The sequence below is a fragment of the Trichosurus vulpecula genome, chromosome 5, assembly GCF_011100635.1.
Source record: "Trichosurus vulpecula isolate mTriVul1 chromosome 5, mTriVul1.pri, whole genome shotgun sequence".
NCBI lineage: Eukaryota > Metazoa > Chordata > Mammalia > Diprotodontia > Phalangeridae > Trichosurus > Trichosurus vulpecula.
In genome coordinates, this window is record NC_050577.1 from 297,507,828 (window position 1) to 297,577,596 (window position 69,769).

The 69,769-nt window shown below is 50.3% G+C and overlaps 2 protein-coding genes across 2 annotated transcripts; both read right to left on the minus strand.

Annotated features, from left to right (window-relative positions):
* Positions 1–3,008: 3,008 nt before the first annotated feature.
* Positions 3,009–38,703, minus strand: NPTXR (neuronal pentraxin receptor). Its single transcript, XM_036760822.1, has 8 exons — positions 38,622–38,703; positions 32,007–32,147; positions 31,490–31,608; positions 30,523–31,260; positions 10,976–11,201; positions 6,892–7,139; positions 4,844–5,023; positions 3,009–3,833 (listed from the first exon to the last, which is right to left on the minus strand). Exons 1-8 carry the CDS (start codon positions 38,701–38,703, stop codon positions 3,597–3,599), a joined length of 1,971 nt encoding a protein of 656 aa, XP_036616717.1. The 3' UTR covers positions 3,009–3,596.
* A 3,816-nt stretch (positions 38,704–42,519) lies between these two features.
* CBX6 (chromobox 6) lies at positions 42,520–57,430 on the minus strand. The gene is made up of 5 exons (XM_036761188.1): positions 57,221–57,430; positions 57,006–57,049; positions 56,646–56,711; positions 56,459–56,525; positions 42,520–47,691 (listed from the first exon to the last, which is right to left on the minus strand). The coding sequence occupies exons 1-5, from the start codon at positions 57,287–57,289 to the stop codon at positions 46,669–46,671; spliced, it is 1,269 nt and encodes a 422-aa protein (XP_036617083.1). The 5' UTR covers positions 57,290–57,430; the 3' UTR covers positions 42,520–46,668.
* Between the last annotated feature and the right edge of the window lie 12,339 nt (positions 57,431–69,769).

Genomic DNA, 69,769 nt, shown 5'->3' on the forward strand with positions numbered 1-69,769 from the left:
AGTGCCCACTTCAGACTGATCCTAGTGAAGAATCCATATCCAAGCCAATGTTTCTCATCCTGTGGTCTTCCTGGGCTCCACGTGTACTGCTGCCCAATTAAATAAAGGCCCACCTTGAGTCAAGGTGAAAACTCACTAGTTTTTCTGGAGAGAGCTTCACCAGAGACTTGGCCCTGAACAGTGAGATGAATGCTAGTTCATCTTTATTCCTTTCAGTAAGGCTATCCCTCCTCAAGTCATCAAGATATTAGTGTATAGGCCATAGTGAATTCTGTGACCTTAGGAAACATTATGGACCACAATTTTGTAACACAAACCATCATACCTATATGGGCAAAGGATGAGCCAATAACTGAGGGGACATTAATACCCAACCAATAGCCTTTAGGCCAGGTACCTTAGTGCTTGTTGGGAGGCACAGTAGAACTTAAATTCCTTTGCCTGGCATTTAAAATTCTATACCACCTGGTACCACCAAACCTTCCCATCCTAATCTCATAATACTCTCCTCAACATGCCTCAGTCAATTTCATTGGCTCTCCATTTCTTATACATGGTAATACTCTTTATGCCTGAAATTTCCTCTTTCCCCTTCTAAATCCACCGAGTTCCTAACCATCTTCTGAGACCTAACTCAAATGCCAACTACAGCACTTAATTTTGTCCCTTCTGCTGCACTTAACAGCTGATATTGTGTATTACAGTTATCTGTGAGACTCATTTCCCCATTAGACTATAAACTCCATGAGGGCAGGGCTCCCAGTGACACCTAGCACTGTGCACTATACATTCCAGGTACCTAATAAGCCTTTATAGGACTGAATTGGATGTGACTCACTCAGCCTAGATTCCAGTGGCTGTGATGACCCAAAACTATGGCTTTCCCAGGCTGTGCCCCTCTTTTCCCATAGTGGGGTTTCAGGTGGTCATCACTGCCTTAAGTTCATCCTTCATACAGCTGCTCAAATCATCTTCCTATAGCCTGGGTCTGATCATGTTACTCCCTTGCTCAAAAACATTGTGTTTCCTAATTGCTTACAAAATAAAATATAAAGTACTTAGCCAGACAGCCTGGGCTCTCCACAGTCCATCTCCCATCTACCCTTCCGGTTTTATCCCCCATAATTCCCCTTCATGTACTCTACATTCCAGCCAGACTAGAGCTGGAAGGATTCCCCAAATCAGACAAACCAAGTCCATGCATCCAGAGAAGTCTGTGACCCTCTAGCCAGGAATGAATTTCCTCTGAATCTTTGCCCTTTCTTTCAGATCCCTTGTTTTCATTGAAGGGCTGTCTCAGGCATCATCAGCGCCTATGTGAAGCTTTCTCTGATGCTCTCAGCCCAAAGCACCCTCCCTCTTCTCAAATGCTCTTAGATCACTTTGTGAAGAGAGATAATGATGATGATGGCAACCACCACAAGGTCATGCCAACTGACCAGCAGAAGGACAATGCCCTGCATTCCTCAGAGTGACCAAACCGCTGCTAGATCTACTGGTCCCTCTTCTTTCTTGTGTGCATTTCAAGAGTCCTCAGAACCCCAGGTGTTAAAAATCAGAGAGCCAATTCCCACCCTGCTTTGTAGAGAATTTAGCCTTAAAGGAGGATAACCTTGAGCCTTCTCATTTCTCTGTAAGGATTTTTGCCTAGTACATCCTTGGTAAAGTAGCTTCCTCCCTTTGGGCACCAGTTTCCTGCTATATAAAATGAGTGAGGGGGATTTCATCCATTCTTTGTATTCATATGCCCAGCATCTGGCACCCAATAGGCACTTAATACTTATGATAGATAGATAGATGGTCTAAGGCCTGAGGCAGCTTACACCTTGGTTACTTAATTGAAGGAAAGTGGCAAAAGATCTCTTCACTTGGGAAAGGTTCACGCCTACCATTAAGCAAATGCCCATCTCCTCTTTGGCTCAAGATGGGCTTCCCATAAGACAGGCTGATAGACACGAGGCCCTGTTCAGACATCCCTGGGAATCCTGGCTGGTCTAGGTCACAGATCTGGATCTCAACACCATGCCTTTGACCTCTGTCTGGTCCAAGCCCCTCTCTGTGACAGCCTGAGATGCATGATGGCTTAGGAAATGGAAGGATGACTCATAGATGAGTCAGGAATGGCATAGATGAATGCTTACTTGTGAAACTTCAGGGGCACTATCAAGGGAACAGAGATCCACGCTACCCCAAGTCCTGACGCCCTGGCTGAGTGATGCTTGAAATCCTTTAGAGTTATGATCTGGTAAGAAGGCAAATCTGCCCAGGATGGGTCCAGAAGAAAAAGGGATTTGGTCAAGGTTACAGAAAATCCCTGGACCCTGATGCACCAATGGCCTGTTCCTATAAATGCTAGGTCTAGCGGGAGGCCGCATCTGTTGGCAGTGCTCAGGGGAGCTCATGCGAACAAGCTCCTTGGGAACAGAGGGATGAGTGGGGATGGATGCTCTAGTGCTTGGAGCAACATCCCCCCTGCACCACACATCTGGTGGTGCCCAGATACCATCTGATACCTTGTGTGATGGGGTTGATGACAAATGAATGGAGGACCAGAAGAGGGAGGCAGTATAGTACCATAGGAGAAGCAGCTGGATATGGGGTCAGAGAGAACTTGGGTTCAAATTCTGGCTTTGCTGTTTACTATGTGGGCAGGAATTTAACCTCTCTGGGCCCAAATGAGGGATTTGGACCAGATGTCAAAGTCACTTCTAGATCTCATTGTATGACCCTGCTGTTGTTCAATCTTTTCAGTCGTGTCTGACTCCCCGCGACCCCCATTTGGGGTTTTCTTGGCAAAGATACTGGAGTAGTTTGTCATTTCCTTCTCCAGTTCATTTTTACAGATGAGGAAACTGAGGCAAACAGGGTTAAATGATTTGCCCAGGTCTTCCTGAGTCCAGGCTCAGTGCTCTATCTACTGAGCCACCCAGCTGACCCTATGATCTTTGGATCCATGATTTTGTCAGAGGGGTGAACTTGAGTAAGTCATTTAAACTCTTTGGGCCTCAATTTCCACATCTGAAAAAGGAAGAGATTCCATTTGATGGCTGTAAGATCCCTTCCACATGTGTGTTTTTGCTAGATCGGTGAGCTTAAGCAAGTCACTTACATGTTCTGGGCCTCAGTTTCCCCATTTGTAAACAGAGAGGGGATTGGAGTAGAGGGACTCTAATCATCAGCACCTGTGTGAAGCTTTCTCTGATGCTCTCAGCTGAAAGCATCCTCCCTGGTCTCTTTAGTCACGATCTGTTCTAAGCCTCCATTCTGGTCAGTTGTTAAGGTAGAGACAGTTAGACATGTGCCCAGGATGAGTGGGCCTGGCGGTGGGCTATGCTGTTACTTGCCCCTCCTCCTGCCCCCATTTCCCCAGGACTCACCCTATGCTTGACAGAACAAGCCACAGCTGCTGAGGATCACCAGATGTCTGTCCTCATTACCTGGAGATCATGGTAGAGTGGAGGGGGGAAAGGAGGGAGGCAATGAAGTCCAGGGTCTAGCAGGGAAAGGGTGGGGTGGGGGTGTGAAGGGAAGGGATGCCACCTGCCTTGTGCTCCTCTGGGGAATGGCCTAGGAAGGAGGAGGGGGAGGCTAGGGTCTCACGCCTTGGCCTTGGCCTTGGCCTTGCTCTTGCAGGAGTCAAAAGGCATCTTGGCCGCACCCCCAAAAACCTCCACCAGCTTGTCATCCCAGGGGATAATGTTGCCCAACAGGGGGGAGGTGCAGTTGGCAATGCCCAGGATCTGGCCCGGCATCAGGATGTGATCCCACAGGTTGAACTGGGCAATCTCACCCACAAAAGCCTGGGTGGCATCAAACCGGCCTCCCAGTGTGTCCTGGTTGGAGGACCAAGGGGGTAAGGAAGAAAGGAAGGGAGAAGCAGGGTAAGGGAGGAGAGAGACAGATACAAATTCAGTTAATACAACACTGTCCCTGGTTCCATCTTTTCTGAAGTGGGCAGCAGGGCTTTGTGGGAAGGCCCCAGAGTCAGAAACTGGGAGACCTGGGTTCTGGTGTCAGTTCTGCTACTAACCCATTGTATGAACATAGAGAAATGACCCCCTCCCTGTCTGTGTCTTACTTTTCTCATCTTTAAAATGAAGCTTTTAGACTATAACCCCCAGGGCCTCTTTTAGCTCTGACATTCTATGTCCTAGGGGCCTTCCCAGCTCTGACATTCCCTGTTCTGATTCCTCTCAACTCTGACACTGCATGTTCTAAGGACCCTTCCGGCTCTGACATCTTTATTTGGCTCCACAAAAATAGTATGTAGACCAAGCAAACTAATAAGTCAGAGTACTTTGGAAGACCTTACAAGGGCGACTAAGCTTGGAAGAATCCTCACCACCGTTATTTATTATTTTAATAACGTAGAGGTTTCCAAGGCTTAGTCCCTGCTGCTCCTTCTTCCAGAAAGGCCTCTCCTTCTCTCCTCCCTTTCTCTCCTCCCCTTTCCCATTTCCTCCCTCTCTCTTTCTTTTCTCCCTCCCTTCCTTCTTCCCTTCCCTCCCTCCCCTTTCTCCTTTTCTTCCTCCCTCCTTCTTTCCTCCTTTCTTTCTTCTTTCTCTCCCTCTCTTCTTTCCTTCCTTCCTCCCTCCCTTTCTTCCCTTTTCTCCTTCCTTCCTCCCTTCCTCCCTCCTCCTCCTTCCTTCCTCCCCCTCCCTTCTTTCTCTCTTTCTTTCCTTCCATTCTCCCTTTCTCCCTTTCCTACTTCCCTCCCTCCATCCCTCCCTTCCTTCCTTCCTCCCCTCCCTCCATTCTTCCCTCCCTTCTTTCCTCCCTCTCTTTCCTTCCTTTCTCCCTCCCTGCCTCCCTCTGCATTTACCAGGACCTAAGCCTTCCTCACCTGTTCCTGCCCCAGGATGATGACCCCATGGGGTTTAATGGGATGCCAAGCAGCCAGGTTATCACTGGAGCCGCGCAGCTGGCCATCCTGGTAGGCTGACCACAGGCCGTCCCTCGTGGTCCATGCGATGCAGATGTGGTGCCAACGCCCATCCTTCAGATTCAATGGTAGCTGGGCCACCTGGGAATAGGCACAAAAGACTTCTCCAATAACGGAGGCTCCTGCCCATGGCTAGTATTCAGGTGTTGACCAACTGACTTCAGCAATTCATTGAAAACCTCAGCGCTGAAGGGGACATCAGAGGATATCCATTCCTCCTCACATTAGAACTAGGCCTGCCCTATGGACAGTGGTCATCTAGCCTCCAGTGATGGGGAATTCACCCCCTGGACAGGCAGCTCATTTCTCTTTAGGGTAGGTCTATTTCTTAGGAAGTTTTCCCTTAAATCAATAACTGATTTCAAGAAACATCTATTGAGTCCTTACTCTGTGTGAGGGGCTGGGCATGGTTGGGAGATTTTGTTGGTATTAGAAACTCTTCCTTAGTATAAAAATCATCAGTGGAGATGATCTACCCAAGGTAGAAAAGAGAACAACAGTAATACTTGTACTGCAGCCCTCCTAAGTGCTGTGAGAAGAGCTATGGACTTTGAGTCAGAGAACATGGGTTCAGATCTTGACTCTTTTGCAAGTTAACTGTCCCTTCCCCTCTTGGGGTTCAAGTTTCCAAGGAGATTGGCTGGGGGAAAGTGCTTTGGAAGCCTTATAGCATTAAGGAAATGGTTAAAGGCTCTGGGCCAGAGATCAACCCATCCCCTCCCCTAGCCCTGATCCCCCACTCCAATGGACTCACATGTCTGAAGCTAAACAACCAGACTCTGAGGGGCACCAGGGGATTTCAGCATGAGTAGCCAACTTCCTGCCCTGCCCCACCTTTTCTTAACCACTGAGGATTCCCTCCTCAGCATGAATATAAAACATCCTTTCTCTATCCTCCCCAACACTATCCTGCCCCCCCCCACCCCCAGTCAGACTGGCCACACCCTGATGGAGAGGAAATAATCCTGCCTTCCTTGGGGCAAAGGAAATGACAACCCCCAGAGAAACTGGGGGCCCTCTGTTAGCCATCTGCCCCATATCCTTCCCTAGGGACAAGATGAGAGAAGGGCATTGGGGTCTGCTCTAAAGACGGGCATCAGATCTAGGGGAGAAAAGGGAAAGGAGTGGAATAGGAGATGTCCAGGTAGTTGGCTGGAGATGAATGGCAGAGAAGAGGACCCCTTCCTCACTCCTCCCTTGGTCTCTTCCCCCCAAACCTCCTTAGTCTCTGGTCCTTTCCTATTTCCCTTAGGTGCCTATCATGGTGAAAAGAGCTCTGGGCTTGGAGTCAGGAGAGATCTGGCTTTGAATCCTGGCTCTGAAACTAACTAGCTTTGTGACCCAGATAAAGATAGCTTGAGCCTTAGTTTTCTCATCTGCAAGCTGGGGATGCCACTACCTGTCTCGTGGGCCTATTGGAAAGAAACTCACTTATGTCTTCTGGAGTGGTAAACTTACCTGAGCTCATCTGGGTCCCTCTCCTCCCCAACTCCCTCCCTCTTGGCCCCTGGCCCCCTCCTTCCCCGGCCTTCTCCACAACTAGTCTCCTTCCCCCACTGAGACCCTGTGCTCTTTTCTCCAGCCCCAACCCTTTCAGTTCCTCTTCCTTCCTCAATCCCTAGCTGCATTTCTTGCCTCACAGGCTATCTCCCAAGCCTGGGATGGCCTCCATCCTCATCACTGCCTCTTGGAATCCCTGGGATGCCCCATCCTCCCCACTTGACTTCTTCTGATCCTCTCAGATGCTAATTCTCTCCTCACTCCCCAATGACAATGGATTTCCTTTCTAGAGTTGTACTTTCTGATTTGTGTGTATATCTACCCTGTAGAATGAAATCTCCTCGAGAGCAGGGCTTATTTCGCTTTTGTCTTTGCATCTCCATTGCCTAGTGTGCAGTTGGCATTTAATAAATGCTGACTAAGTTCCATTCCACTTCCCAGCTCCTCACCTTGTCATTGATGAGCAGCTCCATGGGGTCATGCCCCGCCTCCAGCAACACCATCTCATTGGACTGGCCAGGCACAGAGTAAGAGAAGGGTGTGCCTATCCCCAACCCCCCAGACTTGGACTTGAGCCACATGCAGATGGTAAAGGCGTATAGCTCTGGCAGGGTCCTGCGCACACGGGCATACATGTAATTATTCTTCACCGGGATGTTGATCTTGAAGCCATCTGGGGGGCTGTAGGCTGATACCCCTGAGAACCAGAGAGAAGGGCAGAAGAGGCAAGGGGAAGTCAGGAGTGGGTCACAGGGGAAGTGACAAAGAGGCAGACTCACCCTGACCACCCTCCAAGTACTCAGATACAAGGAGTTTGTCTGAGTTGGGGACACCCACAGTCATGGATGCTAAGACTCTGTTTGGTCAAACAATCACAGACTCCCAGGAGCCCCAAGCTGGATGAGACTTCAGAGTCATCTCTAGACAAGACCAACAGCTGAACTAGAATCTCCCTTCACAACATCTTCCACAACCAGTTTTTTCCAGTCAAAATCCCAGAATATCTAAGATTATAGGATCCTAGATACCTATGTAAAACCAGAATGTTTTTAGAGGCACTTAGTGAGCTAACAATAATAATGCCTAGCATTTACTTAATGTTTTAAAGTTTGCAAAGTGCTGTACATTATATGTTTTCTTACTATGTTTTCATTTATGTTGTTAAATATTTCCTAATTACATGTAAAACATTTTTAACATTCATTTTTAAAAATTTTGAATTCCAAATTTTCTCCCCTCCCCCTTGAGAGGGCAAGCAATTGGATATCGATTCTACACATGAAGTCATACAAAACATTTCCATATAAGCCAATGTCTGTTATATGTTCAAATGTTCCATATGTTAAACGGTTGTTACATGAAGTGAATTGGTTCTATAGAACGTAAGCTCCTTGAGGGCAGACTTTCACTTTTGTGTCTGCCTCCCCAAGTACCTGACACATAACAGGCCTCAATTTTGGACTGATTGATTAACCTTTTACTGTCTTGTTAGCCCCCCAAACATCTGGGTATTCTCATTCTACTCCCAACTGGAAAAAGTCATGAAAACTGTGCTGGTTGCGTTCATCATGAGCTCATGTCATCCAGCCCCCACTGGGTCCTCACTGCTACACGGCAACCCTTTTACTTGTCTGTTTCTTTAATGATACACTGTTACTAGTTGTGTTTTATGTTCTCTTATTGACTCACTTGCACGTTCCCCACAGCAGCTGCTCCAACCCTCCTCCTTAAAGTCCTGTCTCAGTGGATGGTCCTGCTTCCTACTTGACTGAGAAGCTCCAGACCATCTGTCATGAGCTACTTTATCTCTCCTCCTACAGATACCAAAACCTGTTTGTCTTCTATCTTCTCCTTTCCTCCAGCATCTGGGAAAGAGGTGGAGGAGCCTTAATGAGCTGCTTCTAACTTGTGTCCCAGATCCCATTCCCTCCCACTCCTCCAGGACGAGGCTCCCAATAGCAATCCCCTTCCCCGGTGCCATTTAAAATCTCTCCCTCAGCAAGGACTGCTTGCTCCCTGCCTACGAATATTCCCAGGTCTCCTCAGTCCTTGCCCTGCCTCATGCCCCTCTAAGGAAACAAAAAACCAAGACAAAACAAAACAACCACCAAAACCCTTTCCTTGGTCCTGGACCTCCTCTTAGGTTCCTAGCTCTGGAGCTGGCTGGCCATTCAGTCCAACCCCTTCCTTTACCAATGAGGAAACTGAGTCCCAAAGAGGATTGTAGATTTAGAGCTGGAAAGGACCTCAGAGGTTGTCTAGTCCAACCTCCTTTACAAATGAGGAAACTGAGGAGGTTAAGCAACTTGCCTGATAACATAGATAGTATCTAAGGTGGGTTTTGAACTTTGGTCTTCCTGACTCCAAGACCAGTGTTCTATCCATATGCCCTCAAAGTTCTCCTTCCCCACCTCCACCTCCTTGATTGAAACTACTCTTTCCATGACTTTCTGATCATAGGATACTAGGATTTAGAGCTGTAAGAGATTTTGGACATCACCTAGTCTTACCCATACCCCACTCCCAATTTTCCAGATGAATTAACTGAAGCTCTGGAAAGTGACTTGCTTAAGGTCACACAGCTAGTATCAGAGACAGGATTTGAATCTGAGTCCTTTGATTTCAGAGCTCTCTCCCCTGTAACCTGTTGCCTCCTAATGACCTTTCACCAGTCCTGTTCCTCCTTGATCTTTTGGCAGCATTTGCCACTTGGCTAGCATCTCCTCCCGGATAATTTCTCTCTTTTCTTGCCTTCCGGTCTCTCCTGGTTTTCCTCCTTCTCAGTCACCTTCAATGCTGCTTCTTTCTCCCACCAGTAAGTGTGGCTTTCTATCCCCCAAGACACTAGCCTCTTCTCTTTCTCCTCCCCAGACAATCTCATCCAATCTCATGGCTTCAAAGATCACCTCTATGAGGATCTCTCCCACACTTGTAGCTCCAGCCCTGACATCCTCCCTGAGCTCCAGATCTGAAATCTGACTGCTGGACAGTTCCGCCTGAACAGCACCTCAAACTCGACATATCCAAAGGTGAACTCATCACCTTCCTCCGAAAAACAAATGCATTTTACTAATGCCTTATGTATTTGTGTCACTGCCATTACTCATCATGCCCTCTTTTGTGACCCCCCCCCCCCCCCGCAAGGGAGCAAAAACATCCGATGCAGAGACTGTCTCCTGACAATGCATACTCTATCCTGTCTCTATAGTCCACTACCTCTCTGCTGTGGGTATGGTAGGAGGCACGTTTCATTATCTCTTCTCCCCAGCATTCATTGGTTTTTCTATTACTCGGTAAATTTATCATCTTTCTCCAAAAAGTCCCCATCTTCCCACTTGCCCTAGTTCTGTTCAGGTCACTCCTATTCTTGAAGTCACTCAGGCTTGAAACCTTGGAGTCATCTCCGACTTCTGTCCTCTTCATTCTCTATCTCACCAGTTGCCAAATCTCCATTTTGTCTCCATGATATCTCTTCCATCTCTCTTCTCTCCACTCACACTACCACTACTATGGTTCATGCCTTTATCACCTGGAATATTGCATTAACTTCCTAAGTAGTCTAAGTAGGGTAGCCTATATCCATCATCCTGAATCCCCTCTCTCCATGTAATTGTCAAAGCAATCTATTCAACACACAGGAAAAAGCCCTGATTCTGTGGTCAAGGGAACCTGGTTCAGATCCTCCCTCTGCCCCTCCCCCAGCCTCAGTTTCCTCATCTGTAAAATGAGAGGTTTGGAGATGGTCTTATAGGTCTCTTCCAACTCTGGATCTCTGAGCCTCTGATTTTATAATCCTGAGGTTGGTCATATTATCTTCCTGCTCATAAACCTTCGGTGATTTCCAGCTTCCTGCTGAATAAAATTACAGCTCATTAATTTAGCATTTCAAGTCCATCGTCTGGCTCCAACCTACCTTTTTAGCCTTATCTGCTGTAAGCTCTTCTCTAATCTTGTCTTGCCCTGTCTCTCTTCTAGCCCTAATTCCCCATTAGAATGTAAGTTCCTTCAGGATAGGGACTGATTTTTGTCATCCTTTGTATCACTGGTGCTTAGCACAGAGCCTGAAACACAGTAGGCACTTAATAAATGCTTATTGACTAATAGACTGACCATTCAACACAGGACATCCCCTCGTCAAGACTGGCCTTTTCCCACATGTCTGCCTAGACAGTTCCATTTTAAAGTTGGGGAACCTGACACCCAGAGAAGATAAGTGATGAAGCTGTAGTTCACACTCAAACCCAGAGGCTTTTCTGCTAGACTGACTCATTCCCTTTCCTGCTCACCAGCCCCTAGGTACTCTCTCAGTCTTTGCTGAATAAATGAATAGGACCATAGGCCAGAGAGGCCCCAGAGACCATCAATCCATCTTTGTGGAGTATGCCTCCCTTCCCCCTCACCAGCTCTCCTTTGCTCCTGACGTCAAACATCCCCACGCCAGCCCACAGTGACTCAAGCAGTCTGGGACAGAGCTTGTGCTTGCTGCTCCCTGCTTCCAAACTCTGTCTTTGGAAGTTTCCCTCCAGGTCTCACCATGTTCCAGCTCTGCCACCCGGTCCTGCAAAGCGCTTAGCTCCTTCTCTACTGCCTGCTGCTGCTTGTGGTTGCTGCTGCTCAGAGATGAGCGTTCCTTCTCCAGGGCCATGACCTTGGACAGAAGCTGAGCCTCCAGGGTCTCCATTTGGGTGTGGAGGGGGTCCTGAGCTGGGAGGGGCTGGGCTGCAGTGGCTGAAACATTCCCGTGGACTGGTAGCTCTTGCTGTATGGGAAGAGAAAGAGAGAAGAGGGAAAGTCATGGAGAGCCCACTTAGGACCATCTGGAGAACTGAAACACCTCCCTTCTGACATCATTACCTTCTTCATCATCAACATCATCATCATCACCATCACCACCACCAGCACCACCACCACCATCACCATCATCACCACCACCATCATCATCACCATCACCATCACCATCATCATCACCATCACCACCACCACCATCATCATCATCACCATCACCATCACCACCATCACCATCACCATCACCATCACCATCATCATCACCATCACCACCATCATCGCCATCACCACCACCAGCACCACCACCACCACCATTCCCATCGCCACCGCCACCCATCACCATTACCAAAACCACCACCACCATCATCACCACTACCATCATCACCATCACCACCACCACCATCACCACCACCATCACCATCATCACCACCACCACCATCACCATTACCAAAACCACCATCACCATCACCACCACCACCACCACCACCATCACCATTACCAAAACCACCATCACCATCACCACCACCACCACCACCACCACCATCATCATCCTCACCATCATCACCATCACCACCACCACCATCACCATCCACACCATCACCATCATCATCACCATCACCATCACCACCACCATCACCATCATCACCACCACCACCACCACCATCACCATCATCATCATCGCTCGCTTTTTACAGATTTGCAAAACATTTTACGTTCACCCAGTGGTACAGTATCTTGTCCCTTCAGATAGAAAATCCTGAGCTGGGTCTTACCTCGGACACTTACTAGCTGTGTGGCCTTGCATGAGTCACCCAACCTCTGGCTGGCTGTTTTCTCATTGGCCAAGTGGGGACAGTAACAGCCCCTCCCTCCCCAGAGTCATTGTGAGGGTCTAATGACATATTTGTTGCTTCCAACAACTAGAGAGATGCTGGCTCTTCCTAACATTGTTTTCCCCTCACAATAGCTCCATGATGTAGGTGGCTATTATTATAATGACGTATATTATGGTTATATTGTGATACATATATGTCATCTGTTGCATTATTTCAGTGTCTTTTAAAAACACTTTTATTGATATCTTTTGATTTTATAGCATCATCGTTATTTCTGACTATAACCTTTAACTGTCCAGTATATAAAAAATTTAAAAAGAAAGAGGGAAAAAAGGAATTTTTCAGAACTCGCCAGCGTATCAATGGGGTATGACAGTATACATGCAGCATTCCATACCCATAATCCCCACCCGCTACTCCAATATCTTGTTCTTTCTAATTTTTCCAAATCCCTTCAGAGACACTCGAGCTCTAGTTTTCCTGTGAGGTGGCTGGCTTAGGGAAGATTTCCCCCATTTTACATATGAGCAAACTGAGGTTTGGAAAGCAGAGTGATTTGTTCAAGTGGCAAAACCCAGCCCAGAGGCCAGGTCTCCTGAGCCCTTGTCAAAGGCTAGCTCAGGCCCTGGGCCACCAGACACTTGTTTAGCCCTTGAGAAGCCCCATCGGCAACCCTCCCATACTGATGCAGGGCTAGCTACCACCCAAGCAGCTCCTGTCAGGCTCAGGGGGAGCGGGAGGTAGAATGAGGACAATGATTCTAAGAGTTTGGATGAGGAGGCCCTTTCCAGCTTGAATGATCTATAGTTCTTATAACTCACATTTATGTGCTGAATTATGGGCGATGGAAAGACAGCTTCCCCAATAGCAACCACAGAGCCTCCACTTGATGGGAGAGCCACCCCCTCCTGCAGCCAGTGTCTGGACACTCACCCTAGAGCTTGCTTTCTCTCTTCCTTCCTTTCTTCCTTCCTCCCTCCTTCCCTTTCCTTCCTTCTTTCCTTCCTTCCTTTCTCTCTTCCTCCATTCCTTTCTTCTTTCTTTCTTTCCTTCTTTCTCCTTCCACTCCTTCTTTCTTTTTCTTCCTTCCTTCTTCCTTCCTCCCTCCTTCCCTTTCCTTCCTTCCTTCCTTCTTTTTTTCTTTCTTTCTTTCTCAGATGGGAAAGCTGACCCCCAGGGAGGGGAAGGGGCTTGGCCAAGTTCACAGCAGTGCTAAGTGGCTGAGCTGGGATTCAATGCCAGGTACTCTTTCCCCTGTACTATATAGATTCTTCCCCTCCTCCCCCAAACAAGGCAGATTAGAACCAGCAACCTACATGTGCCTGTCATTCACTTCCTTCTTAACCCCTATTTCTTAGAGTCACTAGTTTCCTCCAAAGCTTTCTGTCCTCCTCCCTCTCCCTCCCCTTCCCCCCTCTCTCTGCTCTCTCTTCCCCTCTCTTCCTCTCCCTCTATCTCCCTCATCCTCTTCCTTTCTCTCATCCCCTCCTCCTTCCCTTTCCCTCTGTTCCTCTCCCTCTCCCTCTCCCTCTCTTCCCCTTCCTCTCTCCCTTTACTTATCCTCCCCACCCCCTCCTCTCTTCCCCTTCCCTCCCCTCTCCTTCTCTTCATGATTTCTGCCTCGGTTTGAGGGCATAGAAGGCTCATTAACAGCCAGAATCATTAAGAGGATGCTTAATAATTCAGCACACTTCTCTGAGACTAAGAAATCCTTTCTGTGTCTTTCCATTCTTCCTTCCCTCCCCCCACTCCCCATGGGTCCAATGTACTTTCTGGTCTCCAATTTATTCCTGATTTCCAGTAGGCTGGTAGAACTGACATTGCTCCAGTAATTCTGACCAGCTGGTGTCTCCCCAGCCTAGCACCATAGATGGAGCCTCTTGTCCCAGCTCCAGCCTTGGGACCATGTAGGCAGACCCAAGTCAGGAACTCATGGTGAGAGGAAGGATGGTACTGCACAACAGAGGGCAGGAGGCTGATTACTTCTTCCCCCTTTTCGATGCCAAGAACAGACTAAAGGAGGAGAAATTGAGGCAGAGAGAATGAAATTTGCCTTAGTCTTCTTGCTCAAGCAGAATTCAGAGCTCTCTCTATTCTCTACTGGTGGCCACAAAAGTAAACAAACAAAATTTGCTCAGGCAGGGGCAAGACTAGACCCCAAAAGATAGGGTTCTAGGCACATTGGGATGGAAAATCTCAAATCGTTGCATTTGAGGATCAAGAATTCAAACTTTGGTTCCCTGTGCAGATGAAGTTGGGGGCTGGGGAAGATGGAGAGTTCATTTCATTCACCAGAGGCAGCAAGATAGAGTAGAAAGTGGTCTGGGAGAGGGATTAGTAAGCCTGGATACTGCCTTTCTATGTCATAATTTACCATGATATCTTGGGCAAATCATCCCATTTCTCCTTATCTGTGAAATGGTGATAAGATTCCCTCCCCTGCCTCCTTCCTAAGGATATTGTGGGGAAAAAAGAATAATCATAGAATCAGAGATCTGAATATGGAAGAAGCAGCCTCCCCACTGTGTTACAGCTTAGAAAACTGAGACCCAGAGAGGGGAAGTGATGGATTATTTAGGACCTGGATCTAGACCCAGAGGGAACATCAGAGGCCACTGTTCCAACCCCCCTTTCCAGCCCCATTTTACAGAGACAGAAGGAAACCGAAACATAGAGAAAGGAAGAGAGTTAGGATCGGAAACATAGAGCTGGGAAGACCTCAGAGGCTATCTAATCTAGCCCCCTCATTTTACAAATGAGGAAACTGAGGCATAGAGAGAAAGAGACTTCAGGTCACAGTCCTGAAAAGATTATGTGAGCCACATGTGCTTGAAAGGCACGTCGAAGGCATGCAATCTTAGAACTGGAGAATCCTGGAGTTGGAAGGGACCTAAGAACCCATCTAGTTTATTCCCTACCTTCTCGTATGCAGCAAGAATCCTCTACAGTAACCCTGACAGAAGGAGTGGTGTGGCCATTCCTTGAACATCTCCAGAGATGGAGAACTCACTGCTTTCACAAGTTTAATGCCATTGCATTATGAACTGACTTGAACTGTTGGAAAGATTCTGTTAAGATTACACTGAAATTTCTTCCTTGTCACTTCCTCCATCCCCCCACTTAGAGCCTGCCCTTCTGAGATGACCTTTCACCCACACTGTATATATCTTGTATATACGTTTATGCATTGTCCTTTTCCCCTACCCCTACTAGACTGTGAGCTCCTTGAGACAGGAACCACATTTTTGCCTCTCTTTATATGCTAGCACTTAGCACAGTGCTCAGCACATAGTAAGTACTTAATACATGCTTTACCTATCCAGAATTTAAACTCCTGGGGTATCCCTCAACTGAGGAATATTTGAACAAGTTATGAATGTGATGGAATACTATGGTGCTGGAAGAAATAATGAAGGGGAAGATTTCAGAGAAACCTGGGAAGACTTATATGGTCTGATGCAGAATGAAGGGAGCAGAACCAGGAGAACAATTTCCTTAATAACAGCAATATTGTCAAGATCGAAAGCTTTGAAAGACTAATAGTCAATGCAGTGCCCAATCAGTATTCCAGGGAACAGACAATGAAGTCTGCTTCCTACCTCCTGACATGGTATAGAATGAGACATATTTTTTTGCACATGGTCGACGAGGGGATTTGTTTTGATTGATTAGACGTGTTTCACAGAAGGGTTTTGTTTTTCTTTTCTAATGGTGGGGAAGAGGTGAGAAGGAGGGAAAATGAATACTTGTTAATTGAAAAAAACATTAAAAGCTATAAGCTCCTTGAGACAGAGGCTTTCATTTTTGTATTAACATCCACAGAGCCTAGCACAGTACCTTGTCTCCAACATTTGTGCTAATCTTAAGAGTCAGATTAAAGAAATCCCTCCTCTAATTCCTCCATTTCTTATTGGGAAGAAAGGAAGTTTCTTCTCTTTCCTCTTCCCCTATACCCAAGGGTAAGAGTTCTGTCTTCTCTTATTTGACAATCCTAAGCTATATACATTTATTTATTTTCATTGAATTAGTGGGTCTGCCTAATATCTTTATTTGTTGCTACAAAAACCTAATGAAATGTACCCTCAGTTGAAAGGAGGGGCATAATCCTACAGTGGGGAGACAGAGCCCCAAAAGGAGCTCACCTTAGCCTACCATCAGGTAACCTTCCGACTTAGCTAGTCATCGTGGCTAACTCAGTGCTAAACACTGTTTCTATGCTGACGATTTGCCATAGATGTTGTCAATGACACCGTAAATTTAGTGCCCTGGGGAAGCAGTCCCTGTGGTCCCACCCTGGTTACAACACTTCCCTCAGACCTCCCACAGTGTTTTGTTTGGGTTTCTCTGGTGCTGGGATTGTGATAACTAGAAGTATTTCTCTGAGCTAAAAGGGACCTTTAGGATGTTCTAGTCCAACCCCATCCTTTTACAGATGAGGCAACTGAGACCCAAGGTCACGTGGGGTTTGAAGCCAGGTCCTTTGACTCCCAAATCCAGGATACTTTGCAATTTGCCACAATGTCTCAGTAGCAGGTATCAGCAGTAAAAAGTCTTTAAAAGTTGTTGAAGACAAAAATAATGAACCCTCCTGTAGCCATCCTGGTGATGAACCACTGTAAATGTAGCTGGATGGGGCATGGGATAACCCACATCTGTGCCTAGACCCATCCCTTGAGCCTCTCCTTCTAGTGGGGTAGGATAGCTTGGGTTTTACCTGCAGAACCTTCTAGGTTGTCTCAATGCCATGAGAAAGCTTCAAAGCAAGACTTGAGTGAATAACACCAATGCAATCTGTGATTTCTTGGAGGCCTGAGGATCCAGATTCAAATCCTACCCTGGATTCTTGTTCCCTGTATGACCTTGGCCAAGTCATTTCCACTCTTCTCTCCACTGTGAAATAAATGGCTTGGATTGGATGGCTATGGCCTCCTGACCAGTCACCTGACCTCTCCCTAGGAGGCATTTACCTGTAAAATGAGGGGGTTTGGAGTAGGCGATCCTGAGGTCCCTTCTAGCTCCCATGAGCCTGTCATCCTCCATGAGAGGGGTCCCTCCACCAATAGCAGATTGAAACCTATGCTTGCTTATTGATCACTCATAGCATTCATCCATGACTTTGCCCCATGATACCACCACTAACAATAGCTTACATTTATATAACACTTGGCAGTTACAAACTGCTATATAAATGTCAATTATTAGCATGACTATTAGTCTCATGCTGGTAATATAAGCAGCAGAGGCTCTGGGGTGGTAGTGGGAGGGGGAGAAAGGGTGGCTGGCTGAAGCACACTGTGCTCCCAGCTGTGGGAAACTGAGGTTGAAAGCCCCTGGGTCCCCAGTAATCTCCCCTGAGACCATAGGACCTACTCATCAACAAAATGCATTCCTATCTGAGAGAATCTGACGGATGCCTGTTCCGGCTTTGTGTGTGTTTCTCTCTGTTTAGAGTAGGAGTCTTTAATCTGGGGTTCATGGATGGATTTCAGGGGCTCCGTGAACTCAGATGGAAAAAACTGCATCTTTATTTTCACTAGCTTCCAATGGAAATTTATGAATGTCGGCAACAAACCAAAATAGCGTCAGTGGTATCCGAGACCTTGTCACCAATAGAAACTGCAGATCTTTTCAGGTCATGTTGTGGCTGTGGCTGAGATCTCTGAACGCCACTTATGCTGTTGTTACCACCACTTTGAAATTACCGTAGTTATGAAACCTGCTTTCAGACGCATCATTAGTTACGAGTTTGTTTTTTAAAATATTTTGATAACTGCATTTTGATATAATTTGTTTCCTCTGTAATCTGATTTCTGAGAAGGAGTCCATAGGCTTCCCCAGACTAACTGCCAGAGGGTTCCAGGACATGAGAAAGGTTAAGAATCTTTGGGTCACAGATCATCTCTAACGTTCCTTCCAGCAATAGCTCCTGTATTTTAAGGACCTTCCAGCTCAGAACTCTCTGTTCTAAGATAGAATGAAATAACATTTGTAAAGAGCTTAGCACAGTGCCTGGCACACAGCAGGCACTTAATAAATGCTTATTCCATTCCCTTCCCTAAGGTCCCTTCCATTTCTGACATTCTCTCTGAGACTATAAGGATTAGAGCTGAAAGGGGCCCTTTTGTTTCATACCTACCAGCAGGTATGAAGGAATAAAGCAACTTCACCTGATAAGTGCATTGTAGAAGGCAAATACCACTTGAGAGGACCAAAGGCTATGAAACTAGCCCTAATGGGGCAATCAGGGAAGGCTTCCTGCAGGAGAGGCTTTAAAGGCTGGGCAGGATTCAGCAAAGGAAGATGGGAAGTGGGGAAGTGGGGATGATGGGGAGGAGGGGACAAGCATTGCGGATGTTGGAACAAGGTGAATAAAAGCAAAAGCAAAAGCAGACCAGCTATGAAGCAAGAGGCTCTATCTAGCAAGGCATGAGAAGTTGGCTGGAATGATGATGACGTGATGATGATGATGGTGGTGGTGGTGGTGATGGTGATGATGATGATGATGATGGTGGTGGTGGCAATGATGGTGGCGATGATGATGGTGGTAGTGGTGGCGATGATGGTGATGATGATGGTGGTGATGGTAGTGATGGTGATGGTGGTGGTGGTGATGGTGATGATGATGAGAGCACTTTCGCAGACATGATCTCATGGGATCCTCATAAAAACAAAGGAAGGGAAGCGGTGCAGGCACTGTTGTCTCCATTTTGAGGGCCTCCTGAGAGGGCTTAAGTAGCTTGTTCAAAGTCACAGAATCATAACATTTTAGAGCTTGGAGGAGCCTTAGAACATGAAAGATCAGAGCTAGGAGGGAACTTAGACATAGGTATGTTATGTCTGGGAGGAACCTTAGAAACTACAGTTTCTCCCACCCCTGCTTTTATAGGGGGAAAGAGTAAGACCCAGTGCCTTCTTCAGGGTCACAGAGAGATTCAAGGTCAGAGCTGAGGCTTTCCCAGAATCACTGATTTTCAGAGCTAGAAGGGACCTCAGAAGACCTACCTTCTTCCTGAAGCCCAGATCCCCTCTGTCATACCCAAGAGAAATGAAAGCAACTGGTTTTATAAGACTGAGGTCCTAACTCTGTTCTAGGTTCCATCCCAGGTTTAACTTCGCTTAAACCAGATCATCTCACTCCTTTAAACCAAGGCTGGCCACTTCCCAAGACTATCTGGAAGCATGGTCACTATGAACCTGGGTCAAATACTCAATTCAGGGAAAAAGCCCACAACCCATTCCAGCTGGGAAGGTGCAGAGCTGGCTTAGCAGCTGCTGTTGGGAATGTGTCTGACTTGTGAAGTCTATTAATTTCCCTCTTGAGGCACTGACTGTCTGCTGCATCCATTGATCTGGAAACCTCACCCACCTTGCTGTATGCAGCTGATGGCTACAGAGCCCTTACTTCACCTCTGAGCCCCAGACCAGCTCTGCCAATTCCTCACAAAATGTCTCCCTCTGCCTAAGGTCCTTCCTAGCTCCAACATTCCCTGTTCTGAGGCCCCTCCCAGCTCTGACATTCCCCGTTCTAAGGCCCCTCCCAGCTCTGACATTCCCTGTTCTAATCTCCCTCCCAGCTCTGACCTTCCATGTTCCAAGCTCCCTCCCAGTCCTGACATCCCCTGATCTAAGGCCTGATATTCCCTGTTCTAAGGCCCCTCCCAGCTCTGGCATTCCATGATTCCAATTCCTCTTTCAAAGACTTAACTGAATGTATGCTCACATAAGAGGTCTGCAAACACAACCTATCACTTCTGACACACACATAGCCCAGCTCTCCCCTCCCTAGCACATCTCCCCATCAGTCACTCCACTCTCACTCATGGGGAGAAACAAAGAAGTGGGATAGGCAGGGCTGCTGGTTGTTCAGGAGATGGCCACTTTGTCCCTAGCACCTGCCAAGGTGGGCTGTGAAGATTTGTTTGGGGAGGAGGTGGGAATGCGGGCTGGGGTTGCCGGAGGCAGGTGGCATTTGGCCAAACCAGCCTGGGAAGGCAAACTCATCAGATCCCATTCCCCTGATTTGGAATCTTGGCATCTAGAGGGGAACATGGCACAGGACCTCTCCCCCACCCCCTGCCAAGTTCCCCATCTGCCATCCCAGTCTGATGCTCACCAGGGTGGAGGAACTGACTGTCTTCCAGAAGAGCCCACTCAGAGTTTATGAAAAGATGAGAGGGGGTGGATGGAAAAGAAGGGAGGAGAAAAAAAAAGCAACACTTTCTCACCACTCACCTACTAATGGATTGGAAAATCTGTCTCTGCTTGGCTTCTTCCTGGACTCCTCCAACTCCTCCCAGCCTCCCCTCTTTCCGTCTTGCAAGGGACCAGTGCACAGATCGAGCATCATTCCAATTCAGAGTTTGGGAGGCTTCCATATGTGGCCAATCTGGGAGTCAGGAGACTTAAGGCTTTTACAAAGGGTCAAATCCCAGATCTGCCACTTACTGCTCATGTGACCTCGGGCAAGTAGCTCAGCCACCTTGGACCTCAGTTTCTCCATGTGTAAAAAGAGAGTTGGACTAGCTCAGCGGTTCTTCACATGGGCCCACAGACTGTGAACAGACTTCAGGGGGCCTGGGAACTTGGATGGAAAAAATACATCTTGATTTCCACTAATTGAAATTTAATTTTTCTTTTTATTGTTTTTTTATTATTATCCTGCTTCTTTGTTTCTCCCCATGAGTGAGAGTGGAGTGACTGATGGGGAGATGTGCTAGAGAGGGGAGAGCTGGGCTATGTGTGTGTCAGAAGTGATAGGCTGTGTTTGCAGACGCCTTATGTGAGCATACATTCAGTTAAGTCTTTGAAAGAGGAATTGGAATCATGGAATGCCAGAGCTGGGAGGGGCCTTAGAATAAGGGATGCTAGTGCTGGGAGGGGCCTTAGAACAGGGAATGTCAGAGCTGGGAGGGAGCTTAGAACAGGGAATGTCAGAGCTGAGAGGGAGCTTAGGACAGGGAATGTCAGGGCTGGGAGGGGCCTTAGAACAAGGGATGCTAGTGCTGGGAGGGGCCTTAGAACAGGGAATGTCAGAGCTGGCAGAGAGCTTAGAACAGGGAATGTCAGGGCTGGGAGGGGCCTTAGAACAAAAGATGTCGGGACTGGGAGGGGCCTTAGAACAGGGGATGTCAGAACAGCAAACTTGATTAGGAGAAGGGGCTCTCAGGCTTCCCCAGCCTGACGCCCAAGGGGTCCAGCACACAGCAAAAGCTAAGAGGCCCTGGTTCACCAGATGTTCACTGAGGTTCCTCACAGTTTTCCATCTAGTATTTTCTGATCAAATGACTGGAAGAGAAAAGGTCTGAGTTTGAATCCTGTCCTTGACATGTATTAGCTGGCAACCACAGGCACACGACTTTATTGATCTAAGCCTTAGTTTAGTCATTTGCAAAATGGGGATAACAATCCCTGTAGCACTGTTGAAATAGGAGTGGTGATCTTGTCATTGTGTATGACCTTGGGTAAGTCACTTTCCCTTCTTGGGCCACAGTTTCCTCATCTGTACAAACAGGGTCATTGGATTAAGGGATCATCTGTGAGGCAGTAAAGTACCCCAAAGACAAGAGAAAATTAGAACTACAAAAAAGAATATACATACACTGCCTACAACGATGGGGTGAAATAAAAGGGAGGTAAACTGTGATTGAATGAAAACCCAGTGATGATCCTAGAGACCCGACAGTGAGCCCACAGCCCCTGCAGGGTCTCAGCAGAGGGCGGTTCTCAAGGGTGGGATGCTATATACACTATCCCACAGCTCAAAGTGTAATGCGGTGGTTTCATTTTACTGTTTTTCTCTGTTACAAGGAACAGTTCGATCTGGAAGAGGGAAATGGATGGCTGGATTTCCAGGAATGATAATGATCTAAGAACAAAGAGGGATCAATAAAATGTATTTTTTAAAATGGAAGTGGGAGACATAGACAAGAGGTGGATTTAAACTGGTATGGATTTAATATTGAAGCTGGACACAGCTATAGTAGGTCCCTGCCTCTTCTCACCATCTCTACTTTAAGGTTCCCCTGGGGGTGGCCCTCCCCCACCTCCCACCCCCAGTTCTGACATTCAATGCTGTAGAGCAGTGGTGTCAAATTCAAATAGAAAAACCCTCAAATTAACATTATCTCTGTGTATTATATTTGTATTTATTTTGTTAAATGTTTCCCAGTTACATTTTAATCTGCTTCTACTGCGAGTTTGACACTTCTGCTCTGGGGGAGCTCCCTGCTCTATACTCAATACTCTAGGATGGTTCTTCTATCCCCACCCCTACCTCTGGGATGGGGCTGCATATTCTGAGGTCTCTCCCAGTCCTAATATTCTCTGTTCTAAGGTCTCTCCCAGCTCTAACATTCACTGTTCTAAGCTCCCTCCCAGCTCTGACACTCTCTGTTCTAAGGCCCTCCCAACTCTGAAACACCCTGCTCTAAGACACTTCCTTCCTCTCAGCTCTGACCTTCTCTGTTCTAAAGTATTTCCCACCTCTGACCTTCCCTGCTCTACTGCCCTTCTGCCTCTGTATCTATGATCCTTTGATCTTAGACATAAGACCTTTGGCAAGAAAGGATAGATGTTCTTATTCCAGTTTTACAGATAAAGAAACTAAGGCTAAGAAGGGTGAATAACTTACTTGCCCAAATGCCTTACATGGTCACTAAGCAATAGATCCAGGACTTCCTAGATCAACGACCAAAATGGGCTGCTTATTCGTGAGGTAGTGAACTCTCCATCACTGAAAGTGAGTGGCAAATGGACACCCCACTTGTTGTGGGCCTGAAATTCCTGCTCAGATACAGGTTGGGCTCTACACCCTCCCAGGTTCCTTCCAGCTCAGGCACTGTTGATTCTTGGATGCTTTTAGGCACTTGGCTGGCTGCCCTGTGAATCTTTACTAGGCTGTACTTGCTGACCTCTCCTGGCAGAAGCCCTGGGGCTGGAGACTTTTCTAAGAAAGACAAACAGAGCCCTTGGGACTGCATTGTAGTGAGAAAGGGAGAGGAGGGTGAGCAGAAGCAGCTGCTGCTTCCTGAAGTACTTTCAGGCTTCCAAGCTCTTCCCTCCCAACTGCTCTGGGAGTCGGGGGTACAAGTCTTTTTCTCTCTCTTGGACAGATAAGGAGACCCACCCAGGGCTTACCAGTCCTAGCCCAGGGTTCTTTCAGCCCCAAGCCTCCAGATTTAGGGGGAAAAAGTATGTCAGAGATGGGAGGAAACCTAGAGGCCATGAAGTACAACCCCTTCATTTTACAGGGGAAAGGACTGAGGCCCAGACTGGGGAAGTGACCTGTTTGAGTGGTGGCAAAGCTGGTCTCCTCACATCAAGATGGATGTTTTCCAGGATTTCTAGAGAGATTTACTCTATTCAGATCAGAGATTCATAGATCAAGGGCTGAAAGGGATCTCAGAGACCATGTAGTCTAACCTCCTAATTTTACAGATGAGGAAACTGAGGCCTTAGAAAATAAAGTGACTTGCCCGAGGTCAAACATGTTGTAAGTGACAAAGTTGGGATTTGAACCCAGGTCCTTTTATTCCAAACCCAGTTAGTTTTCTTCCTAGTGTCCAACATTAGCCATGTCACAGATAACTCCCCAAGTTAATAAGAAAACTCAGTGTCTCACTCTCTTCCCCGCTCCACACCTACCTCTTTTTTCCTTTCCTGGTTGGAAGCTCTGGGCTCCTGGCCTCAATCTAATCAAGGTTGGGAAGGAGGAGGGAGGAAAGGGGAACAGAGAAGGCCAGATTGATTTCCCCTGCCTCGTCACCCAATTCCAATTTGGAACTGTAATTAAAAGAAGATGAATGGGGCCTCCCGAAGCCCAGACCTTGCCAGCTCAGGATAAATGGATGGGGGAGGGTGATGGTGTGGTGGTGGTGGTGGGGGAGCAGAATCCAGCTGATTCGTATGAAAGGCAGCTATTCCATCCATCGGGACAGAGGCAAAGAAGCCTCAGATGCCCCACTCCTTATGCACATAGGGGAGTATCAGTCTCTGATTTCAGAAGGCATGGAGGCCAATCCCATCATCTTAGACTAGGGGAAACTGAGACTTCAAGAGGGAGAAATGACTGACCTTATGGACACACATGTTAGTGGCAGAAAGGGGGCTCTCTTAGCACCTGCCCCCATATTTCTCCCCTTTGTAATAATTTTCCCTCAATGGCTTCCCTAAATCCTTATCCCAGCCCCTCCAGCAAATTGACAAGGGCTAATTTATTCCTGTTTCCTTCTGTTGCTACTTCTGGAACGTCAGGGTTAAACTCACTGAGAAAACAGGTAATGATACAAGAGGAAGGAAAAGAGGAAGGGAGAGTGGCCCAACTCCTGCTGGCCAAACCTCCAGTGGTCCATGGCAATGGACAGTGTTGGGGCAGGGACGGGATCAGGCCATAGCAACATGGTCTAGTGGAGAGAGCACTCAACTTGGATATTCACTGTGGTCAGTAAGTCACCTCATCTCCCTGGGCCTCCATTTTCTCATCTGTAAAGGAGAACAGTAACAGTCCAGATACCAAACTCTCCCAAAATCATATGAAGCTCAAATAAGAGAATGTATGTCCACATACATACTTTAAAGCCCCATAAAAATGTCAGCTTTTTGTTATTATAGAGACAACATCCTAGAGCTGAAAGAACCTTAGGGAATATCTGGTCCAAGCTTCTCGTTCTGCAAATAAGAAAACTGGTCCAGAGAGGTTAATGATTTGCCCAAGGTCACTCTGCTCTTAAGCAGTAGAGCTGACTGATGAATCCAGAGATCCCTCCACACTGAGAGTAAGAGATCACATGGTAACCCACTTTACAGATGAGGAAACTGAGGTCCAGGGAGTCAAATGGGAAAAGCCAGGACTCACACCCAGATCACCCACCTTTTTCCACTTTGTGCTGCTCATTCCCTACTCAGAAGGGACAAAGGGACAGAGTCCATCTGCTCCATCCCCACCGTCACCCCCAAGATGAGCATGGCACCGTCCCATTCCATGGAGGGAGTGCCAGTGCAGCCCGGTCCCTGGCTCTTTTCCTTCCCTGGCAACAATCTCCTCCCCTTTTGCAGCAAATTTTGAAAAGTAAATCAAAATAAAATCAATAGATCTTAGAAAAGGCTCCTCTAAGTCCCCTCGTTGGCTGCACTCCTCTTCAGATTTACCTGAGTGCTGGGAGATCCTGGGGGAGAGAAACACCCCTGTGATTTATCCTGGGGCCCCAGCCCCCTGGGTTACCTCTCCAGGAGACACTCTGCCCAAGACACACTCAAAGGAGAGCCAGGTGATCAGGGAATTTGTATAGTCATAAAATGCAGAACATCAGGAACACAGAAAGTCAGAGGGTGGAGGGCCCTCAAATGCTACTGAGGGAGCATAGTATAGGGTTGGGTTTGGAATCACAGGACAGGGTTCAAACCCTAGCTCTGCTATCTAAGACCTGTCATTTCTCTGGGTCTCAGTTTCCCTATTGGTAAAATGAAGGGGCTGGACTCTTGGACCTCTAAGCTCTAAATCTGTGATCTTGTAAATGTGGAATGTCAGTGCTGGGAGGAGCCTTAGAACAGGGAATGTCAAAGCTGGGAGGGGGCCTTAGAACAGGGGATGTCAAAGCTGGGAGGGGGCCTTAGAACCCAGAATGTCAGAGCTGGGAGGAAGCTTAAAACAGGGGATGTCAGAGCTGGGAGGGGCCTTAGAACAGGGAGTATCAGAGCTGGGAGAGGTCTTAGAACAGGGAGTATCAGAACTGGGAGGGGCCTTAGAACAGGGAGTGTCAGGGCAGGGAAGAGCCTTAGAACAGAATCTCAGAGCTATGAGGGCTTTTAGAGATCCACCAGTCCAATACCCTGATTTTACAGATAAGGAAACTGACACCCCAAAAGGGGCAGGGGCTTGCCCAGAATTGCACAACTATCCTTTCTTTTCTATTCTATCAGCAAAGCTCTGACCTGGTGTTTTTCTTCTTCAAGGTCAAAAGTCAGAGAATGTCCAAATCTCAGAGGAAGTGGGGATGCCAGAGGCTCTCTAATACTGAGCAGAGCTCCCTCTCAAATCACCAAAGGGCCAGGAAATCTTCCAGTAAGCACCTCCTCCCATGTTAGCCCGTTCTCCTTCGGGTCACCTACTCAGGAGACCTCCTTTCTAGTCCCAGCTCTGTGCCTCACTGGGCATAAGTCCCTGGGTAAGTCAGTCACTTTTCTCTGAGTCTCAGTTTCCACATCTGTAAGATGGAGATCACAACACTTGCCTTTCCTACCCGAGGAGTAGGGGGCATTAAAAGATCATGCCTGCAGAAAGTATTTGTAAGCAGCAAAGGACTGGAAGGGGTTGGTATTGTTAAGAACAATCATTCTCTTTCAGAAGTAGAACTGAGCGCTGTATCCTGGTGGACAGAGGCGCCCAAAGCCGGAAGCAGGAGGTGCTGTCTCCTGCCAGGGTCCTAGGAGCACAGATTCAGGGCTGGAATTAGGGTTAGGGGTCTGTGGCCCCTTTCACTGAGTCTAATCCTTTCATTTTACAGGTGAGGAAATTGAGGCTCAGAGACATGAAGTTAGTCTCTCAACTAGTGAGATGCTGAGGCAGAATTCAGAGCCAGGTTTTCCTGACTCTAAGCCCCATTCACTACACCATGATTCCCAACCTAGAACCTCTCTGGGATCACTCCCTTTCACCCCTTAGCCAGGCAAGGATCTGAATCACGACCCAGAGAAAGGGGTGTCCTGAGCACAGTATATCCCACCAAGTCCAGGGTATTTCATGGTCCATTTCCAAGGCTCCATTTTCTTTTCAGAGAAGGGAAGTAGACTTCAAGAGGCAGCCTGGGGTGGCCAGAAAGAAGCCTGGATTTAGAATCTGAGGACCTGGATTTGAATACTGTCGCTACTCCTTGCCACCTGTGTTCCTGGGTAGATAATTTCTGCTCCCCAGATCTTTCAAGTTTTCGTTCAGCTCAGCAATCCTGCCAGGTTTCATGAGGATGTGGTCAAATAGGATTTAGGGTCCTGGGGGCCACCATGACCTAGAGAGATTCGGGGCCAAAGTCTCCACCTGGAGTTTCCTTCAAAAATGAAGCTCAGGAGTTCCCAGTTTCCAACATTATCTCTACCTACCCATTTCCTGGTCCTGCCCATTGCTAGCTCTCTATGCCTCCCCACCCCTACATACCTACCAGGGCAAGACACCTGCCTCCCACTCTCAGGAGGCATCAGTTATAAGACTGGGGAAGGAAGGAGAGAAAAGTCAAGTCAGGACTACTCTTGTGGGGAGGTAGCATTGAGGCCCAAGGCTGGCCAAAGTCCACCATGACCATCTACCTGAAGGGACATGACATAGGCAGCAGGTCCAGCTGGGAGGGCCTTTCCAAGCCGAAAGCTAGAGGTGTTGCCAAGCATAGGCTGGGAAGGAAGCCAACCCCTTTCCGGCTCCATTATCTTGGGATGCCCAGGAAGACAGGAGAGCCAAGCACAACCCACCAGCACCATCTGCATGCTGCATGTGCTGTGGGGAGTGGGGAGTAGGAGAAGGAGAGGAAAAAACCTATTCTCTGTCTCCGTTTCCTTCCACTTGGAAATTGGGTGCTGCTCATATTTCCAAAGAGGCATCCAAGCTTTCAGTGGTATCCACTCACGTAAGTACTTTGGCAGGACCAGTACGACACAGCAATGGAGTAGAAAGTCACTTGCTGAATATATAGAAACACGGAAAACCCCATGAACATTGTCCTCACCTGCTCCATCAGAGGACAAAGCTTTTCACTCTACAGTGAGAGAGCTAAGGAAGGATCATCTCTAGGCATCTGTCCGCCTGCTGTGTCCACACTGTGCCAGGAATATTCTCTCTCCTCACCTTGTGGAGTCCCTAGCTGCCCGCACGGTTTGGTTCAGGGGCTACTTCCCGAACGAGGCCCTTCTTCATTCTCCAACCTATTGTTAATGTTTTCCTCTCCTCCTTTTCCTCCTCTGCCACTTCTCCCTTCTCCCTTTCCTCTTTCTCCTCCTCCTCCTCCTTCTCCATATTACTTTGTACTGACTTATCTGTGTACATATGATATCCCCACAGTAGAAGATAAACTTCTGGAAGGCAGAGACTATCTCCCTTTTGTAATTGTATCCCCAGCACCTAGCACCTAGTGTGGGACACAGCAGGATGTACGCTCCCAGAGGGAAGGGCTACCTTTATGTCTTGGTATCATCAGCCCCTGGCAGCACATACATAATCTATAGCTAATAAATGCTTGTTAAATACTAGTCTAGTGAATGTAATTCCCTTCTGTGCTCATAACTGGAAGGGACCATAGAGATCACTTAATAATAGTAACAATACCTCACATTTTTCTAGGGATTCAAGGTTTGCAAAGCTCTTAAAATACTGTCTCATCTGATCCTCCCAGCAGCCTTGGGAAGCTGAGTAGATTTGTTCTCTTCATTTTGTAGTTGGGGAAACTGAGTTAGGCCGAGGTTGAGTGCCTTGAGCAGGCTCCCACCAGTGAGAAGTATCTGAGGTCAAATCTGAACTCAGGTCTTCCTGCCTGCAGGTCCAGTGCTTAGCCCACTGTGAGACCTAGCTGCTTCTGAGGCACAGCCGTTATCTGTAAGACAGGGATAAGTCACCTCCTAGCAGAGCTCAAGTGCCTTGTACAAAGGCAGAGCTTCATAAATGTTTGTCAAATTTCGAAGCTTTGATTCCCCAGCCCCCAGCCTCCAGCCTCCAGCCTCCCTACCTATAAAAATGTAAGCAATTAGAGGAGGTTTAAATTGCAAATCCTCTACTTAACCCTGAAGGCAGGGACTTTTTCTGTCCCATCCAACACAGAGCTTTCTTTGTTTGAGGCCAGCTGTTCCCTAAAAGTTTGCTGAAATGAATTACATGGATTTAGAGTTGGACCTTAGAGGTCAATCCAGTCTAGTCTTTTAAAAGATGGAAACTGAGGCCCACAGGGACTTGTCCCAAGTGACTTGCCTGATGTCCCTAAGGTGGCAGAGTCAAGATTGAGATCTGGGTCCTCTGGCTCCAAATTCCATTCCTGACTTTTGAACCCACTCAACTGACAGTAGGTTTGATGGGACAGAGAACACTAGGGGCTTTGGGAGGAGAAGAAGGGTGAGGGAGGAGTGGAAGGCAGCAGTCAAAGGCAGTGGCCATACAACTTTGCATCAGGTATCAAAGGCCCACTGGATATTTGTACTGGGAGGAACCCTGTCCACCCCCCCTCCCATCATATAGATGAGGAAACTGAGGCCCAGAGAGGCAAATTACTTACTCAAGGTCACACAGATTGTTTAGAGTTTTTCAGTTTTTTTTTTTTTGTTATTTTCCCCTACTCTACCACGATAGACCTAGGCAAGGTGGGTGTGTCTCTTCATCTGTAACAGGATAATAAGACTATTATTTGAGATAGTCTGACCTCTCATGGTTGCTGTGACCATTCTTAAGTGCTCTTTACATAAATGGCAGTTTTTCCTCCTTCATTCCCCTCCAGGTGAGGGCTGTGCTATATCTTTTTTTTTAAGAGGTTCTCTAAACCCCAACCATCTCTCTTTCCCCCTAAACCCTGAGTGGCCATTCTGGGCACAAAGAGAGAAAACGTGGGGAGAGAAGTCCATTGCCCATAGGCAGGAGGCTGAAGGCAGCAGCCCCTGTGAAACCTGGGCGCAGAGCCCAGCATTTCTTGCTCTTAGCTCCTTCTCCCTGCAGGAGGGAGGGATAGTGGCTGGCTCTGAGATCATTCAACGACCAGTGAAGGCAAATTCTCAGCCGGGTCCCCCGGGGACTAGCAGGGGCCCCAAGCTGGGACCTCGTGGGGCTGGGCTGTGCCAGCTCTCTCCAGAGCAGCTGCTGGTCCTTCTGGCCCCTCTAGGGAAGGCAAACAGGGAGGGATGGAGGAATGGGATTTCTGTATGGAGGCTTGGATCTCCTAACAGACTTAGTCCTACACCAGCTGTCTTTCAGGAGAAGCCCCTGGACATCCCAAGGCCTCTCTCTGATCCTTGGGGGATCCCCGAGCTATGAGGCTCTAGAACTAGCCCAGACCTTAGAGATCTCGCCCAGCCCCCTACATTTTACAGAGAAGGAAAGTGGGGCGTAGACAGGGATGAGGAGACTTGCCCAAGGTCACACAGCGGTGAAAAGACTAGAACCCTATTCTTTCCCTCCAACCCTCTTTTCACTCCACAACCCAAGCTCAGTTTTGGCACCGCTTCAATGGGCACGATGTTTGCACTGCCTGCCCTGCGGGGCTGCAGAGGAGCGAGCGCTCTGCAGACCTTGGAGAGCTCAAGCAATTCCTCAACCAACAGGCGCTTAGGAAGCGCCTCCTCCTCCTCGGAGTGGGGCTCTACTCTGGGCGCGGGGGATACAAAGACGGGAAGGCGCCTGCGGTCCCTGCCCTCCGGGAACTCCGGCTCTGCGGCCGGGGCCACGCAGATTCTAAGCACCGCGGTTCTCCCCGAGCCCCTAAGCCCGAAGGGGCGACCTCTCACCTCGATCTTGTCGATCCTCTCCTTGAGGGCGCGCACGGCCTCCTCCAGCTCGCGGACCACGGCCGGGGAGTCCCAGGCAGGGCCGTCGCTCATGGTGTCCTGACGGCCCGAGGGCCCCGTGTCCTGGAAGGGGAGCTGCAGCCCGCTCTCGCAGCGGCCCAGCTTGCCCGTGAGCTCGCGGATGGCCTCCTGGTCGGCTCGGATCCGCGCCTTCTGCTGCAGCGCGGTCTGCCGCAGCTGCTCCGCCGTGCTCTGCAGGGCTAACAGCTCCTCCTCGCGCTGCCGCTGCTGCTGCTGCTGCTGCTGCTGCCCCGAGCCCGGCCCGTCGCCCTGCACCGCGGCCCCGTCCGACGGCGTCGGGCACTCTGTGGCCAGAGGGGTGCACAGGAAGCGGCTGAAAAGCAGCGGGTGCTGCAGTGGCCGGGCGCTGGCCAGCAGCTCGCCGCCGCCGCCGCCGGGCAGGGGGAGCTCGTGGGGCCCGGCGGAGCCGCCCGGCCCGTGCAGCGCGCTCAGGCTCTGCTCCGGCCCGGGGGGCAGCAGCGCCGCGGCTCCGGCGCTCGAGTCATTGTCGGCGGCGGCCCCGGGGGGCGCCCGGGCCGGGCTGGCCGCCGGGTGCACGCTGGCGATGATGCACACGATGGCACCGAGGAACGCCAGCATGCCCGCGGCCAGCAGCACGGCCAGGAACTTCAGGGTGGCGCGGGCGGCGGGGGGGCCGCACGGCCCCGTACACGCTGGCTGGGGAGGAAGGAGGGAGACGGGCTAAAGGACGGACGCGAAAGGACGTGAAGGAAGCCCGGCACGCGGCTGGAGCTGCTGCTACTTCTGCTGGTGCTGGTGCTGCTGCTGCCGCTGCCGCCGCTGCTGCTGCCGCTACAGCCGCCGCAGCTCTGAGCTCGGCTTTGGCTCCGGGAGGGAGTGGGAGGCTGCGCCGGCCCCGCCCCTCTCCTCCCCGCCCCTCCCCTACACAGCCGGTCCGGCCCCACCTGCCAGGCCCGCCAGCCCCTAAAGAGCCCAGTCCCGCACTCTGGCCTTGTGCCCCCGCCGCGAGAGCCTCACTGGTCTCTGTAATGAGTGGGAGGACCCCTACCAGAGAAAGTGGGGCTCAAGGGTGTCTCCGAGAACCCTCTCCTCCCCATCCAAGCCCAGCTCCCCCTTTCCGGGCCGCAAGGGGAAAGGTGACATCCAGCCTTCTCCAAGCTTTGGTCCCACCCCCTCCCCATAACACAGTGAAGGTTTTCTGGCACCTTCCTCTGCACAATTCAGCCCCATGCCTCCCTATCAGCACGAAAGAAGGGACGGGGACATTCATGCATCTTCAGAGATTTCTTTCTCTTACACCCAATGTAAGAGATTTCTTTCTCTTACACCTTACTCCCTTCCCTTCCCCGGGGGTATAGTCCTGGCTTCTCTTCCATTCTCCGCTGGGTCATAAATTTAGAATAGGAAAGGACATTTGAGACCACCTATCTAATCCCCTCAACCTGACACCACAGTGAGGGCCTTGGCCAGGGTCACAGAGCCAAAGTATTTAATGCAGGGTATGAACCCGTGGCTTCCTGACTGCAAATCCAGTACACCACTACACCAGGCAACCTTCCTACGATTCACTCTCTTCTCCCCCTCTGGGCACATCAAAAAGGAAAAGGGTATTCAGGGGTCTTCAGGGACCACCATGTCTTGATCCTAGCTCCCCACCTTTATATAAGGGGGGGACATGTTCCTACGGTCTCAGGAATGTCTCTCTCTCCTTTCTACCGTCACTCCCTCTGGGCCCCTATTCTGGCAGAAATTTAACAATCATGTGCCCTCTTCTTACACCCTAATCCCTGCTCCTTCTGTTCCAAAGGACAAGGAAGAGAAAGTTCATTCAAGAAGTTGAGAAGGGGAAGAGGTCTGCCCCCTCTCATTCCAGAATTCCTTTTACTGATGACATCTCTACTCATTTTCCTGCATCCTTTTCCCTAACCCAACAGCCACACTCACTCCTCCCCCACCCCCACTACTTCCAGACTTGTATAAATGGTGGCCGAGAGAATTGGAGACCACTTCATAGCTCCACTGTGCCCATGTAGGCTGGCAGCCAATTATTCCCTTCTGGGGAAGGGAAAGGAAGGCCTCTGTGAAAATCCTCCCCCTTCTTTCAAGGCCCAGATCAATTTCGGATTTCACTAGGAAGACCTTGATTAACCTAGAACAATAGAACTTTCAGAGCAGGAAGAGACCTTTAAACAAGCGCTCCAATCCCTTCATTTCACAGGGCAAAACTTGCTTGGAGGAGGTTAAGAGACCAGACTGGTTCCCTGGACTCTGGGGGCCAACAAGAAAGCTGATGAAGCTGATGGAGATCAGGTTCAAGCTCACTCCCCAGTGACCTGCTGTGTGATCTTGGGCAATTATATCCTTCTCTGGAAAATAAGGGGATTGAATTGGATGACCGATAAGATCCTACTTAGCCCCGAAAACCGCTGTCCTATGAATCATGACTATCTCGCAGTGGCTTCTCGTTAAGTGCTGGACACACACAAATGCCTTCCTAAATGCTGACCGACTGACATTACAGGGGAAAACAAGATTTATCCATAAAAAAAATAAAATATAGACATGCATAAACTGATGCAGAACCAAAAAAAACCCAAAAAACCCTGGCCAATAATATATACAATGAGTACAACTTATGTGGAAAGAACACTGAACTGAAGCTGATGGCTAGGTCTCTGTAATGCCCGATCTTGACATGATGAGGATATTAATTTCTTTTCATTAGTTGGAGAGGTGGGGGAACTATGGTTGCAGAATGCTGCATACACTCATTAAATTCAGCCGCCGTATTGGCTAGTTTTGCTTAATTGTTTTTCTTTGTTATATGAGAAGGCTCACTGGGTGAGTGAGATATAGTTTGCAAAAAATAGTACAAAGTCCAAGAGATATGGCAGACAGCAGACAGTTCAGTGTTACACGCAGACTTCAGACATCAAGTGTTATTTATAACTCAGAGGAGAGAGAGCTCAGCATGGGCTGGGGTCATTAGGCAGGCTCCTCGGAGGGGTCTGCATTAGCCCTGATAGTTGAAGGATAGGAAGAATCTTTGGGGCTCGGAGGGAAGATGATATACTAAGAATCTGTAAAACAGTAATTCTAAAATACTTGAAAATATTTTGCCTTCTTAATTAGTTTAGAGAGTACCCAGCAACCTTGTTTATAGTATTGATTCACCTGGTCCATTAATATGAGAAGGATCTGGGACTCTGGGCAGGGAACTCCTAGTATGGGAATTATTTTTAACAAAGTGCATCACGACCTATCTACAACTTAGTAAATAGACCGTGGGGAGCTGTCTTAGACACATCGAGGCTATGTGACGTGCCCTGGGTTACAGGGCTCTCATGTGAATTGAGTAAGATTTGACTTGAAGCACAGCATCCTATCTACCTGTGCCATGCTGCCTCTCCAATTCACCCAGTCCATCCCCCCTTCTTCCTCTCCTTCCCCAGAGTTCTGCCATAAACTTCAACCTATCACACAGCCAAAGTGATGTCTAGATGACTTACCTCATCATTGAATCAGGCAGGCATCTAGTCCAACCTGCCTGTACCTGAATGGGGATCCCCTCTACAGCTTCCTGTTAAGTAATCCTCTAGTCTTTTCTAAATGACCTCCATAACAGGAAACTCATTACCTCTCAAAGCATCTCATTCCACTTTGGAATGGCTTGAGTTGCTAGAAAGCTTTTCATTGTGTTGAGCCCAAGTCTGCACACCATCTCATGTGGCTCCTAGCTCTGCCCTCTGGGGCCCAAGAGAACACTCTTCCCCCAATAAGTGAAGATTGTAGTCATGTTCCCTGGTCTTCTATTCTTCTGGATAACCATCCTCAAGTCCTTCCTTGAACCACATTTGGCAAGTCTCCAGCCTCTTCCCCATCCTTGCTCTTCTCTGGATTCACCCTAGCTTAACAACTTTCTTTGGTGAGAGGTGAAGGGAAATTCCCTCCAGTAATACACATGAGTAATGGATCCGTACCTTATAAACGCAGAGTTACCCAGGAGACTTGGTGTCAGACGCAAGGCTGGAATTCAAGTCTTCCTGCTTCCAAGGCAAGCCCATTGTCGTGCCACTGGCTTGCCCACATTACTCCAGAAACGGGTGCCAAGAACTGAACAGCATATTCCAGATAGAGTCTGCACAGGGCAGAGCGCAGTGGAACGCATTTTATTTTTAACATTATGTCTGTCTCAATGCAGGTTACAATTGCAGTTTGCCTTTTCTGGTAAGGGATCACTGCTTACTTGTAATGAGCTTGTGGTCTACTAAAACCTTCAAATCTTTTTCAGACATACTGTTATCTAGCCATGTCTCCCCCACCTTATATCATTACATTGTGAACTCATTAACAGCAAGAGACTGTTTGGGCCTATTTATAATCCCAGTACTTGGCCCAATGCTTGGTATATAGTAAGTGCCTAATAAATGCTTATTGACTGATTATATGCGATTATGAAGTTGATTGTTTGAACCTAAATGTGGGACTTGACATTTCTCCCAGTGAAATCTGATCTTACCAGATCCTGCCACTTATTCTTAACTGGGTGTTCTGGTGTCCTGGCCCCCTCAGTCTAGTGAAGTCTATGGACCCCTTCTAAGAAACATGTTAATAAACGCATAAAATAAAATACATTGGGTTACAAAGAAAACAGATCATATTTTTAAGCTGTTCATATTAAATTAGAATTATCAAAGTAAAAAAAAAAACAAGTCTATAGACTCCCAAGGTCAAGAGCCCCTGTTTCTATTGCCAGGAGAGGTCTTTTTGTGAATCTTCATGTTGTTATCCAATGTTTAGCTACTCCTCACAGCTTTGTGACATCTGCAAGTTTGCTAAGCATGTCAGGGCAGGACTTGGTGTCAGGGGAATAAGCAAGTGTGGCAGTCAGGAAATCTGAGTTCAGAGTGAGGCATGGAAGAGCAAACAGTCATGGGGTCATGATATCAGAGGAAGGGAGAGAGAGATCAGAGGATCAGAAAGGACCTTAGAGAGTTTACATTTCCTGAAGACTCAAAAGCAAGGTCCACAGTCGTTATGCTCAAAGTAACTCATGGGGAATTTCTATTGTTCCATCACACCTGGCTGATGTAGCCACAGGATTTATTGCTGGCATCCCACCTGCTCTAGAAATCAAAGGACAAATGCCTTAACCACTTCACCACCACCCAGGCTTCAATCTCCACAGTTCCTGGGGATATTGGCACCATGAGGCAGGGGATCCTTAGCTGAACCTCAAAACCTTATCTCCACTAACCTGCCTGGCACTGGGCACTTTGTGCCTGGGGGGAGGGGTTGATTTAGAGGGTACCAAAAGCAGAGTCCTGGGGGTATTTCTCTCCCTACCTGCCACATCTGTGCTTCAATAGCCTTAGTTTCTTTACCCTCTGGTAGCATCCTAAGACAATCCTATCACACCCCACTTGCCCTTATACACCCTCCCCTACCCCTCCTCGGTGCAGAAATTCTGGCTATGGCTATGGAGATGAGCAGAACAAGTCAGGGTTCAAATCCCACCTCTGACACATATTACCCCTGTGACCTAATGAAAGTCAATTAATTGCTATATTCAGTTTCTTCATCTGTAAAATGAGGGTGGAGTTGGGTTAGATGGCCCCTGGGGTCTCTTCCAGCTCTGGAGCTAAGAATGGGTGACTTGGTGACTTCAGCACTTAGTACAGACAGAGGCCCACAGCACACTGAACTCACTCTGGCCAACCAAGGCCTATTTGAACCTCCACATCTTTGGTCCCCGTGATGCCATGGGACTGCCTCTGCTAGCCCTCCCTGGGGGGTTTCTGGTCCCCATTTCTATCTCCTAGAAGAATGGGTTCATGCATCCTTCAGAGAAAACCTGGCCTTAATGTCTTCCATATGCCTTCGTGTAGAATATTAATAATACCAGCTCAGTACAAAATGTTCTGCTGCTTTTCTCCAGGGGAATAGGCCTTGTATCCAGGAGACTGACAAGAGGCATTGAGCTGCCCTGCGTCAAGCAATCTTTCAAAGAATAGCTTTAGAGAAGACTAAATAGAAGCCAGCATGTCGTGAGGGCTGTGGAGAGAACACGAGGCTGGAAATCGGTACAGCAGGGTTCTGGGCAGGGCTAGCTCTGTGTGTGGCTGCTGAGAGCAGATGCCTGCAGGATGGGATAGCAGGCCCCCTGCCCAAAGTCTCTCCCCACTGGCCTGCCTCCATGCCTGGCAGTCCCCCATTAGCCTCACCTCCCTTTGGACTGAGGCGCTCAGGTCCCCAGGCATCCTCTGGGAAAATGAGGGTGGAAGGTTTGTTAAATAGGAGGCTGAAAGATAAGAAAGGTTTTGGGAAGGGTAGAATGCTGGCAGAAGCAAAGGGTGCTCATTAGTGAGACATCTCCTGCGGTCTCTGACAGCCTCTTTTGGCTCAAAAGGTTTCTCTCTCGTGCAATGGTGGCCAGAGGGAGGGTTGCCCTCATTTCACACAGACACCCTCTCTGTTCTGTGCTGGCCTTCTCCTGTGGCTTTATGGATGATCAAACTTCCATCTCCAACCCTGACCTTGCCCCCCATGCTCCAGACTCATGTCTCCAATGACCCACATAGATTAGATATGGTCATAGACTAGATGCTCTCCAGGGTGTCTCCAAATCCTATGAACTATACCTAGGATGGTTCCCCAAATGGATTCATCATCTCCCCCCTTCTCCCCCAAATGTTCCTTCCCACCCTAAATTCCTCATATATTCTTCATCTTTTTGTCCCAGCACGATGTCTGGCATACAGTAAGTACTTAATGAATGCTTACCGAAAGCTGGACCCCACAGAGCAGGTATGAGAAGATGACCCTCCCAATTCCTCTTCAGAGGTAGGGGAAATGGGTCCATGGGAGCAGAACATTGGATATCTTGTCAGATTTTTCTTCATGTATTGGTCAGTTTTACTGATTTTTTTCTTCCTTTTTTAAAAAAAAAACTTTGTTATATGAGATAGTTGATGGGGGTGGGACATGGGAAGATGTAGGTGATGTAAAAGCAAAAATATAAATTAAAATGTATTTTAAATGCTTTTTCATTGATTGATTCTTCCTCTCCATCATCCAGGTTTGAAATGTCACAATACAACCACCCTGCGAAACTGGTATGCCTGTTCCATAGGTAACAAACTAGCTGTCATCTGAAACTTTGTTCTTCCATTCATTCCTTCTTCTTGTACTCCTTCCTGGTGGCACAGACTCCCTGGCTGCCCTTTTGAGCACTGGCCGAACACTCACTCATCTCCTCTCCTCCCTCCCCCACCCTCATCATGCTGAAGGAACTGGAATTCTTGTTCCTCATTGGGACTTCTAGGCTTTCCCTCTACTATCATCAGTTAGTAGCATCTTCTCTGAGGCTCACTCAAATAATGTTTACCACCCAATCAAGATTCTAGAAACTCTTGTCTACCAACCTCCAGACACCCTCCCCCTCCTCCTCTCCTTCTTCTCCTCCTCCTGACTTTGCCCAAGGTCACCCAGCTAGTAAGTGCCTGACGCCAGGGCTGGTGCTCTATGCACTGTGCCACCTACCTGCCCCCTGGCTTTCCTTCTTCAATGAATTCAGTGCCTGGCTTACGATCACAAAAATGAGGCCATTCACCTAGAGACCCTTCACGTCCCCTCCTCTTCATCTCGCGTCATTCAGATGCCTTCTGCTACTATCTGCTCTCTCATCCCTGTCTCACCTGAAGAGGTGACCCTCCAAGATGAATACATTAGCAATCTCATCCCATCTCATCTTCTCCAGCAGATCTCCCCTCCCTCCAGCATCTCTGTCCTCTTACTAATTTTCTGTCTTTCCCTGTTTACTGTCTCCTTCTATTGCTACAAACACACCCATGTCACTCCCATCTTCAAAAACCCCTCTGATCCGTCCACCTCCCCTGGTTATCATCATTTATCTCTCCTCCCTTTCATGGCTATGATCCTTGAGAAGGCTGTCTACAATAGGTGCCTCCACTTCCTTTATCACTCCCTGCAGTCCAGCTTTCAACCTCATCGTTCAACTGAAACTGCTGCCTCCAAAACTACTAATGATCTCTTACTTATCTTTTCTCGGCACTCATCATTCTTGCTCTCTCTGCAGCCTTCAATGGTGTTGATCACCCACTTCTCCTTGATTCTCATCTCTCTAGGTTTCTGAGATATTACTCGGTCCTCCTTCTACCTATCTGACTGCTCCTACTCTGTCTCCCTTTCTGGATCACATGGACTAACCATAAGGTCCTGTTCCTCTTCTCTCCTCTCTCTCTATAATTTCATTTGATGAACCCATCAGCTCCCCTGGATTCAATGATCACCTCTATGCTGATTCTCATATACATATCTAGCCTTCTTCTGATCTGCAATCTCTCATCTTCAACTGTCTATGGGAAGTCTCAAACCGGATGTCCTGTAGACATCTTAAACCCAACATCTCCAATACTGAACTCATGATCTCTCCCCACCCCCTAACTTTCCTTTTACTGTCAAAGGGACCAACATAGACCGTCACCTATGCTTAGACATCATCCTTGACTCTTAGCTCTCTCATCATCACCCCCACAGTCAATTAATTGCCAAGTCCTACAGTTTCAACCTTCCCAACAGCTTTGCTATATGCCTCCTTCTCTGCTCTGACACTGTCACTATCTCGTTGTAAGCCTTCATCACCTCCCTCCTGACTACTGCAACAGCCTGCTAACTGCTCTACCTGCCACAAGTCTTTCCCCACTCCAGTCTATCCACCCCTCTGCAATTAAAGTGATTTTCCTAAAGTGCAAGTCTGACCACACACACACACACACACACACACACACACACACACACACTCCATAAACTCCAGTGGGTCCCTATTTCTTCTAGGATCAAATATAAAACACTGGCATCCAAAGCCCTTCCTAACCTGGTCCTCACACATCTCTCCAGTATTCTTACACCTTACAACGCTCCCATACACTCCGGGTTGTGCAACACTGGTCTCCTGGCTGTTCCTTGCAGAAGACACTCCTGCCTCCTGTCTGCCATGCCTGGAAGTCTCCATTTCTGCCTCCTGCCTTTCTTCAAGTCCCAGCTAAAATCCCACCTTCCACAGGAAGCCTTTCCCTACCCCTTCTTAATTTTAGTGCCTTCCCTGAGACTGTCTCCTATAGCTTGTAAATATATTAAACTTGAAGCTCCTTCTGAACAGGCATGTTTTTGGTCTTTCTTTGTAGCCCAGTGGTTAGCACAGTGCCTGAGCACATAGTGGGTGCTTAATAATGCTTGTTGACTGACATGAGGAAAACGAGGCTCGGAGAGGAAAACAAAAATAATCTTTTCCCTGTCTACTTTTTTAAGAGACCATGAGAGACCATGTAAAAAGCACCCTAAGAGCTGAGAGAGTATATAAGGTGTTCCTATGACCCTGGACCAGGTCCTCAATGATGATGGCAAAGGGGAGAAAGGCACCCATTTCAGCAATGATCTCAAATGACGCGACTTATTGTGTGATTGAGAAATTAAGGTTCCTGTCCCTTGTCTTTGTATCTTTCATGGAAATCTCTAGATGCACCATTTGTGTTGGGATTTAGATCTGTGTCCAACCCCCTCATTTTACGGACGAGGAAACTGAGTCCCAGGGAGGTTGTCACTTGTCCAAGGTCTCTCAGTGATAAATGTCCCTTGTTGTTTGCTTTAGAGCAAAAACCCATTCGTCAGTGTTGGCTTTATTTTTCAGAGGTCCAGAAAGCCAAAGAATTCAATCTAGGTAGAGTTGGAAGGGTCCTCATGGATCTTTCATTCACACTTACTCACTTATAGATGAGGAAATTGAGGCCCTTAGAAGTTATTTGGGTTGTCCAAAGTCAGTTATTAGAGCTAGAATTCAAACCCAAGTTCTCTGTTACTAAACTGGGTACTTTCCATCATTTGCTCTTGTTCTAAGGGCCCTTCCAGTTCTCTCATCCCCTGTTCTAAGGCACCCCCCCCCCGCCCAGCCCCGACATCCCCTATTCTAAGGTTCCTCCCAGCCCTGACACCCCGTGTTCTCAGGCTCCTCCCAGCTCTGACATCCCTGTTCTCGGGCCCCTCCCAGTTCTGACCTCCCTTGTTCTCAGGCTCCTCCCAGCTCTGACATCCCCTGTTCTAAGGCCCCTCCCAGCCCTGACACCCCCTGTTCTCAGGCCCCTCCCAGCTCTGACATCCCCTGTTCTAAGGCCCCTCCAGCTCTGAAATTCTAGGTCTTAACATTCTTGTTGACTGGCAACCTCTGTTCTAAGTTCTAGTTAAGGAAAGAGGAGTGTGCCATCCACAGCCTGAACAGGAACCATAAAGCACAAACCATAAAGGAAGGAAACCAAGGCCGGGATCGATGCTGGCCAGTCTCCTTCTGGCTTGGGGTCCATCCATACCTTCACAGGTGCCATGGCTGGATCAGGACGGAACCATTAAGATGAAATCAAGGAGTATTTATTAAGACACCTAAGACGTGCCAGGCACCGGGCTTCGTAGAGATGGAGATGTCTCCATAGCTGGGAGACCCCAGTAAGCCCACCCTTCAGAAAGAAAGGAAGCCAGAGACAGGCCGGCAGCCGAGGCTGGGGCCGGAGGAAGCTGGAGCTTTGGAATGTAACAATTTATTGGGGGGCAAAAATAGGCTTTTAACTCCCCATTCCTGGCATTGATACAATACGGAAGAGCAGCAGGAGAAACAAAATGTACAATACGAGAGTAATTAGCACAAAACAACCAGGAAAAACCCCCAACAGAACCGAAAAAAGTCCCCAACCCCGAGACCAACCAGCTTTTCCACCCAAAGCATCAGCTGGGGAAGGGAGGGCGTGGAGGCCGAGGTGCAAAGCGGACAAAAGCAGGGAGGCGGGCCAGGAGTGGGCAGAGGCTCTCCCCTCCTCCCTGGGCTCCAGCCACTGGGGGAGGGGGGCAAGTTTAGCCAGCTGGGAGCTGGATGTTCAAACAGCGAACACGAGAAACCAAGCCAACACACTCCATTTTGGAAAAGAAAAGATGACAGGACCCCCTCCCAAAATATATAGAGATATGTATGTGTATATATTTATATATAGAATTCATTCGTGCACAATGCTTTTCATTAAATGCGTTTTTCTTTAAAAATCTAAAAAAAATTATAAGATACATTATTCCTCTTAAGGGTTCTTTTTTGTTTTGTTTTGTTTCAGCTTTTAAAAATGAAGTCTCCACCTTGGCTCGGCCCACCCGGGTCCCTCAGGAGCGCACTTGGATAGAGGACATTGGCACAAAGGAAGGCATGGGCTGGGAGGCAGGCCTCGTGGTCACCTCCCCGTCCCCTCCCTGCCCACCCCTCCCCCAGGCCTTGTTCCTAAATCCCAGGAACAATCCAAAAAGGGGGTGACGGGGGTGGGGCACGGAAGCCTTGGCTTTTCCCTTGGTTCCAAGCTTCAGGAGGACGGAGAGGGAGCGTTTTCATCAGAAATCTAGCTGGAGAACTTCCTTCGTTTGCAAGGTGCCTCCCAAGGTGGGGACTCGGGGCACACAGTGGGTCTCCAGGAATCCCAGGGAGGCGGCCTCGGGCCAGTGCATGAGAACCGGGGAATAACTCGGAGTGGAATCAGACCAGTCTGGTCTCTCCAAGGCAAGAAGTGCAAAATGGTGGAAGGGGCTGGGACTGGACAAGGAGAGGCACAGGCCTCGAGCCTGACCCTGTCTGCCACAGAGAGCGCGGAGAGGCCCTGACCTAGAGAGAGGCACCATCCCCCCAGGCCCCACTGTTTCCTCCATCCAGCTCTTCCTCCTTTGAGGAGGCAGACAAGGGGGTCAATGAAGGCAGCCTCTGGCTTTCCTGGTCTGGGAGAGAAGAGCCCAGGCCCGTCAGTGGGTGCCCAGAGGGAAGCCCCCAGTGCTGATCGCCTCCAGTGTCCCTGGAAGTAGGTGGAATAAGGGTGTCTCCTCTCAAAGCCCACTATCAGAGTCTGGGCCTTCCCCTCTGTCTCCTTCTCCCCTGCCCAGACTTCTTTTCCCACCCCCACCCCCCCCAAACAGCAGCACAAGGTAGGGCAAAGAGTCCCCTGCTTGGCAGTCAGAAGATCTGGGTTCAAATCCCAAACCTGCTATTTACTGTGCGACCCTGGGTAAGGCGCTTTCTATCTCTGGGACACAGTCTCCCTCATCTTAAAAACATTTTTGAGAGAACCGGATCTTGATGCCATCGATGCAGGGAACGACAGCTGAGGAAACCAACGCAGAATGGTGAGTCTTCTGGTCTCAGAGCTAGCTGCAGCCCAGAGGGTTAGGTGACTCGCCCAGGGTCACACAGCCAGGGCACCGAACCCAGGTCTTCCCGATTCCAAGGAAGCCTCTCTATCTGCTACACCAGGCTGCCTATCAATTTTGAAATAGTAGTAACAATACCTGCCTCCCCAGGACTGAGTGAGACAAACAGGTGGGGAAAGTGCTTTGAAAATTGTAAAGCGCTAAAAAGAACGGTAGGGACAGGGCCGCCACAGGTCACCCCACCTCCCTTCCCTGTCCTAATGGTGGCGGCTGCATGCTGGGGCTGCTGGACAGACCGTGGGAGCAGGGACTGGTACCCAGCAGGGGCGGAACAGTGCCGCTCCCTTCCTCTGCCCAGCCCTGCGCCCCGGGGCACCCCAGCTCCCACCTCCCACTTAGGTCAGAGATGGGGAAAAGAGAGGTGATCTGGGGGCTGGTGGGGGGGGGGGAGTCACACGGTTTAGATAGGAACAGTCTCACACATGAGACCAGACCTTGGTATCTATGACAAGTGGGGACAGTGGGGGAACCCAAAAGGCTCTTGTGACAAAATCAGGCTTGGGAAAATGGGGTTTGGGGGAATTGGTGTACAAAAATAAAGAGAAATGGACTGCAGCTTCTGCCTAGTTATGGGGCAAAGGGAAAAGCAGCTGAGGCCTTGGGGTATAGCCACCCCTCTGCTCAGAGCCACCCTAGGAGAGAAGGTATTCAGTCTCCCCAGGGGCACTAGGGACCCTGAGGCCCAGAAAGGTTCTGGGCCTAGAGGGTTTGGGTGGGCATCAAACCATGTAGGACATGGGTGGGCGTCTCCCTATGTGGTGAGGGGCAGGGAGGAATTGATATAACCTACCTCTAAAGCTTCTCCTCCCTGGGGCTCTTCCACCATGGTCCTCCATGGGACCCTGCTCCTCAGGGGGCTGCAAAGATGCCACTCCCATCCCAATTCCCATGCCCTGGCTTCTTGTTCCTGCTCCCTACAGCCCCTTTCTACCCTGTGGGGCATGGCCAGGTTAAGGGTCCCTCATCGAGGTCTAGCCTATATAGGAAGCCACCCACCATCTCCCCTTCACCCATAAAATCTGGCCTTCCCAAGCCAGCTCCCCACTCAGCACTATACAGCCTATTCAGCCATGTCCTACCTTCAGAGGAAGACCCTGGGGACTGTGTCCTATCATGGGTGAACATGGTGGGACACCAAGATGTCTCCCCTTCGCCCTTTCTCCTCCCCTAGGCCCAGGGGGGGATAGTTTATGGACCTCTTAGGGTTCCACACTAACCTCTAGTCGAGCTAGGAGAACAGGAGAGCGTTGAGCATCAGGACCCATAATGGGTTCCCCGTCCACTCTGGAGAGTGGACTCTATCTTCCCATCTCCTGGCTTTCCCTCCACATGGCTGATGGCCCCACCATTGTGCAATCACAATTATTAGTATTATTTTTTTTAAATATCTCTTTCTTCCCCCTCCCTGTAGGAATTCCACAATATTTTTCTGTCTTTTTTTTTCTTTTTTTGTAAAACTAGTTCTTTCACTCTCCCATCATAAAATCACCTTTGAAAACACGACTTTCCCTCCCACCCCACCCTTTTTTAAGAAAGAAAGAAAAAATTTCACGAATGACAGACTCTCAGAAAACACACTTCTAGGGTCCCCGGGAAACGGCCAGATTTGGGCGCCCAGGTGAATTTTCATCAGGGGGTGCGGAGGGAGGCCAGCTCTTCCAAGAGGGACAGCCGACCGGCACTTGGATGGCCAACCAGCCAATGGAGGGTTCTTTTCACCAGGGGAAGGAAAGGATAGGCCCATGTGTCCCATTCTCCAAGGGCTGCCATCCCCTGACCCTCACAGGCCAGTGGCCCTTACTTCTACCAAGTCCTGAGAAGGGCCAGTGGGCACTACTGAGGTGGCCCCAAGGGAGGGGACAGATGGGAGTTTCCTATTTGGGTTTTCTGTCCATTTTTGTTTCCCTTTCTATTTTCTGGAGTCATTCTATCCCTACCCACACATGTATACACACACACACACACACACACACACACACACACACACACACACACACCTCAAACCTAGAATCAAACAACAGTCATCTTGGACAAGACACATCTACTCCCCCAAACAATTACCTTCTAACCAAGCACAGTATATTATCTGGAAAAAACATGAGCCCCCCCTTTGCTGGTTCCCCTTTCTAGAAGCCCCATCTCCCGCCCCCCCCCACCCTCAGATAAGCCACTTGAAAGAGGAGGAAGGCCTAAAGGTCTGCTCCTGCCCATGGAGAGTGGAAGGGATGTGGGGAGCAGGAAAGATCAGGATCCTTGAGGGAAAGTGAAGAAGATTTTGGGGTCTCCATCCTTCTGGAAGGAGGCTGAGCTCTACAGCCAGCTCTCCGGGTCCCAGAGCCAGAGAGAACGAGATAAAGACCATGATGGTCCCAAGAGGCCACCAAGCATGCAGGAGGACCCAATGAGAAGAGCGAAGCTCCCCAGGGACCTTGGGTTTTGTGGGGCCCCGCCAAGGCCCTGGGGGATGCTGGAAGATTTGCTATGGGCAGCAGTGCTCCGTAATTACTCCCACAGCCAGTGACGGTAAAGTGGAATGAAGGGCAAGCCTTCTATACACAGAGAGACTGAAGCACCAATATGGGGTGTGCGGGCAGCAGTGGGGAAGGCTAAGAAGGGGGGAATGGGCCACACCCCACAGTACACACGTACACACGCAGGCACATACACGCCAAGATGCAATGGACACACACAGGAAGGACAGTGCCCCCAGAAGGCTCGGCTCGCACCTTTGGTTGACGAACTCTAGGGGCCCACTTCAGATCCTGGGTGTCTTTGGAGAGGAGGGGAGGGGGCCCCTCCCAGTCCACATCCCCCAGAGAGGAATCAGGAAGGAGGTGGGCTAGTGAGGGATAAAGAGTGGGCTGGCCACCAGGAGAGCTGCTTGGTCCCCAGTCTGGATGTGGACGGAGGGCTGAGGGGGTGTCCCTGCCACACAGAGACCAGAAGTCTGACCTACTGTAGCTGCTCAGGCTGGGGACCACCCTACTGATCAGAGCCTCAAACCCTGGAGCCTCGGGCCATGGAAGCTGGGGATAGGGACAGCCACAATCTCCATATCTACCCACAGCAAAGGGAGGTGGTACCCCAAATGGGTGGGAAGAAATTGCCCCCACCCTCATTCCCAAATCTAGGAGTGGAGGGTGGCAAGAAGGAGGACGGAGTTAGCACCTGGGGTCAGGAGAAGAGAGGAGAGGTCTCAAGAGCACCCCTTCAGCTGCCAATTTAGCACCGAGAGTGAAAAGTCAGGAGCTCTGGGTACCCAGGTCCTGGCGGTGGGGGAAGGGCAGGAGAGAGAGCGAGACCTAGAACCCCAAGGAGGACTTGGCCAGATGCCGCCTTTGCTGCCTGGGTTCCTGATGCCACCAGGACAGGTGAGACATCGGAGGCAGCAGCCCTGAACAGGGCGGGACCCAGGTTTGCATCAGAGGTGGCTGATGGAAGGCCAGAGCCAGGAAGAGCAGGGAGTCTTAGGCTCATTCGTGACAAACCAGCATACCTGCACCTTCCTCGATTCTACCCATCCTCCACAGACAGAATCCTGCTGGTCCTGTGCCACTCACCCACCCGCAGCTAAGGCTGTGTGTCTCAGACAAGCCCTGCCCCATCCTTTCTGTCCCCTCCTAGGGCTGGGGGTGGGTGGGTCGGAGAGAAATGGGGTGCCTGTGAGCCAAATAAAATCAGCAAAGGCCAGGCGGTGGGGGGGTGTGCATGGGTGCAGGAGGGAGCAGAGATCAAAACAATAGTGAATGTGGGCATGAGAGGATCCCCACCCCATGCCCAAGTCAACCCTCCCCTCAACTCCTTTCATTTGCTGCCCCCGCTGCTTCCCCCACTCCCCCCCACAGCCCCCTGTGCCACCTTCTCAAAATCCTCAGGGTTGCAGAATTCCTTGATGGTGACGGTCAGGAGGTTGCTGGTGACATCTGTGACCACCACGTTGGAGCAGGGAGACATCTCAGGACGCCAGTCCCCAGCTTCCTGCTCGGGGTCGGAAGAGGAGCGTGGGGGCGAGGAAGAAGGGGGCATCTGGCCCCCATCCCCCCCTCCCGGGGGTGACCGCTTGCTGGTAGCTGCAGACTCAGGTGGGATGGACAGGTCAAGGACCTCGGACTCGCGCCAGTCGGGGACCGCTGGGCTGAGGGTCTCCGGGAGAAGCTTGGGGGGCGAGTCGTCAGGGTCGGAGGACGAGTGTGGGGTCGGGGAGGGGCATCCTGAGGAGCTGGAGCTGCGGATGTCGTAGGGGGCAGTGGCGAGGATGAGCCCCCGGGGGGGTGGGGCAGGCCCCTGGGAGGACCCAGCCTCAGGCTTGCCGGGTGGCACGGGGGGTGGGGTGGGGCTTGGCGAGGGCTTGTTGTAGATGGAGAAGGCCCCAAACTTCATGTGGCGGATCTGGGTGCGCAGGATGCTCTCACTGAACTTCTTGCTCTTGCCAATGACCCGGTTGCGAGAGGGGATCTTGGGGCGAGCCAGGGCCCCGCTGCCAGCGCTGCCTGTGGTGCCCTTGGCACCCTTGTCAATGACCTTCAGGTTGAGGATGATGCGGCTTCTCTTGGGCTCCCTGGGCTTCACCTTGCGGTTGATGATCCTCACGGTCTCGGAGAAGGGCGAGATGGGCGGCCTCATGCCCGGGCCGGCCCCCGGCCCTCCGCCACTCTGTGGGTCTGGCCGTGGCAGTGGGCGCCGGGACATGCGGTGGCAGCGGCGGATGTCCTTCTTGAGACGATGCACGGCGGCGCTGGAGTGCAGCTTGGGGGAGGTCGAGCTGGAGCCGGGCTTGACTGAGAAGTGGACATCCCCGATGCGCAGGGCCTCAGCCTGGGCGCGGGCCTGCAGGGGTGGGCAGAGGGAGGGGATAGGTGGGGGAAAGGTGAGATGCCCATCTGGGAGCAGAGCCAGGAGGCGGGAGGCAGGAGGCCAGGGTTCTGGAGGCACCAGCTCTGCCTCAACCTCCTCCCCTGTAAAACAGAAGTAGGGAAAGGAAGACCTCTAAGAAGATCCCTCCAGCCTCCAGCAGTGATCTGGCAACGCCTGGAGGAAGTGGGTCCTGCCTCACCTGGCTCTCTGCTGCTCTCTGGTGGAAAAGCCAGGCATCCTCCCTCGCTGACTTGGAGCTTGGAGAGGGTCCCCACTGTGGATGGTTCAGTCCCCCTGCAGCTGGGAGAGCGTCTCCCCTCAAGCCCCCAGCCCTACATCACCTGGCTCCTTCAACCCTCCCTCCAACAAGCACACTCATCTCTAATCAGCCAGCTGTCCTCCCCCTCCACCTAACAATACTGATAACAGCTGGTATTTCTATAGTGCCTTAAGATTTGCAAAACCCTTTACAAATATGACCCTCAAACAGCCCTGGGAAGTGGGGAGGCTACCACTTTACAGTTAAAGAAACTAAGAGGTTAAGTGACTTGCCCAGGGTCACACAGCTAGTAGGTATCTGAGTTCTGCCTTCCTAGAAGTCTCAGCTCCTGTAACAAAGCTACCCAGTGCCTCCTAATCTTGGTGCCTTCTTCCTGGGACAGCACCCATCCCGTTTCTCTCGTTTGTACATGGGTCTTTTCAGGTGAAGTCGTACCCTGCCACATGAGCTTCCTTTCTATCCCTGGGCCTAGAACAGGGCCTGACACATCACTAAGCAGGTGCTGGAGAAACGCTGACCAACAACTTGCCGGGGGCCCCTTCCCTGCTTCCTGGAGCAATCAGATGCCTCTAAGATTCCTGCCAGTCGGAAGGCAGAAGTCCTGTTCACAGGACTGCAGACCTAGGGCTCAAAAGCCATCTGGCTCCTCAGAGTTTTACAGATGAGGAAACTGAGGCCAGGGACATGACAGGATCCTAGCAGAAAGCTGGAAGGGACCTCAGGAGCTGTCAGATTCAAACCTTTGATTTTACACATGAGGAAAGCGAGGCCAGGGAATCTAAGAGACCTGTCTAGTCACATAGCTCGGAAACATCAGAGTCAGGATTTGAACCAGGGCTCTGTGCCCCACTGCCCCCCTGCGGAAACGGTGACAAAGTGGGGGAGGAGGAGGGAGACACCCAAAGGTAGCAGCCGGCTCCCCCTTGTCAATGCCCAGCAGGCCCCAGGCCAGGCTACCCAGGGCTTGGGGAGGGAGCGATCATAATAACGTCTGGCATTCACTGGAGGCATCGCCCAGACTGGGCAGACTCTGAGTCCCATCCAAAGGCAAAGATAAACTGCCCCAGGAATGTGGCCCCTACCCCCAGCCTTGGTGCTAGGACCAATGGGAGAGACTCTGGGCCGGCCCAGCTCACCGTGACCACTCCCCCTCTGGCTTCCAGCAGCACAGACTAGATCCATCACTGGACATTAAAAAAAAATCCAAGAATGTCAGAGCTGGAAGGGGGCTTAGAACAGGGGATGTCAGGGCTGGGATGGGGCTTAGAACAAGGAATGTCAGGGCTGGGAGAGGCCTTAGAACAGGGGATGTCAGAGGTAGGAGGGGCCTTAGAACAGGGGATGTCAGAGGTAGGAGGGGCCTTAGAACAGAGGATGTCAGGCCTGGGAGGGGCCTTAGAACAGGGGATGTCAGGGCTGGGAAGAGGCTTAGAACAGGGATGTCAGAGCTGGGAGGGAGTATAGAACATGACTAGTCCTGGGATCTTAAGGGTGAATGAGACCTCAGAGACCATCTAGGCAACCTCCCTCATTTTATTGAGGAGCAAGCAGAGTCTCAGAGAGGGAAGGGAAGGGCCTGTCCCAGGCCGGGTGGGCAGCCTACCAGAGCTGACTCTTGAGGCCAGGCCCTCTGACTTTCTGACTAGGAAATGCTGGGGTCACACAGGCTGCCAAGTGCTGAGTCGGGACATGATGTGAGGGTGTCTGGGGGTACCTGGAGCCCAAGCCCGTCTAAGGAGTGGCCAGAGGAAGAGCAAGGTGATTCTCCATGGGGAAGGGGTGCTCACACCTCTCCTTAGAGAGGGCCTCCTGACTCAGAGCCGGCAGCTGGTCCAACGCCCTCATTTTACAGAGAGGGAAACCGAGGCTCAGCCCAGGGGAGCAGGGCTTGGAGCCTCAGCAGGTTCTCTCCCAGCCTTGCTCCACATCCCCTACAAAGATCATCAGAGAAGATCCAGGGCTCAGTATCAGTTTGAGAAATGCTCCTTCCCCTCTCTCCCCACCCCCATCCCACCACTTCCCTCTGCAATCACCCTGCTGGCCACACGGTGGCGCTGGATGCCCCACTGGCAGCAGGCCTGGATCAGGGAGTCTGTGCCATAGACTCAATCCAGATCCCCTCCGATGGCCTGCATTGTTACAAGGATGACAATGAGAGGGCTAATAAGGAAGGAGGGAGGAGGGGGGAGAGGAGAGAGGGAGGAGGGAGAAGAGGCGGGGGAGGAAGGAGGGAGGGGGAGGAGGAGCAGGTCCCATGGCTAAAAGGCGTTTACAGAGGGTTTGTCGATGTTTGTTAGACGAATGAGGGTGGCTAATATTAGAAATAGGAGGGACCCTCAAGGTTCATAATCTATTTTCCCATTTACAGAAGACAACTGAGACTCCGAGAGAGGGGGAGGGGCTTGTGAACTGACTGCTGGACTTGGAAGTCCTGGGTTCCAATCCCACCTCAGAGGCCTTTCTTTGAATCCTCTTTATCTAGCCCAGGACCTGGCATGCTGTAGGTGCTTAATGAATGCTTGTGAATTAACCTCTCTGGGCCTCCCTCAGCTAGAGATAAGACCCGTGATACCGACCTCCGTGGCTTGGAGTGAGGACCCAGGAGATGAGGTGTTTCTGTCCGATATCATCATAGTCCCAGTCCAGTGTGATGGGAGAGACTTGAGAGCTGTGGGAACTGCACTCTACAACTCTGAGCCTCAGTTTTACCACCTGTAAACTGGGTGCTTTGCAGGCTGATGAGAGGAACACTTTTATAAACAGCAAGAGCTCCGAGCATCATTTTACAGTTGTGGAAACTGAGCCCCTAAAGCTGGGTGGCAAAGCTAGGAAGTGGCAGAAGTAGATTGCTCTTCCTACCCCCAATCAGACAGCTGTCTCCCTTGGACCCGGGGCTGCAAATACAACACACATTTATTAAGTGCCTACTGCATGCAGAATTCCGTGCTCAGGGCCAGGGGAGATAGGAGATTACGTGGGATGCTGTTCCCATCCTCACGGTACTCAGTCATTCAACAAACATTTATTAAGCACCTACTGTATTCAGAGGGCCTCATCTCCAAGGATGGACAGAACAGATGCTTAAGAAAGAATATTCTTGGTTGACTGGCTGATGGCATGAAACCATAGATCTGAGGGAAGGAGAAGGGAGGGAGCAAACAGTCCTTTCCCCTACTTTCCCAGGCTGATTCTAGCTTCCCCCAGTCACTAGGACGTAGGGGGAGGAGGAATACTGGGGAGCCCTGGCTTCCAGTCCCAGCTGTGCTGCTAACATCTGGGTGAATGTGGGTGAGCCAGTACCCATCTGGGCCTCAGTTCCCTTTTCTGTAAAATGGGAGGGTTCAATATGATAACCTCCCACTCAAGCATTCCCGGTCTTCATTCATCTAACAAACATTGATCATGGCCCACTGCACACTTAGTAACCTGGCCCCAGTGATCTTCCCAGCCTCCTTCTTCATCACTTCCCCTCCCATCCTCCACGGTCTAGCCAAACTAACACCCTTACTGTTGCTTCCATACGGTGCTCCATCTCCTTTCTCCACGCCTTGCCCAGGCAGTCCCTCCTGCCTGGAACACCCTCTCTCCTCACCTCTGTCTCTTAGAATCCACTGTTCTTCAAAACTCAGCTCAAGCACCACCTTCTACATGAAGCCCTCTCTGAGTCTCCCTCCCACCCCAACTGTTAGCATCCTCTCTCCCAAACTGTCTTGTATTTATTCTGCATTTTTATACAGACACATGCTATCTCTTGATAGAATGTAAGCTTCCTGAAGGCAGAGATTGTTTCATTTTTGTCTTTGTGACCTATGGCATACAGTAGGTGCCTAATAAATGCTTGCTGGATGAATAACTGATGGCCTGATCCTTAAGGGAAATGTTGTCTCTACCCTCTTGGGATTTAGAGTTTCCACGAATAACTGATACTCAAGACAGAATGTGGGCCTGGGGAGGAAGGAATCCTACAGGAGGTTCAGAGAAGGCTTTCTTCTAGCTGAGGAAATCAGGAAAAGCTTCCTGGAAGAGGTGGTTTGAAGGAAGGATAGAGTTTCCATAGGAAACATTTGTTATGTCTGAGCTGGGAGGAGGGGGTGACTCCAAGGCTCCTACCATTGGCTCATCACCTAATTAGAGGATCATGGGAAGGGCCTTCAGAAGACAGACACTTCATCCAACTCTCTCATCTTGAGGTGCAGAGAAGGGAAAGAAAGGGCCTAGTCCGAGGACTAGCTCTCCAGCTGGACGATGCTTAGGGCATCAAATCCAGCCCTCATTTTACAAATGCGAGAGCAACCATTAAGTGCCAGTGGTGGAATTTGAACCCGGGTCTTGTCAACTCCAAGCCCAGTCCTGCAGCCCCTGGAGCCTAAAGGGGCCTTGGAAGATAGAGACCCATGAAGGCTCACATTGTTATAATTCTTTAAGACTCCATAATAACTAACATATCTCCAGCCATTAAAACTTGCAGTCCTGATCTTCACACCAAACCCTGGGAGGGAGGCACTGTTAATTATGTCCATTTTGCAGATGAGGAAATGAAGGCTGAGAGGGAATTTGCCCATGGTCACACAGGTGGCAGGGATGGGCACAGGCAGCATTTGAACCCAGGTCCTATAGCCCTCTCAGACCCTCATCCAAGTCCTGGGGTGGGAGGTATCATTTTCCCCCCAGAAGTCATGCTTCCAGAGATAGTTCGGCTCTATAGTTCCATCCATGATGGCTCTGCCTCTTCACCAGGTAGTTGCAAGAGTGTTGGTTTTGGAGTCAGAGGACCTAGGTTCAAATCCTAGCTCTTGGGACCCTGATTGAGTCCCTTACCCACTCTGACCCTCAGTCTCCTCCTCTGTAACACAAGGGGCTAGATGGCCTCTGAGGCCCCTTGCAGCTCTGGGATAGCTGTGACCCTGTAAGACACTTTCCCTCCCCCCTGACGCTCAGTCTCTTCCTCTGTAACATGAGGGGCTAGAGGAGCTAGATGACCTCTGAAGTCCCTTCTGGCTCTGGAATAGCCCTGACCCTCTAAGTCACTTTCCCTTCCCCTCTGATCCTTAGTCTCTTCCTCTGTAACATGAAGGGCTAGATAGCCTCTGAGGCCCCTTCCAGCTGTCCAGCTAGAATCCTAATTCCAGGGATCTTTTCCCATTTCCCAGCACTGGTCTAAAAAGGCAAGAAAACCTTGGATGTAGTCCTTGCGAAAGCCCCAGGGCAGCTCCCCCGGCTCAGGCCCCAGGGCCTGGCCTTTCAGTCCCAGGTTATCTGCCCAGGGATGGTCACAGCCTCCTTATCTACAACACTTCCCTTTTCAGGAAAAACAGGTTTGGAAACAAGCAGCTGGGTGTGCCCTGGGGAGGCAGGCAGGTGAGAAGGACCCCACAGCAACAGCTCGAGGCTTGGCTCATAAGTCTGGGCCCTTCATGCCTCAGCTTCCTTGGCCAAAAACTGGGAAGAAGAACCCAGCCTGGGTTTGTCTTAACAACTAGAAAACTGGACCGAAGGTTCCCCGAGGGCAGGAGCTGTGAGACCCAGCATCTGAGCTCTGCAGCCAGAGAGGGCCTGAGAGGTTGTTTTTACAGATGGGGAAACTGAGGCTGGGGTCAGGGTAGTTCCTTAGGTTCACCATTCTAGAGTTGGAAGGACTCTGGAGGTCACCTAGTCCAGCCCAATTCAGAGGAGAAAATGCAGCCCTAAAAGTCAGATGATCCGCCGTCCCCCCCCCCCCCCCCCCGCCCCCCTACAACATGGCTAGGAAGCAAGAGGGCTGGGATTTCCACTCCTGACCTCTGTCTACAAAGCCCGCCCTCTTTTGGCTGGACCACATTGGAGAGATTCTCTGGACAAAATTAGTCCATGTGCCCTTTCACTTGAAAAGACAAATACGTGCTGTGGAGTCCCTTAGGGAGAGTAGTGCCCTCCCCCCTGCCCCAAAAGGAGGCTGGGAAGCACTCACTACCAGGAAGAGGACCAGGAAGCCCCAGAACAGAAAAGGCCCTGAGAGTCTGTCTGAGACAACATCTCATCTAATACCACAGCAATTGGAGGAGTGGGGACAGGAGCGGTTACCTAGCCTTGGCTTGAATACCTGCAGTGATGGGGAGCTTACTACCTCCCAAAGTGGCCAGGTCCAATGCTGGACAGTGGCCTGCCTTCTTCTGCATGGCTGCCTTCCTAGTCAGTTTCCTCCAAGAAGGACCATCACACCTCATTCAGGTTCTTAATCCAGTCTTAGGTGAAGCCCAAAAGAAGGGACATAAAAATTTGGTATAGTGGAAAGTGTGCTGGCTGGGGAACTGGAGAGGCTGGCTTCTCCTTTGGGCACTGATGTTTGCACCTGTGTGGTGGTAGGAAAGTCAACCCTTCTGAGACTCACTTTCCTTCCCGGGAAAGGGCTGGAATAAAAGCACTGACAAAAGAGAGGTCCAGACTTGATGGACTCTGAGGTCCTTTCTGCCTCTAAATCTAGGATCTACTGCTCAGGTTTCAGTTTCCTCCCCTGTAAAATGAGGGGGTGTTGGAATACAATAGGTGCTTAATAAATGCCTACCTACCTCCTCCCCCCAAACAAGGTTCTGATTTCTATACTCCACCCCTCACTTCCTTCTTTGAGGCACTAATTCACTTCTGTCTCTGTGTGCCAGGCATTCCTTACCTCTGCCAAGGCAGAGACCACTTTGCCCCTCCCCCAACCTCCCGTATAGCCTGTATTATAGCAAAGGACTGGACAGGAGTCAGGAGGCCCAGCTCGGCAACTGGACAGCTGTGACTTCCTATCTGCGACTCTGTTTCCTCATTCACAGCTGAGGCTGTCTCTGCATACCAAAAGCACTTAATAAATACAGAACTGCTTCCAAACCTATCATTTCCTTTGATACTCAGATGGGTCTTTATTAACCCCATTTTTCAGAATTGTAAAGTGAGGCCAAGTGAAGCCTGCGGACGTGTGGCCAGTTGTGGCAGAGTTAGGGCACAGACTGGAACCCAGAGCTCCAAACTCCTGGGTCGGGACTCATTCTACTGCACCGCCAAGATCACTGCTCACACTCCTCCCCTGTACCTTTTATAACTCTAAGAACTTACTCTGGAGCTGGGGGGGGGGCAGCCCCTCCAGGCCCCCTCCTGTGCTCTCCCCCAAAAGGCAGGATTCACCCGTGGTGAGCTAAACGATTTCTGAAATAGGGAGTCCTGCACCAGTGATTTCCCTAGAGAGGAGTCTAGAAATAGCCACCTAACATCAGCACCATCGTGGACCTTGAAACATAGATTATTATAGCACAGAGCCAGCTGAGAACGTCAGAGCTGGGAGGGGCCTTAGAACAGGGGATGTCAGAACTGGGAGGGGCCTGAGAACAGAGAAGGTCAGAGCAGGCAGGGGCCTGAGAACGTGGAATATCAGCTGGGAGGGACCTCAGAACAGAAGATCAAAGCTGGGAGGGGCCTGAGAACAGGGAATGTCAGGGGTGGGAGGGGCCTGAGAACACGGGATGTCAGAGCTGGGAGGGGCCTTAGAACAGGGAATGTCAGAGCCAGGGTGAGGGGGTTAGTCTTTCTGGATGACTTAATTCAAAGCTCTGGATTTCACAGCTGAAGAAATGAAGGCCTGAAAGGAGGTCTTGCTTCTGAGGTCATGCATAAGAGGTAAAAGACAGAAGGGGACAAGGGGTGGGGGGGGCGGCTGGGGGTCCTGACCCAGGTCTTCTCTCTACAAACCCGGTGTCCCTCCCCCTAACCGAGCTTCCTCCCATGGAAGCCCAAGTCAACAACCAAAGCCTGGCCCGAGTTCAGCTCTGGCCAGAGGGGTGGGTCTGCAGATGTGCCTGGGGGAGGAATGAGTTTCTGAGAAAGGATAAGCAGGGGTCTCACAGTGGACCAGAAGGCCGGACCAGATACGTCCGTTCTAATTTCGGGCCAAGAGAGAAGGGTTCCTGCCCTCTAACTTCCTGTGGGGGCAGCTGCCTCCTCACAGGTGGACAGCTCCATCTGTCACTGGCCTCCTGATGGCTCCCTGGCTGGGGGTGCCGCTTTCTCCCAGGCCCTCCCTGGTTCCCAGAGCTGCCCCACCCCAGTCCTCACAACCCTGGCCTATTAAGCCTCTCCCCTTTACTATCTCCTAGGTCCCCCTACTCTCCTTGCTCCCCTGCAGTCTTTAGGACTGCCCAGAGCCCCCAGATCAGCCTTGAGGAGGTGCCTGAAACTTCCTTCCCCAGGGCTCCCGGTACCAAACAACACCAGAGGAGTTGCACAGTCTGGCTAAGGGCCAAGGTGGAGCCTGGGCCATCTGGGAGGGCCTCTGTGGGTCAGGACTGTCCCAAGTTCAGACAACTAACTTTGTTTCAGACATTCACCTACCCTCCCCCTTTACTGAAAAGCCTCAGAGGGGTCAAGCCAGGCTTCAGTCCTGGCGTCCCGGAGGAGGGGTCACGGCAGAAGACAGAGGGACCCCAGGAGGGTGTTGGACCGGATTACCTTCAGCAGGAAAGTTTTCGGCTTGGGTCCCCTCTTCTTCGGCCCATATAGCTCCCGCTCCCTCTCCCTGGAGAGGAGAGACCCAAACATGAATTGAGAGACACCCCCCAACCACCTCTCTCTCCTTCCACGGATCCCAAAGCGATGCAACTCCAGCCTCTCCCCCCCCCCCCACCCCCCAACTCACTTCTGCTCGAAAGCTGCGATCAGCCTGGAGTCTAGGATGTTTTCCTCGGGTTCCCAAGTGCTGTACCTGCGAAAACACACACGCAAAAAGGGGGGGGAGTGGGAGAGGCGCGCGCACACCGGGCCAAAAGCCGGGCGAGCCCCCAGGCTTGCGAGCGACCCCCTGGAGCGCAGGCAGCCAGCGGGCAGCGAGCGGCCCGTGCAGCGCTGGCCAGAAGGGCGCTGGGCGCTGGACACCGGGCTGCTGCTGCTGCTGCAGGAGGGAGGAAGGGAGGGAGGAAGGAAGGCGGAAAGAAGGATGCGAGGAAGGCTGGGAGGGAGGACCAGCGGCTTTGCAACGAGCGGCCCCCGCGACACTCACTTGATCGCCCAACCCTTCCATTTCACCAGGTACTCGATGCGTCCCTGAAAAACAGAGAGGAAGAAGATGAGGAAGAGGAGGAGGAGGAAGGGCGCAGCAGGGAGGGAGCCAGGCAGCACTGTGCAGGTCAGCGCCCGGCTTGCGAGGCACTGACCCGGACCCGACCCCCACTGCACCGGCCCGGGGGCCGGGGTGGGGGAGGGGCGGCCACTCACCTTTCGGATCCGCCGCTTGATGATGGATTCGGCCGCAAACACCCGCTCTCCCACTGCAGACAGCTCCATCTTGTTCAGCAGCGCCCACAGCCCATAATACTTGAGCTCCCTCCTCCCGCGGCCGCTGCTGCACCGCTCGCGCACGCGCGCCCCGAGCACCCAGACCCAGACACGCTCCAGGCCCGGGCCCCCGCCGCTCCCCGGCTCGCCTTCAGTGGCTCGCGCCGCTGCGCGGGCACCACGTGACCGGCACCGTTACCAGGGCCTGCACCTCCCCGGGGGCGGTTGCTAGGGAAAGGGAAGAGCGCGCGCAGGCTCTTAAAGGGACCCCGCCCCCGAGAAGACTGGGGAGGGGGGAGGAGGAGGAGGAGGGAGAAACCAGAGGAGGAGAGAGGAGGGACGAGAGGAGGGACGAGAGGAGGAGGGGGGAAAGCAGAGGAGGGAGGAAGCCAGAAGGAGGGAAAGAGGAGAAGGTCAAGAGGGGAGGGGGGAGAGGAAGGAGGAAGAGGTGAGGGATGGGGGAATACAGGGGGAGGAAGAAAGGAGGGAGCAAGAAGAGAAGAAAGAGGAGGGAGAGGAAGGAGAAGATGATGAAGAGGAGTCAAGAAAAGAAAAAGGAAGGAAGAAGACAGATGTGAGAGGGAGGTTGGGAAGAGAGGGGAAGGAGGAGAGAAGAGGAGGGGATAAAAAAATGAGGAATAAGAGGTGTAGGAGAGAGGAGAGGAGGGGGAGGGAAAGAAGGAGAAGAGAAGAAAAAGGAGGGAAAGAGGAGAGCGAAAGGAAGAGGGAGAGAAGGAAGCAGGGGGAGGGGGAGAAGGAAGAAGGCAGAAGAAGGTGGAGAGAAGGAAGGAGGGGGAGGAAGAGCTGGAAGTCCCTGTCCTTTGCAAAGGAGCTCTGCGATGCAATGCTGCAGTGTAAACAGTGCTCCTAGCCCCTCCCCAGGCTGCAAACCTCCGCCTCGGGCTACTCTGCATTTAAGCAGCCGGGGCCTCGGGCCAGGCAACCACAGGGCTCGCCCGGGAGTCTGGAAAGGCAGCGGGGTCTCTGGGACCCTCAATGGGGCTGGAAAAGGAGGCTCTCCTCCAGCCCACGTTTGCAAACGGTGATGAGCGGGGCAGCCAAAATGCCTGCCGATTTTCCAGCTGCTCCCAGTTGTTCTTTTAACATTTGCATTTATTTATATATCGGCGGAGCAGGGTGATGCGGCCGGCCGGTGCAGATGCATTACAAAGACACCCCACCAAATCTGGACCCTGCTCCCGCAGGAAGATGCCACTCCCCTGGGAAGGAAGGGAGCAGGGAGAGGGTGCTTATCAGGGAACGACTGGAGAATATATTATATTGACACCTTAATCCTTGGGCTGCCGGGAGTCCACTGCCCTGTCCTGCCAGTGATACACAGACCTAGGCACGGGAGATCAAGGACCCTCCTAGCAATCCCAGCCTGGGTCTTCACCTCCTTCTTCACCATCAAACCTCACAAGACAGCTGAGAGGGAGGCAGAGTGTGGAAACTGAGGCTCAGCCTCCATACCTTGCCCAGGGTCCCATAATAATAGAGCCAGGTCTTTTGACTCCCTGCCCAGCACCCTCTTCCCTGGACCAGTTTCTTCTACAGAGAAGAGGGACCTAATTCGAGTCATAGTGAAGACCTAATTAGAATTTAAGCTCAGAGCAGGGCCTCTTCACCTGCAGGTTGGTGGATAGATTTCAGAGGGTTCATCAACTTGGATGGGAAAAAATGACATCTTTATTTCAATGTAATTGGTTTCCTTTGTAAGCCTATGAACTTTCTTTTATGCATCCATAAACATTATTCATAAGCCTCACCAGACTGCCAACAGAGGTTCCCAAACCTGGAAAAGGTTAAGGTTATTAAGTGCTTACTGTGTGCTAGGCAACCTGCTCAGTGTTAGGAGTACAAAGAAAGGGCCCCCACCTCCAAGGAACACACAAGATACATATAAGAGACATATAATGCCGAGGACACAGAAGGTAACCTCAAGGGGGGAGTGGGGAGGGGGGAAGTAGGGGATGGGACTTGGAAAGGCCTCCTGTAGAAGTAGGGATTTGAGCTGAGTCTGGAAGTCAGAGACAATGGGGAGGGTGAACGTGAGCGTGAGGGACAGCCAATTCGAATACAGGGAGGGTGGAATGGCTTGTTGGAGAAACAGCACAAAGGCCAGGTCAGTGGATTGTAGAGTTTTGGGGGGAGGAGAGGGACAGATCGGAAGAAGTCTGCAAAGGTAGGAAGGGCCCAGGTTGTAAAAGCAACCTTTGGAGTTTATCAAGTAGGGGTGGGGGCGATGTGGTCAGATCTGGGGCTTTAGTAAAATCCCTTGGAGGCTGGAGTGGGGAGAGACAGGAGAGTCAGGAAGTCCAATCGGAAGGCCGTGGCAACAGCGGTGAGGGCCTGTGTGGGAGGGGTGGCAGTGTGAATGGAGAAGAGACAGATATTAGATTTGCATCAAGGATGATGCTGAGGAGCCTGGAGAATTGGAAGGCCTGGATAGTGTCCTACTCATAATGTGGAAGTTCAGAAGAGGAGGAAGAGGGGAGGGTTTTGGAGGAAAGACACTGAGCTCCATTTTGGTCATGTTGAATTTGAAAAGGCTTTTGGTGACGCTAGCCTAGGAGAGACTTGGCTTGGTAATGAATCTGCCTGGATAAAGCTGAGAATTTGGCTTAGAGATGATCATGGAAGCTAGCGAGATCTCCAAGAGAAATGGCGGTGAAAGAGGGTCAGGACAGCACCCCACTTAGTGGGTATAATGTGATAATAGCTTGTTTTATTAGCTAGCATTTGTATAGAGCTAGCTCAGGGGTGGGGAACCTGTGGCCTTGAGACCTTATGTGGCCCTCTAGGTCCTCAAGTGCAGCCCTTTGACTGAATCAAAACTTCGCAGAACAAATCCCCTTAAAAGGATCTGTTCTGCAAAACTTGGACTTAGTCAAAAGGCTGCACTTGAGGACCTAGAAGGCTAAATGTGGCCTCAAGGCCACAGGTTCCCCACCACTGAGCTAGTCTAAAGTTTGCAAGGGATTTTATAGATCGGATCTTATTTTAACCTCATAACAACAGAAGGGAAGGAGAGAGTAGGTGCTGTTGTTAGCCCTACTTAACAGATAAGGAAACTGAAGCAGAGAGGAGTTAAGTGACTTGCCCTGGTCACACAGCCAGTAGGTGTCAGAGGCAGAATTTGAACTCAGGTCTTCTAGATTCCAAATCCAGTAGAGGGACAGAGGAGTAGTTAGATGGGAAAACCAGGAAAGAGCAATGTCACAAAAACCTAGAGAGGTGAGGGTACCCAGGAAGATAGAATCTCAGAAATGAGTTGGAAGCTTAAAACAGAATGTTAGAGCTTGGAGGTCCTCCCAGGTGTGACATTCTCTACTCTAATGTCCCCACAATTCAAAGATCGCTGCCTGTCTGGACAGTCTCTGTTTTTAAAGGCCCCTCCCAGCCCTTACATCTCCTATTCCGAGGCCCCTTCCCAGCTCTGACATTCCCTGTTCTAAGGCCCCTCCCAGTTCTGGCATTCCCTGTTCTAAGCTCCCTCCCAGTTCTGACATTCTGTTACAAGGCCACTCCCAGCTCTGACATTGGCCTTAGAACAGGGAATGTGAGGGGCCTCAGTACAGGGAGTGTCAGAACTGGGAGGGGCCTCAGAACAGGGGTCGTCAGAGCTTGGAGGGGCCTCAGGTCATCTGGAGTAAGCTCATTTTGTAGGAGAAGGAGCTGATGCCCAGGGTGAGGAGCTGAGCAGCTAGTCCTCAGGGATGGTGGGATTTGGCACCCAGAGGCTTCTGACTCTAGGGCCAGCGTTCCTTCTGCCCCTCCCCGATGCCTCCCAGTCTGAAGGCCCCCCTCATATTTGGGAAGGGAGCCACAAAGACGAAGAATCAGCAATCTAGTCTGTTGTCAAACTGTTTAAAAAGAAAGAAAAAGAAAAAATCCGTGAACGTGTAACAATAATATTTATGTAAAATCTGTCAAAAAGGAAGCAAGGTTTAGGTTAAGCAGGCCATCTGTTAACTCTGTGGGAGGCCCAGCTGGGAAGGCATCAACACTGGCCTCTCTGGGAGCCCTTGGTCAACGGCCTAGAGTGGGATTGTAGCCTCAAGACTTCCAGGCGCTCATGGCCAGGAAATCCTGCCCCTCTGCCCAGCACCCTACCTGAACTCCCTCCCCGCTACTTGGCCTGTTGGGTTTGTGGTAACATAGTAGGGAAAGAAAATAGGCCAGCTCTAGGGAGCCAGAAACCTGGGCTAGGGAGGCCCAAGATCTGGTTCTGGGGCCGGCTCTGTGTGCCCGGGGACAAGCGCCTCCAGCCTCCCCCTCCCTGCCCCTGCCCAAATACTTTGTTTATATTATGTAGTTGTTGGGTTACATTGTTTTCCCTAGTAGTCAGTCAAGAAACTTTTATGCAGGCCCTACTGTGGGCCAGGCACAGTGCTAAGTGCTGGGGATACAAAGAGGGCAAAAGACCTTTCCTGCCTTCAAGGAATTTACAATCTATGGGGGAGACCTCAAGCAAACAACCATGTGTAAACGAGATAGAGACAGAATAAATTGGAGATAAACAGCTGAGGGAAAGAAATGGCTTTGATCCGGAAATGTTAGCTCCTCCAGGGCAGAAACTGGACAGTCTCTATTCCAAGGCCCCTCCTAGTCTGACGTCCCCTGTTACGAGGCCACTCCCAGCTCTGACATTGGCAGATAGGTAATTGACCGGGAATGTCAGACCTGGGAGGAGCCTTAGAACAGGGAATGTCAGAGCTGGGAGGGAGCTCAGAACAGGGGATGTATGAGCTGGGAAGGGGCCTTAAATCCCTAGCACCCAGCACAATGCCTGGCACATAGTAGGCACTTAATAAACGCTTGTTGAGTGGATGAATGTCAGATGCCCCACAAGGACTCAGTAAACCTTGAGGTTTGAGCTAATCTAACAAACATTTATTGAGCGAGTGGCCTTTCTAACTCAAGTACTGCCCTGTTTTCTGGGGAGGCAGTGTGGTCCAATTGAAAGATCCCTGACTGGAGTCAGGGGAGTCAGGTTCAAATCCCACCAAATCTGACATGCAGTAGCTGTGTGACCTTGGGCAAGTCACTTCCCCTCAGCTTCTTGGTTTACAAAGTGAAGGGGTTGGACTCTTTCTCTGGCCTCAGAGTACCCTCCCTGCTCTAGGTCTCTGACCCAGTGGGGATATCCTGCTCTAAGAGGGATGCAGGCTTCAGCCAGGGCACCTGGGGTGGGGGGAGGGGAATGAATGCACTTGTCACTGATGACCATCTCTGCCTTGAAGTCATCTGGATTTCTAAGGCTCTTGTCTTAACCAAACGGGTAAGTACAATGCTCTGCACCCAGTAGGTACTTTATATAAAGGTGTGATCTGCAATTCCTGTTGCTCTCCTAGTTAATAATGGCCAGCCCACTGAACCCACTCAGTCTGTCTGAGAAGCCACCACAGGCTCATGAGACTTAACGGCCCTTAAAGACCATCTAACCAACCCCCGCCCCTCCCCATTTTATAGAAAAGGAAGCAGAGGCCAGAGGAAGTTAAGCGACTTGCTCAGGGTCACACAGGAAGTGAATGGCAGTTTCTAGCCTGAACTAAAGTCCAGGTTCTCTGTCTCAAAATCCAGTGTTCTCTCCCCTGCTCTGACCTCGCACTTCCACCCTCACTCCCCTGCCCTGCCCCTGCTTTTTGGACAAGCTCTGTGACTTCATTGATAGGGACCTCTGTAGTGTTAATGGAATAGGAAAATCTTCCCATCCATTAATAGGCCTATGTGACCTGCTTTGAGCTCTGGCCCAGCTCACAGCTGTGATACATCCTGTATCACAGAGCCCATTGGGGGAGGGAAGGTTGCTTAGGGAAGGCTTGCTTGTAGGAAGGCTTTCACACCTTTTGGTACTAAGTTGATTAGGCACTGAGTCACGAGAATAGTGATGCCTTCTGGCTCTGAGAAGTGTATATATACTCTGAGTTGGTATTCTGCTTTGAGGGTTTGCTTATGAGAAGGACCTTTTGATTTCCTAGTTGAGATTGAGTAGCCGTGTGTTCAGATTCCTGACTGCTCAGATGTAAAGGCTCTCGATCCAGTGGTGTATGTAAAGTGTGTAGCAATATTGCTTTGATTCAGGCAGTCAGAGCCCTGTCTGTTGGTCTATGCTAATTTCTCTGCTTGTATTTTCTCTGATGTTCAGGAAAGGATGACCTTTCCCCTGAACTAGTGAATGTAATTAAAAGTAGAATTGTTAATTCCTTTTAGAGCAGTCTTTCCTAGGGTGCTTGCACAACCTTCCAGTGATGAAAATCCCCCAACCAATGAAGCTATTCAGTGACTTAGAATCTTAGAGATTCTGTGGGGGTGGAGGGAGAGCGGGCTGCAATGACTTGTCCAGGGTCACACAGCTGGTGTCAGAGATAGGATTTGGACTTAGGGCCTCCTGACTCTGAGGTTGGCCCTTTATCCCCTTTCAAATCCCATGGTTTCATGTCCAACTATGTCACTCCCATGACCCTGGTGGCCTCGAGGCCAGAGTCCTCGTAGGCCTTCTTCCATGACACATCCTCTTCAGTCCAGTCCAGCAAACAACTCTCCATCTCTGCTTCTGACATTTCTTCTGGCTGTCTCCCATGGCAAGAAAACTCTCCCTCCTCATCCTCTCTCCTCATTCATCTTCCCAGCTTCTTTTGAGTTCCAGCTAAAATCTCACCTTCTGCAGGAAGCCTGGCCCAGCCCCTGTTATTCCTAGGACCTTCTTCCCTCTCCTATTTCACATTTACCCTGTAAATAGCCTGTTTCTACATTCCTGTTTGCGTATTGTCTACCCAGGAGCCTGTGAGGTCCTTGAGAGCAAGGACTGTCTTTTGCCTTTTTCTGTATCCTCAGCTCTTTGCACAGTGCCTGCCTGGTACACAGTAGGTACTTAATAAATGCTTATTGACTTTCTCCAATCTTAAGCCTTTTTTTGTAAAAAAAACAATTTTATTAGTTATGCATATCCAAAGAAAGAATTATGGAGTCTGAATGCAGATTGAGGCAAACATTTTGCTCTCTCTTTTTTTCCCTTCTTTTGTGGTTTTGTTTCTCCTTTCTCATGATGCATTCCATTGGTTATAATCCTTCTTTACAACTGGATTATTATGTAAATAATTTTAATGTGAAGGTATATGTAGAACCTACATGTCATCTTAGAGGGTTGGGGGAGGAGAGAGAGGGAGAGAAAATTGGGAACCCAAAAACCTGTGGAACTGAGTGTTGGAATCTAAAAATAAAAAATAAATTTATAAAAAAACAAGAACCAAAAATATTTTATTGCTATCTTATTTTTATATCTACATTCCAATTGTATCCCTTCTTCCATTCCCTCCTAGAAAGCCATCTCTTACAAGAGCTAACAATAAAAAAGGCCATTTCCTTTTTAAAATAAAAATTTAATTTAATAAAAAAATCTAAAAATATTTAAAAAGAAATATTTCAAAATAAAAAATTGTCCAATAAATTCTTCATTGATACTGTTGGGTTTTATGTCACTTACATCCCTTATAACAAGGGATTCTTTTTAAAAAAGAGGAATAAAAAAATCAGCAAAAATACACAGAAAAATGTCACATTATATGCAACGTTGCACATCTGTTCCCTCCCCACCCCCTGCATCAAGCCCCCTTCCCAACAAGCCAGCCCACTACCCTGTTGTCCCAATTTCAGACAGGTCTGGACAAGCAGAAGGGCCTTGTGGAAGCAGGAAAGCTGCCATGTTGATGCCCTGGGTGTTTTCCAGTAGCTCTGAGTCTCTAGTAGCCTGTTAAACTGCAGAGGAGACTGGGCCGTGGACATTCCTGGCCAGGCTCCAGTGGGCAAAAAGGGCTTCACTTTGCATCCTGTCCCTTATTAGCACAAGAACCATCTTAGCGATGTCCAAGGCTTCTAGCTCAAGGCAGGCCTTGGCCTGAGGCAGGCACCAGACAGGGAAAGCTGTGGGTCTTTCTGGGCCCCTCGCCTTCCCCCAGCTGCTAATGCCTTCCCCGCTAAGATTCAATCCACCTACTCTGTGGGTATCATGGATATAGTGATACTTATGGGGGCTTCAAAACCAAGAAGGGTTGCGTTCAAGTCTAGCCTATGACACATCCTGTCTGTGTAACTGGACCTCTCAGAGCTCTAGGAAACTCTCCAAGAGTAAAAGTTAACCAAGAAGGTGCCTGCCTGGACTGGTAGAGGGCCTGTGTCCACTTCGGAGTTCCCGAAGAACCAATGAAATCACAAGGCAGTCCTCATCCCTATGAACTCAGGTACATTCCTATCTACTCCAATGAGGTTACAGATTTAGAGACCATCAAACCTGACCCCTTCATTTTACAGGTGAGGAAACTGAGGCACAGAGGTTAAGTGACTTGCCCAGGTAGGAATGTGACCTGCGTAAGGACAGGGATCGATTTTTTGTTGTGTCCCCAGAGCTAAGTACATAGTAGGTGTTTAATAAATGCTCGTTGATGGATTGAGCAGAAAGATCTCTGACAAGTGAGCTGGAATCAGAGCCTTAGACCAGAAAGGGCCCCTTCCTTGGAGGCTGAGTCCAACAGAGGAAACTGACTGCCACACAGGGGAAGTGACCTACCCAAGGCTATACACATTAGCGAGGGAACTCAGGCGATGAATGAAATTTTCGATGGTTCCTTGGATGGACGATAAAGAAACGATTCTGGAAATGAAACACTGTGGTTTTTTTTCTCCAAATCATCTTTAATATAGTCTCTTCAATAATTTTTTTGCCACATATACCAGATAAATCATCTAAATAAATAGATGCAATACAGTCTCTTACTGATAGCAGTACAAAAATAAAACCACATTCTGTGTCCATCTGAACCCCCCACCCCGCCCTGCCCTCCCACCCCAGTCTGACCAGCTCCCGGCTGGCCGGCCCTCATCTGCAACAGGTACATGTACCTAGAGTGACCTTGCCCCTGGCCCTGGCCCCCCCGCCCCCCCTCCCCAATACATTCATTTGTCTGTACAAAGCTATAAGCTCATTCTGTGCAAAGGAAGCTTTTCCAGGCTGAGAATGGTGGGGATGGGGGTGATGCCAGGGGAAGGGGCTCCATCAGCCCTCAACCTGCCCAAAGAAAAAACCCCAACCTCGTCCATCCCTGGAGCAAGTGGGGAGGGAAATTGGCCACTGTTAGAAAGATTATTAAGAGTAATGCCCCAAAGCAGGCTGGGATGGGGCCCTGCTGCCCGCCTACCCACCTAGGGGATGTGGGTGTTTGCTCCTTGTCCCTTTAACTTTAAAAAGAAGAAAAGCTAAGTACCAGCCCTGGATTATAACATTCAAAAGTTAGTATGGAGGGGGAGCGGGGGGAGCCAAGGAGAAAAGGCCGGCACTGTGCTGCCCGCACTGGAGTTGGGGGCACGGTGCTAACTCTACAGGCCCCAGGCATGGGAGTGAGTGCCCACAACTCTGCCAGGCCCTTTGCTGGAATGCCCAGAGTCAGGAGTGGGAGGGGAGGACACGGGCTGGGCTGGGCCCCCTTGACCGCTAGCCTCTCCAGGTGGAGCTGTGGGCCTGACCCTCAGCTTGACCTCTTCCTGGGCGAGTCCCAACCCTTGTGCCAAACCCCGAAGTCTCTCCTGGTCTCTCTCCCCTTCCTGGGCCAAACGGGTGTCCCAGTAATCTGGTGGAGTCTCTAGAGGGAGGGCCCCCAGGGGAATCCTGGGATCTTCTTCTTCAACCTGGGCAGAGGGTGATGGGGGCAGGGGCTGGGGGCTCAGAGCCCTATGTATCCACTAAGCAACACTCACAGGGCTTAGGACTGGATGGGAGGACCCTCAGAGGTCAGATCCAGTCCCGAATTTTACAAACATGGAAACTGAGGTCTGGTGATTTGCTCACCTAATGTCCTAAATGACCGAGCTGGGGTTCAAACCCAGGTCCTCTGACTCCAAAGCCCGGGTTGTTTCTGACACTAGCCTGCCCAGCCGGGATGAGCCGAACCTTTAGGTTGTGGATGCTCTCAAGCAGTGAGGGCCAGACCTCAGAGCAGCCATGAGCCCAAGAGCAAAACCCTCAGCCTGTGGGAAGGGGAGCAAACTCCTACCCCCTCCGTGCCTCCTGGGGAGGCAGGAGGACTTAACCTTAAAGGGCTAATCTGTAGGCTTGTTTACTCCCCTCCCTCCCCCACCCCGAATATATAGTTTAAATTTACAATCATCTGTTTGAAAGGGCCCATAGAGGAGAAAGGACGTTGAGGCAGTGACCCTCTCTGGGGCCCAAAGAGAAGGGCATTGCAGCAGTCGGGAGGGGATATGTGTGTGTGTATGTATGTATATATATGTGTGTGTGTGTGTGTGTGTGTGTGTGTGTGTGTGTGTGTATGTGTGTGTGTGTGTAAATCAAGTCCTCTACTATTATCTTGGGGTGGGGGTCCAGACCTAAAATAAGCCATGAGACCTTGGGTAAGTCATTCATATTCTCAAGGCCTCCTTCCCTCTCTCTTGTGGGGGCTGCCTCACCCTCCAGGGCAAAAGGGGTGATTATAGAAAGCATGTGAAAGTTGAAGGCAAAGGCTTTGGAGAAAACGCCCTGTGGTTGGAAGGAGAGGGGCTGGGTCCCCAGAATCAGCAGCTGGAGGCCTCCCTGATCCCCCTAAAAAGAGAACAGGGAGTGTTTATGGGTAGGGGGGGTTGGAGCGATTTTCTGAAAACATCTTTGGTTTGGAAAGTCAGCACGGAAGGAAGCAGGGCCAAGGGGGGAAGGACCCCCTCTCCTCTCCCCATCAGACTGTGCGCTCCATGAGAGCAGGGCTGGGCCTTTTGCCCAGTGCCTGCCCTTCACAGCTTCCTGCTAAGTGTCCCAGCCTGGACCAGGGAATCCCAGGCATCCTACACCCCAGAATCTGAGCCAGAGGGCCTCTTTACAACGTACGTCTGGCCTTTACTTGGAGACCGCCAAAGACAGCCAACTCATTACTTCTAAAGCAGCCTCAAGTGTGCTTTGAAAGTACTCTTGTCAGGAAGGAGGCTGGGCCCAGAGAAGGGCAGAGACGGCTGTACCTAGGAGAGCAGACCATCTTTCTTGCCTCTTTTCTGCCTGGGAGGGGAAGGGAGCAAGGCTACCCTGAGAAGGAATGGTTGGGGCTCCCGCCCACTTTGTCACAGAACAACCACGCTCTCTGCTGCCTCCAATATTATTCTTGTATTAGAGATGAGGAGACAGTTTAGGGAAGAGTCCACACAAAGGGGGTTCACAAGGATTGTAAGTCACCTGAGGCAGAGATGCAGAAAAGGAGTCGTGACTTGGAAAGATCTCTTGCTCCGAGGTCAAAGGCTTGGGGTTGGCTGCCTGAGCCCAAACCCGAAGGCTCAGGGCCCAGGGAGAGGGCCTTCTGAATGCCACCCCCCCCCCATATCCAGGCACAAGCTTCAGGCAGGAGCCTATGGGCTGACCCACCCTTGATGAGTGGGGGGATTGGTGGGGGGGCTTGGACTGAGCACTGAAAGGGGCCCTGGGGATCACCTACTCCAAAGGCCTCATTTTACAGATGGGGGAAACTGAGATCCAGAGGAGGGCAAGAGACTTATTCAAGGTCACGGAGGTCATAAGAGGCAAAGCTAAGATTCGAAACCAGGATTGCTCCCTCTAAACCCTGTGTTCTTTCTACTACCCCACAACTGAGAATGGATGGTGTATGTAATGAATCCTTTGTACCTGTGCGTATAAGTAAATCACACCTTTTGCTGTTGTCTTGGGGTGGGGATCTAGAGCTAAAATAAGCCACGAGACCTTGGGCAAGTCATTCATCTTCTTATGGGCTCAGGTTTCTCCGAACAGGGATGGGGAGAGGGGAGAGATGGGGGGAGGGAGGTTCACATGAAGTGAACTGCACCTGAGCTATGAGAGCACAGATTTAGTTAGAAGGAACCTAAGAGTCCAACTCCTCCATTTTAGAGATGAGGAAACTGAGGCCCATGTGTTTTCATCCCTTCACACTAATTTGGCAATGGTGGGTCGCCTTGAAGTGAGGCCCACCTGGATATATGGAGGGAGGTGTATCTGCTCCCCCGTGGCCCCCGAAAGCAACCTCCAACTCTCTCATAAAGGTGGCTCTGACTCTTACTGCCATCAGGATCCTGGGCAAATCCATCCCTAACTTGGGGCCTTGGTTTCCTCATGTGTAAAATGGGCCCACTCCTGCTTTCCTGATGTTGGGAAAGCCCTCTCCTAGCCCCCCAAATGCTGGACAGACAGGACAATTGTTTGTACCTTGAGCTAGGGATTTAAAGGGATTCCCGCCCCCCTTGCCCCACACACTCTTCTCCACCTCTCCTAGAATACGGGCCCAAAGGGAGAATGAATTATTCACCTGGAGGCCCCACGCAGGTGCTGCCTCCCAGCCCAGAGGATCCTGGCTTCCTGCCCAGCTGCTCAGCAGGGTGTGGCGTGTACACAGGTGTGTGCTTACAGGGGGGATTGGAGGCCCTTGGAGGGGGGGCTCTTGGATCTTCCCCAACCCCGAGGACCCGAGGAAGCTCTGAATG

Bases quoted from the DNA above. Each gene is read 5' to 3' on its own strand.
- NPTXR (XM_036760822.1), bottom strand. From the start codon at position 38,703: ATGAGAATCAAGGAGAAGTGGGTGATCAACACCATTGAAGGCTGCAGA. The intron at 31,609-32,006 runs GTTGAGGGGATT...TTTCTCTGGTAG, and splicing joins GGCCCTCACTGTGGTGTCAG to GGGTCCTCCCACTCATTACA. The intron at 3,834-4,843 runs GTGAGGAAGGCT...TCCTCCAACCAG, and splicing joins TCATCCTGGGGCAGGAACAG to GACACACTGGGAGGCCGGTT.
- CBX6 (XM_036761188.1), bottom strand. From the start codon at position 57,289: ATGGAGCTGTCTGCAGTGGGAGAGCGGGTGTTTGCGGCCGAATCCATC. The intron at 56,526-56,645 runs GTGAGTTGGGGG...TCTCCTCTCCAG, and splicing joins ATCGCAGCTTTCGAGCAGAA to GGAGAGGGAGCGGGAGCTAT. The intron at 47,692-56,458 runs GTAATCCGGTCC...CCACCCCTGCAG, and splicing joins CGAAAACTTTCCTGCTGAAG to GCCCGCGCCCAGGCTGAGGC.